Source organism: Papaver somniferum, chromosome 6 (assembly GCF_003573695.1).
Source record: "Papaver somniferum cultivar HN1 chromosome 6, ASM357369v1, whole genome shotgun sequence".
Lineage (NCBI taxonomy): Eukaryota > Viridiplantae > Streptophyta > Magnoliopsida > Ranunculales > Papaveraceae > Papaver > Papaver somniferum.
The window spans coordinates 88,985,139-89,057,227 of record NC_039363.1 but is presented as its reverse complement, the minus strand read 5'-3'; the positions used below and the strand labels follow the sequence as shown (position 1 = coordinate 89,057,227).

The window sequence follows — 72,089 nt, the reverse complement described above, 5'->3', positions numbered from 1 at the left end:
ATCAATTCTTAAACATATAATGCAGATTTCGAAGAGCCTACTTTATTATATGACACTCAAGTTCTTAGTAACTAATTATTTGAAGAGACGTAGATATTTCTTTCTTGGTTTTGTTTTTGATGACATGACCTGATTAATTTACCTTTTAAAATGCTTGTTTTTCAGGTGGGGCAGAACTCAGATTTGCATAGTACACACTGTTTCGAGAAGACTGAGACAATTAAATTTGATCCTTGTACCATTTCAGCATTTTGTATAATCATTTTCATATTTGTATTTTGTTAGTCAGAAAATTCATCTCTGTTGTATCATTTCTTTTTTTTTTATACAGATCAGTACATTAGGCAACAAAATTGGTCAGAGAAGTAGCAATAAGTATGTATTAGCATTTTCTACTTTATACAATTCTCAGCTGAAAGTGAATTGTGACTTGTTGGTGTCTAAAATGAGTCAGAGTTTAATGTTCCGTCTGTATTTCTTCTTTGGATCCCATATGGTATCTGACATAGTATTTGCATCTTCCACCGTTTAACGTTTTCAAGTTCTTCCGTGAATGATTTAAATTAGAAGTTAGAGCGACTTATTCGTTCAACTTAGAATCCGGTCCTTTACAAGTCCCAGCAGGGTGTTGTTGTCATTGCGATATCTTTCTCGAAAAGTTTAAAACACGGATGGCTTCAAACGTGGGTACCTTGGTAATTACCCAGCAGCAGCAAGTTTGACTAGAAGTTGGCGAGGCAGTTGAGATGCCACTGGTAAGATATTGTTTCCATTTGAAAGATGGAATCCAACCTTCTTAACTGAAGATCGTAACTGGAAACGAGTGCCTCTTCACGTCCACAGTAGGTCCAAAATATGATCTTAACTGTGGGACTTGTAATGATTGCATAACAATTATCAGACTCATACCCGCAGCAGGGTGGCTCCAGACCACTTAAACTAGGCATATTATCAACATTGTATTTCTCTACCCATTCATATTATCGATGTTGATTATTCTTTTCCTTACCCTCCTTCAAAACCCATAACCTCAACTTCTCCGTGGACTCATAATCAAGGAAGCAGAGTGATCCATCCATCTCAAGTAGTTTACAATCATTCAAAGCTCCTTTTGGATACATTATTCCGTAAAATATTTCTCTACTAACATCAAAAGCAAGTATGTTTCTCTGATTATCGCTTAAATTAATCTCATTCCTTTGATGAGTCAACCAATACAATGACCCACTAGAAAACATCGGTAAATAATCATCAAGTAAACGAGGACACGATTTCGGAACAACCAAATCTCTCCATGTTTCACTTTCGACGCCTAGAGTAACGATCTTGAAAGAATAGTTGTCCTTTTGTTTACGATCACTAAAACAAAGACAAAGAACCTTGAACTTTCCCATAATTGAATCATAAGCTAACTGCACATTATAAATATTCCTTTGAGGAGCAGTATTATTAGGAAGTTTAATTGAAAAACCAGTAATTGGATTATAAACATGATGTGTTTCAATTTCATGTCCATCTTCACGGCAAGATAAAAGTATCACACCATTTAGAGAATCTCAAATAGTAAGGGTCTTGTTTACCAAACCAGATTCTGGCCTAAATTGGAAAACCTTCTTCTCTTTCTTATCAATATCATAAAAAACAATAACATTAGATTTGACAAGACCAGCTTCTCTATCAAGATCATCATCATTCTCAGCATAGTTTTCAGAAATCCAGATCAATCCACGGTTACTATAAGTTCGACATAAATTGATAAATTCAGAATCACTAATGATTAAATTAGACCATGATTTGCATACACATCTGAATATCATTAAACTATCAATAGGCACTCTTGTTAAGATACCATAAATAATAATATCATGAGAAAGATGAGGAAGAGAATTACTGAGTCCTTCTGATGAATTACCATTGCCAATTTTCTGCTTGTTATTCTTCATCGTCGTCACTTTGTTCTGTGTCACAGTTTCTTCATGTAGAGTTGGAATCAGTTTTTGTTCTTTGATCGCCATTAATTTTGTAGCTCTGGGAGGATTGAGCAGTACACGAAAACCTTAATCGAAGAAGTAAGAGGATTCTGAAAGACAAAACCCTAGAATTTTATTTTATGCAGACTGCCAGACGCCCAGAAGATCCAAGATATATCCACCTCCATGAGTCAGACGACTCGGACCAAGGCTGAAAGAGGCTTGATAGGTGGCAGGCTACCTTTTCATGGTAATTTCTCAACTTAAAACATAAATCTAAACATAGATCTAGAAATGGTGTTAGGTGTCATAGACCATCTCCGGATTTGTACCCTTATTTAGGGGAAATACTATATCCTATGGGGTTGGGAATTCCCCTAACCCCTTCATCCCTACCCCATGTATAGAGATTTCGATTGAGGAATTAGGGAATAGGAGTATAGGTAAACTTAATAGGGATCGGTAAACTGTATACCGATTAGCTTTCAATCCACATTGTGTATCATGGTCGGTATTCTGTTTTACGAGGGGATCCACAACTATAGCCGCGATCGTGAAACATTTTCCCTATAGCTGAAATGTCTGCATACGAAAATATTTAATGTTTTTTCCGCCTATATTAAAATATGGTTATTAAATATTTGGGAAATGAAAATCGTTAACAGAATCCCGATCGTGGACCTGTTAAACGATCGCGTAACATTTAGCAGATCGATTTACAGTTTGGTTCCAACACCATAAGACTTGGCAATCCCTTAATGCTTTACACGTAGATTTAATTTGCCCTTCCCTCATTGGACATGGTCTTAGAATGAATGAATGGACAGTCGCACTTGCAGCTACCAAGTGTTGGTTGATTTGGAAGTAATGATGTCTTAGAATATTTGGAAGTAATGACATCACACTTATTGGCATTCGGGGTATCTGAATAGAATGAATGAAACTAACTACAGAACTATAAAATCCAATCCTCATTGGAGTTTCCTAGTTATAAACACATATAAACTAAACTGTGATGCCTCTTGATTATATGTAATTACTAATGCTGGTTTTGGAATGATTCTTTGCAATTGGACATGTACTTTTAAAGCAGCAGAAATGGGAAGCTTTAGGACATCCTCAGCTAAAGAAGCAGAAGTTGTAGCTTTGTTACAGGCAACAAAATGGGCCAACACAATATACAAATTCTGGTGATCGAAGGAGACAATACAACTACTATTTAGTATCTACAAGGCATAGAATCATCTATCCAATGGCTGTGCATAGCGATATTATAAGAAGTGAAAACTCTAGCAACACAACTAGTTTATTTTTTGTGTTTCCAACACGTGGATAGAAAGAAAAACAAGGTGGCAGACTTATTGGAAAAGAAGAGAAGAGATTCTTCTACTATAGTTTCTTGGAATGATCAATTAAGTATGTTTTAAATTCCTTCAATAATTTTTGACATTGTCAAAGCTTATTCTATATATAACTTATGTAATACAAACTTTGTTTCATATGACGAGCAACTCAGCCTGAGATTGAATTCGCAGATCAGCAGATTCTGCCGTTATTTTCAACAAAAAAACATATATCTAGACTACAAAACGAGGCTTGGCTAACTTTGTCTAGACAAATATCGGTTGGGATTTGTTTTCTTTCTATTCGTTCATTCTTGTCGTTCCCGCTTCCAAACTCATAGTGTATACTAGAGGGAGAGCAAGAGAGAATAAGAGGCAAAATTGTTGGACACCATCGGGTTTTTTTCTTCCACTCTTCGAATATGTCATTATCACTCTTATATTTTTTAACTAGGATTTTACTTATGTCGTTTTTATATTTTTTATATATCGAACTAAATTGGTGTGACAAGTATCATAAATTTGTTTTCCTCTAACAATTTAAACCCTTACTTCAAAACCTAAAAATCCTTGATTTGAGGTTTCCAAAATTCATGCTGATGTTGGTTATGAATGACCCATAATTGAAGCTTTGATAGTAGGAAAACCTTTAGGCTCTAAAACTATTGATGCTAATTTCATTAAATGGGGTTATTAATGGGGATTTGTATCAACAAGCATGTGCAATGTTCAACGAAAATACCCAGTGATTGATGGAAACCCACCTTTCACAAAGACACTAACAATTTTTAATATTGTTAGTTATTTTCAATTAGTCATCATCAATGATGTTTCTACATGGTAATCCGATAAATGATTTTTTTTTTATTTTTGTGGAGTTTGATTAAGTAGTGATTTTGGGCTTGAATTAATTTTGTGATTATTCGATTTGGAGACGGTATATTTATGATATTTTTATGTGTTAGAATTATTGGGGTGTAAGTATACCAAAAAAAGCTGAGAATTGGTGCGGTTAGATTTTTTTTTTGGAATTCCTAAAGCTCTGAAGGAGTTAAAAGATAAAAATATTTATAATCAATTTGTTTTCCTGATTTCGAAAAATTATGATGTTTCATTATATGCTCCCTGCAGCTATGATTATAACATCAGAGATAAGGGACATATTAATGTATATAATGTTCATCACATGAAGAAAAAAGCAAAGCCACAATATTTAGTCAATAGTATATATATAAAGTTATAAATTGTACTTATAACCTGTAAATGAATGCATTTTTAAGTTGTCAAATATTGAGTAATTAACCCTCCGTTAGGATATCTACCACAACTATGGTTTTTTGATTGTGTAATATAAATAAATTCCACAACTCCATACTTGTAGACATACAAAAACTGGCATCACAAGAGACTTCATAATAGAATGTAGTTGAACTTCTAGATACTAATGCAAACTCAGAAATGGTACCCCATATTATCGTCGATCATGTGTGAGATACACAAAAATATAGGAAAAGAAAGAAATCAACTGATGAGCCTTCATCATAAAAGATATCGTGATAAATTCATTAATGTACGTGCACCGTCTCATGATCCATAATGATATTATCATGTATATTTCTCTCTAGTACAAAGTTGTCTGCCATGGAGATATAAGCTTGGGACGTATGATCTTTCATCTTGCGAATAAGAGCTTTATGATGATTTTGTAGCAAATGCTGCACAAGTTGTTTGGTCTAAGATCCTTCATCTTGATAATATATTCTTTCTTTGGAACCAAGACTTGATAAGTTTTATTAATTTGATCGGGAAATCAAAAGTAAAAAGAAAGAAGTTTTTGACCAAATTTATGACTTCATCTCATACAATATCCATGTATTTTCTCAACATTATATCTTTTATTTCTCTAGGAGAAGGAATGACAGTCAATATGTTGTTATCATCTGGAGTAACTCTAGGATTGATTAGGTTGAGAAAATCTTCGTTGATAACAAGATTGCAGAAGTAGTTATTGTAATAAAATGGTCACCGAGGATTTTTTGTATCTTTTCCCTGTTATGAGTCCATCTTCCTTGTTTATCTTGCAGAGAATCATTATTATTTCTCCTTCTTATATAATTTTCCCTTTGGTGAAAGATCTTTGTGTTTTTGTCTTCATTGTTTAAAATGTTGTCTATGGACTGCTGAAATACCATCTGATTCTTCTTTTGATATATTTGTTTGAGGTTTTCTTATAGTTCTTTGATTCTAGTCATGTCTTACATGTCAGAATTTTTTTCCTACATAAGTAGATGTTGAGCTATTTAATCTCAGTATTTACATGACTAAACACATTATGATTCTATTCCTTTAAATCTTTTATATAATCTTGTTGTTATAATAAAATTCTAGCTACTTTGAACTGTTCCTTGCAAGATGGGTCAGATAAGCAGACTTCGTAGAATCTGTGAGGTCTTTGAGTAGGTCGAGAATATTTGTTGGTGATGAGGAGGATAGGGCATGATCTGAACCAAAAGAAAGAAGATAATTTTAAAATATTTGTGACCAATATGAGCCTGAAGCTTCTAAAACCATTTAACAAAATCATAGCATGGTGAAACATAAGTGGAGAAGTTTTTCTTGTTAGATGACTTGAGAATTAAATTAAAATATCCTACAATGACCCAAGAAATGTTAAGATACTGCCCCAAACTTTTGATGTAACTCCGTTGTTGTTCCATTATATTTTGGTAATTTGATCATTACATGCAGGTGAGAAACTATTTTTTGTTCGGGTCTCCAGAACATACTTTCATATTGAGCATAGTATCACCTGTATCTCTGAATTTTACCCCAACATTGTCTTTCCACATAATTGTCGGAATACCAGCTTTCCTCACAGAGTCTTGAAAAATATATTAGGAAATCCAATGTTATATAGTATAAGTATTGATGAATTTTATCTTTTTTACTTATTGTTTCAGAGGAAAATATGATATCGTCGTTAACCTTTTTTATACAGTCCCTCAAATGATTCCTAGTTTTGCAATTTCCTATTTGAAAAAGCGGGGGTCTAACAACACCACCCAATATTTCGTTAGCAATCTGTATGGACAAACTCGAATATATTTTTAAGAGAATCAACAAGACTCGATCAATTAAAATTATATCAACGAGTTTATATCTCTCTTCTTGATTTGATTTACACAAGCAAGAACTGCGAGTTCTAATCAAATACAAGGAATAACTTGGATGGTACCAAAGACCAATATCCAAGGATCAATCAATATCAATCAACAACCGAAGATCGGATTTCCAATTGATTGATTAAAACACACAACATGTATTATTTCAATTATATAAACAAATATAATGCTGAAATAGAAATAACATAGAAATTTTGTTAACGAGGAAACCGCAAATGCAAGAAAAAACCCGGGACCTAGTCCAGATTGAACACACACTGTATTAAGCTGCTACACACACTAGCCTACTCCAAGTTAACTTCGGACTGGACTGTATTTAAACCCCAATCAGTCTCCCATTGATCCAAGGCACATTTGTACTCCCTACGCCTCTGATCCCAGCAGGATACTGCGCACTTGATTCCCTTAGTTGATCTCACCCACAACTAAGAGTTGCTACGACCCAAAGTCGAAGACTTGACAATAAACAAATTTGTCTCACACAGACAAGTCTATCAAATGATCAATCTGTCTCCCACAAATAAACCTTAAAAGGTTTTGTTCCGTCTTTTGATAATAATCAAGGTGAACAGGAACCAATTGATAATCTGGTCTTATATTCCCGAAGAACAGCCTAGAGTTATCAATCACCTCACAACAATCTTAATTGTATGGTAGCGAAACAATATGTTGCGGAATCACAAACAATGAGAGAAGATGTTTGTGATTACTTTTTATATCTTTCCTATCGGAGATATCAATCTCAAGCCAATCAATACGATTATACTCGTATGATAGAAGATGCAAGATCAGACCACACAACTACGATAAGTCTCGGACTAGGATAGAAAGTGTGGTTTAGCTCAAGGACTTCATGGCGATTCATCATACCAGTAGAAGAACTACTCAAGAACCGGTGGAACTTCTCGACAAAAAGATATGTGAAGACTTGAACTTATCTGTCACTCAAAAGTCTATCTACTCTATATCCTACTCTTTGAGACACGAAGTCGTATGCTATATATATAGACTTGGATTATACACATTTGGTATTTTGAGCCGAGTATACCTCGCCTATCTATATCTCGAAATATGTGTCGGTAAGCTTTTCGCTTCAATCAAGTTTATATTTACCATGTGACGAAAGTCATGATATGTTTCAATCATCTTGAAAATTGCTTTGACGAGAAATGGTGTAACAACTATATAACGTCCTCTAAGAATGTTTCAATGATCGAAATGAGAGTTTAGATTACATAACCAATGGTGGACATAAGCATTGTTGTGAAAAAACATTTATGTATAAGTCCTATTCTTTGAACCAAAGTTTGCGAACTTTGTTGATCAAGAGAACCGGAAGAATGGCGTGAGTCAAGTCCGCGAAATGCCGAAGTTCTCAAACCCGAGAATTTCTGCTGGAGTTGACAAACTACTTGCCTGAAGCTAAGTCCGCGAACTCAGTTCGCGAACCCAATCCGCGAACCGGCTAAGTTCTCAAACCCGAGAATTTCTATTAGAGTTTGTAAACCCTTCCCGGTAACTTAAGTCCGCGAATCTAGTCTGCGAACTTGAGAAGGTTATATATCTGAAGATGATTTTTGAACTTGAACTTAAAAAGACTAAGGAATGTAGTTTGAAAACCGTGGCTATAAAAGTTCATGAACCGATTTAAGTGAATCAAATCATCTTTGCTTCAATTATGTATTGTGTAGTACATGAGATTTCCTTGCAATTGAAAAACTCTCTAACTAGTTCATTTGAAGTCATTTGAACTAGTTATGGTGAAGAACGTGGTTTATATGAAATGCTCATATGGCTAACCTTTGGTTAACTATTTTTGAACCAACAAGTGCATACTTTTGGGTACGGTTAACAAACCTAGAAGCGTGCATTTTCAAGTGTGTATAACAAGATAAGTTTTCGATCTAACGGTTGAGAAATATTAGCTTGAATCTAAATCAGGTTTTCACCTAACGATGAATATTGAATGCTTTGTTACTAAGCTAACATTGATTCCAAACCCTGATTTGAAAGACTATATAAAGGAGACATCTAGTATTGTGCAAAACTAATCCCCACACCTTACGTGTGATACTAGTTTGCGTGCTAGAGTCGATTCTCCTTTAACCTTTGGTTTTCTTCTTCTAAAACCAGGTTAACGACTTAAAGACTTCATTGGGATTGTGAAGCCAGATCGATACTACTTTTATCGTAGTTGTGTGATCTGATCTTGCATCTTCTATCGTACGAGTACAATCAGATTGATTGGCTTGAGATTGATATCTCTGATAGGCAAGTTATAAAAATTAATCACAAACATCTTCGTCTCATTGTTTGTGATTCCGCAACATCTTGTTTCGCTACTATACGATTAAGATTGTTGTGAGGTGGTTGATAACTCTAGGCTTTTCTTCGGGAATATAAGACCGGATTATCAATTGGTTCCTATTCACCTTGATTATTATCAAAAGACGGAATAAAACCTTTAGAGTTTATCTGTGGGAGATAGATTGATCCTTTGATAGACTTGTCTGTGTGAGACAGATTTGTTTATTGTCAAAGCCTGCGATTTTGGGTCGTAGCAACTCTTAATTGTGGGTGAGATCAGCTAAGGGAATCAAGTGTGCAGTATCCTGCTGGGATCAGAGGCGTAGGAGCATAACTGTACCTCGGATCAATGGGAGATTGATTGGTGTTCAACTACAATCCAGTATGAAGTTAGCTTGGGTAGGCTAATGTCTATAGAGGCTTAATAAAATGTGTGTTCAATATGGACTAGGCCCCGGGGTTTTTCTGCATTTGCAGTTTCCTCGTTAACAACTGGTGTCTGTGTTATTTCAATTTTCGTATTATATTGTTTTATCTTTATAATTGAAATAATACAGGTTGTGTGTTAAATCATCAATTAGAGTAATCCAACCTTTGGTTGTCGATTGTCATTGATTGATCCTTGGGTATTGGTCTTTGGTACCATCCAAGCTATTCCTTGTATTTGATCAGAACTCGCAGTTATTGCTTGAGTAAATCAAATCAAGAAGAGAGATATAAACTCGTTGATATACTTTTAATTTATTGAGTGTTGTTGATTCTCTTAAAAGTATATTCGAGTTTGTCCATACAGATTGCTAAGACAAATATTGGGTGTTGTTGTTAGACCCCCGCTTTTTCAATTGGTATCAGAGCAGGCAAACACATTTAAGACCTTACAAGTCTGTGTTTGTAGCGATCTGACTCTATGGACAGAGATGTTATCTCTATTAACTTACCACCAGTCTTCGATGGCTCTAATTACTTATGGTGGAAAATTTCTATGCGAGCTTTTCTTCAAGCACGTGATTTTCAATCATGGGTATATGTTGTTAATGGCTATGATGCTCCCGTTGTGGCAGTTGGAGATGTAAACGTTCCCAAGAATATTGGTGAATATAATCCTGTTGAGATACTTGCTGCAAAGAAAAATTCCGACGGTTTGAATGCCATCATACATGCCATTACCCAAAATCTTCAGCACCATGCGTCAAATTGCACTAGGTCTAAAGATGCTTGGGATATCTTAGAAACCGTATTTGAAGGTAACTCCAGTGAAAAGGAAGCTAGGCTTCAAAACCTTAATTCTGATTGGGAGAACCTTCGTATGGAAGATGAAGATACATTTGATGAGTTTAATCACAAAGTGTCTGAAATTGTTAATGTATCTTTTGCATTGGGTAAGACTATTCCTGAAAAGGACATTGTGATGAAAATTCTCAGATCGCTGCCATCTAGATACGAGTCTAAGAAGCATGCCATCATTGAGGGAAATAACCTTGATAATCTTTCCAGAAATACATCGGTTGGAAACCTAGAGATCTTTGATCATGAGCATACATCCAAAATCGGAAAGGATGTTGCCTTTAAATCATAGAAGAACACTAAGTTACTTGATAAAAGTAAAAGTGTTTATGTCTCTGAGGATGATCGGTATAAGGGTGATTTTTCGGATGAAGATCTTGACAAATCAGTCTCCTTGATCACAAGACAATTTAGGGATCTTCTACTGAAGAGAAGTAAACTGTTTTCAAGAGACAAACCTAGGTCGTCAGATAAACCTCACAATCGCGTCCCTCCTAAAAAAGGGATGCTGACGAGGATATTTCACAGCGCTTTAAGTGTAAAGGTTTTGGTCATTTTGCAAACGAGTGCCCAAATCGTAGAAAATACACTGGGAACAAAGGTCTTGCTGTAACATTTGATGAGATGTATGAGATCTATGATTCTGATGAAGATAGGAAATCAAGTGTTGGTCTTCAATGTGAAAACATTGATTTTGAAATTGTATCAATACATATATCAACCTTGATGGTTTCGTAAAGAAGAGAATCCAATCAAGCTGGAAGAATCAATTGACCCGTCCTTTGGAAACTCTGTTTGTAATGTTTTAGGATCTACTATGTGTCTGGATTCTTTCACACAACAAATTCATGAATACTATCCAAGTTTGACGTGCTCGTGTTGTTCTCAGAAGGTCATGAACTATCAAGACGTTACAAGTACAAACATCAAGTGAGGCACGCCAAAAACTTCAACGAAGAGCAAATCGATTGGCAAGGAAGCTTAAACTTGCACAAAATACTGCTGAGGAATGTAGGATTTTATCTTCGTCTAAGAAGTTGGTTTCCAAAGACAAAATAAGACCATCAGAGAAGAAGGTATGGTCAAATCGCTTTGATAGACAGAAGTCTGAGGATTCCTCTCTAGAGGAAAATGGTGGACAAATTGTTGTTCACCACAATACAAATTGATTGTGTTGTTAGGTAAATCTTGTCTCATGTGCCTGATCAAAAGAGACAAGGTTGTGTACCAATCAGGCTTTAGGAAAAGTTTTTCTTCTTCTTTTCTTAGTTGTTTGTCTAACAAAATAAAAGAAAGGGTTATTATCGACAATTCTATTCTTTATAGGGTTTAGAGTTGGGCGTCCACGAACCTGTTTAAAGGTTGCAAACCCTAAATTACCTTTTCCTCTCTGATATCTTTTATAACTTAAGACTGCTTGATGATATTGTGAATTCCACTCACAAAAAATCAGTTGTTTATAACTGTTGTCTAAGCATCATGTCTTTGAATGGAAAAGATATCAATATGATTGTTAAGCCATCAATCAAGGAAAAAAGAGAAATCTCTAGTAACTCCTTCCTTGAAAAAAAGAGGAGGAATACAAGAAAGCCAAGAGTTGTCCCTTCTAGAAGTTTTCCGATGTTCTTGATGAGTTGAAGGAAGTAAGAAAGGATATTAGTGAAATAAAGGCTTGCGTTTTAAGATCTTTGGAAATTCAGAAGGCCCTGGTTCGACATCATCAACCAAGACGGTTTGTTGGTATTGACTCCTTCCTCCACGAACCTTATATTCCAATGGTTGTTAACGACAAGGAGTTCGGGAATGATAAGGAATTTCTCAAATATATTGTTTCCTAGTATGTTTTCTTTTTGAATTACTGGGAAGAATAACTGGTGCTTTGAATAGCAATGATTGTGACTACACATAGCTATTATGTTTTCATCTTCTTGTTATTTTTTAGGTTTATTGGTTTAAATTCTAAAAAAAATTTGGAGGATGATGTTTTGCAGTATTTAATCTTTATGATTTGTTATATTGCAATTTGTTATGGGATGTTGGTGTTTATGTCCGTAAACTATGTTTGTCCCATACCTTGTCAAAAGTAAAGTCGTTCGTGGTCGATATTCACGTACTGGTAAAAGAATGAATGGACTTTTGACAAATACAAAAGCTAAGCCTATATTGTCAATTATTTGATGGAAGATAGGTTAAAATATTTTGTTTTCAAGGATTATATCTATTAATATCATTATGTAAATAGTGATTGAAGATAGAATGAATCCTTGTGTATTCCGCAGTATTGATCATCCCTCGTCCATATTTTATGTATTACTGTGAGGCTCCGTAATGTATCTTATGTTGAGCATTATACAACCCAGTTGATTTTCTTAGCTTAGTTGTTGTTCCGTGAGATATGTTATATCGAGCATATTGAACTAAATTAATCATCTTGTTTGGTTATTTAGTTATTACTCCGTAAGTATTCTTATGTCGAGCAAAACAGATGAAAATTAAATTGATTACTTTTGTAATTAGTTTGGTTGTGTATTCCAATTAGATTAATTATGGGTTCTCTTGTAATTAATCTAGTTGAGTATTTTCGTGACTCCATCAGGTTTTCTTGTGTTGAGTATATGAACGGTTAAGCTAATCATTATCTTATGGTTAACTTAGTCATAACTCCGTAAGTTATCTTATGTTGAGCACAATCAATTGAATTGATCAGCTTTTGTGTTTAATTTGATTGTGTATTACGATTAAATTAATCATGAGTTTACTTGTGATTAATTTGATTGAGTTTTTGGATATAGAAAATCAATCTCATGTTTTTTTGGTGTCTAATAAAAATCCTTCTTTTCTTTTGAAATTAAGGTCGCTCGTTGTTGTTCTTTCGGGAATGACATCAAATGGGGGAGAGTTCTTTTGAACTCGTGCTTAATGATCATATCTTGAGGGGTGTGCGGCTGTGGAATTTTAGAGGAGTTATCTTATATCTTTAAACTCCTTGATAAATGCATTTAGCTTCAGATTTATGATTGCATCTAAATTAGTTGGTATGTATTTTTTCTTTTAGTCATGAAATGTCTCTTTCGGAAATTTCATTATGATTCCTTTCTTGTACCTTTGCCAATTTTGTTGACAAAAATGGGGAGAATTAATATGTAGTTCACACTACAAATACATATGGTTTTCGGATCATTGTGTAAGGGGGAGTGGTTTCCATGTGAGATGGAGTATTGACTAAGGGGGAGTGATACATATCACCATAGTATTATTGTTGAAGTTGTGATACAATTGGACTTTGACACTGTGTAATAATACTATGACACTGTATAACAATGATAGAGATCGATGCTTTCTCATTGTTATAGCTACGGATCTTCAACAACGGTGATGCTAAACTTATAACCTTTGGGATCATTGGAGTACTTGGAAGTGACGAAGATTTCGAGGAATGTTGAAAATTAGACATGCGGAATAGGAGCTACTAAAGTTTATTTATATACTTTTTTATATTCCATATGTATTGATAGTTTTGTCACTAAAATTGACAAAGGGGGAGATTGTTAGAGCATTGCTCGGTCGAAATCGCATGGTTGCTATCTCAAGCATGTTTGTCAATGTTAGTGATCAAAACTATAAGTATTGATTTCTAGTCTATTATAGCTAAGTCTTGGACTAGGATATAAAGTGTAGTTGAGATCAAGAACTTCATAGCGATTCATCATACAAGTAGAAGAACTACTCAAGGAACCGGTGGAACTTCTCGACAAAAAGGTATGTGAAGACTTGAACTTATCTGTCACTCAAAAGTCTATCTACTCTATCTCCTACTCTTTGAGACAAGAAGTCGTATGCTATATTATAGACTTGGATTATAAACATTTGGTATTTCGAGCCAAGTATACCTCGCCTATGTATATCTCGAAATATGTGTTGGTAAGATTTTCGCTTCGATCAAGTTTATATTTACCATGTGACGAAAGTCATGATATGTTTCAATCATCTTGAAAATTGCTTTGACGACAAATGGTGTGACAACTATATAACGTCCTCTAAGAATGTTTCAATGATTGAAATGAGAGTTTAGATTACATAACCAATGGTGGACATAAGCATTGTTGTGGAAACATATTTATGTATAAGTCCTATTCCTTGAACCAAAGTTTGTGAACTTTGTTGATCAAGAGAACCGTAAGAATGGCGTGAGCCAAGTCCCTAACTCAGTCCGCGAACTGCCGAAGTTCTCAAACTAGAGAATTTCTTTTGGAGTTGACAAACTACTTGCGTGAAGCTAAGTCCGCGAACTCAGTCCGCAAACCAGCGAAGTTCTCAAACCCGAGAATTTCTGTTGGAGTTTGTAAACTCTGCCCGGTAACTTAAGTCCGCGAACCTAGTCTGCGAACTTGAGAAGGTTATATATCTGAAGATGATTTCTAAACTTAAACTTAAAAAGACTAAGGAATACAGTTTCCAAAGCGTGGCTATAAAAGTTCATGAACCGATTCAAGTGAATCAAATCATCTTTGCTTCAATTGTGTCTTGTGTACTACATGATATTTCCTTGCAATTGAACAACTCTCTAACTAGTTCATTTGAACTAGTTATGGTGAAGAAGAACATGGTTGATATGAAATTCTCATATGGCTAACCTTTGGTTAACTATTGTTGAACCAACAAGTGCGTACGTTTGGGTACGGTTAACAAACCTAGAAGCGTGCATTGTCAAGTGTGTATAACAAGCTAAGTTTTCGACCTAACGGTTGAGAAATATTAGCTTGAATCTAAATAAGGTTTTCATATAACGGTGAATATTGAATGATTTGTTACTAAGCTAACATTGATTCCAAACCCTGATTTGAAAGACTATATAAAGGAGGCATCTAGTATTGTGCAAAACTAATCCCCACACCTTACATGTGATACTAGTTTGCGTGCTAGAGTCGACTCTCCTTTAACCTTTGGTTTTTTCCTTCTAAAACCAGGTTAACGACTTAAAGACTTCATTGGGATTGTGAAGCCAGACCGATACTACTTTTATCGTAGTTGTGTGATCTGATCTTGCATCTTCTATCGTACGAGCACAATCAGATTGATTGGCTTGAGATTGATATCTCTGATAGGCAAGATACAAAAAGTAATCACAAACATCTTCGTCTCATTGTTTTTGATTCCTCAACATCTTGTTTCGCTACCATACGATTAAGATTGTTGTGAGGTGGTTGATAACTCTAGGCTGTTCTTCGGGAATATAAGAACGTATTATCAATTGGTCCCTGTTCACTTTGATTATTATCAAAAGACGGAACAAAACTTTTAGGGTTTATCTGTGGGAGACAAATTGATCCTTTGATAGACTTGTTTGTGGGAGACAAATTTGTTTATTGTCAAATCCTGCGATTTTGGGTCGTAGCAACTCTTAGTTGTGGGTGAGATCAGCTAAGGGAATCAAGTACGCAATATCCTGCTGGGATCAGAGGCGTAGGAGCATAACTGTACCTTGGATCAGTGGGAAATTGATTGGGGTTCAACTACAGTCCAGACCGAAGTTAGCTTGGAGTAGGCTAGCGTCTGTAGAGGCTTAATACGTGTGTGTTCAATGTGGACTAGGTCCCGGGGGTTTTCTGCATTTGCGATTTCCTCGTTAACAATTGGTGTCTGTGTTATTTCAATTTCCGTATTATATTGTTTTATCTTTATAATTGAAAAATACAGGTTGTGCGTTAGATCATCAATTAGAGTAATCCAACCTTTGGTTGTTGATTGTCATTGATTGATCCTTGGATATTGGCCTTTAGTACCATCCAAGTTATTCCTTGTATTTGATTAGAGCTCGCAGTTCTTGCTTGAGTAAATCAAATCAAGAAGAGAGATATAAACTTGTTGATATACTTTTAATTGATTGAATCTTGTTAATTCTCTTAAAAGTATATTCGAGTTTTTCCATACAAATTGCTAAGCGAAATATTGGGTGGTGTTGTTAGACCCCGTTTTTTCAATGGGTAATAAGGTTCTGACTCCAGAGGAATGAGTATCTAACCTCTCCAGTGGATTTCAAAATTTACCAAAATCCATTGCACTCTTGGGATGTATGGATAAAATATATGCTCGGCAATGATCACGTCAAGGCTACTCTTGGAGATTGTGGTTGCGTTGTTGGTCCATCCTTGACTTTAGGTTATTTGGTGCCTGGACTTTCTGATTGCGATGATGATATGCTGTGGATGCTTGTATGGTCGAAATCTTCTGGAGCCATTGGGTGAAATAGATGATTTGAGAGGCGTTCCATTGCCGATGTGCTGCTATCAAGTCTTCAAGGACTTCGTTCCAAGCGACATCCTTTGAACCATCTTCTGAATCTTGGACTATTGTATGGAATGGGATGCGATGAGAAGTCCCCAGTTATACTTCTGTTAGATCTGATGGCGTGGCCGGATATGTGAATATATCTCTGTGGCGTGCTTTTGGAGTCTTTGATGCACGTGCACGGCTTCATGTTGAGAAATTCATGTGGCTCGTAAAGCTTTGACAGTGATGATGTTGAAGTCAGAAATAACCTGGTTGAAGGAAGTGAAGGCATCCCATGCTGGTAGTCCCCATGTGTAATTATCCTGAGCCTATTTTCTCGTGGAAGATGTGTTTCTACTGCATTCACTGGTAAGCTGGTGACTGCGTTTAAACTTCTAAACCTGAAGGAGGCTTCAGTCCCCAAGTGTAGCCTACTTTAATTGCATCGCCTTGAATCCACGTATATAGGATTTGACACAAGCTTATTGTACTATTCTGGATGTGATGCTGGGATGCTTAGAACATCACATGGACGAAACATTCTGGATAACGAAGAGGTATAAGTAAGAGAGTTATGTCGTTAATCGTGGCTAATCGTGGCTCCCTCTGTCTATTCAAGAAAATGTTTCAGCCGCGTCTCTGGAGTTATCTCATGAATGCTTGATTGTTGTCGGGGATGGACTGCGATGACCAGTCCCCAGTCACACTTATCTTTGGTTACTGAAGTTGTTTTCTCTGAGTAGGATTGGGATCCGTCGTGGGCCTCGTAAAGTGTTGCAGGCGCCTTCTAGACGGAGAGGTGATGATATCCTTAAGTTACACCTTTGAAGAGTGACCTTGTCGTGGCTATGACTTTTGGGTTGACCGTGTATCTTGAGCTTTTTAGTGGTTGTTTCTATGGTAAAGCTCTGGCTGGTATCTACAAACGAACAACAACAGTTCTTGGCAGCAGATGTGATCAGAAGAGACTACATTGTCGTGGGAACCAAAATAGGTTGGCTGGAATTGCATGGGCGTCCATGGAAGCAAAGGGATTGGATGGATGCGTAGGCGAGTAAACTGTCCACGACCACGAGCTTTGGCGAGATGGATCAAAAAGTGTCCACAACTAAGAACCTTGGCTGGCTGTGGTCACGATCCTTGACAGGGAGGAGTGTGGCGGCTACGGCACGATCATTGGCAAGGAGGAGTGGCTACTTCTGGGGAGAATGTTGAAGTTGATTATGGAGAGAAACGTTGAAGCGGAGAGGCTCCTGGAGCAAAACGTTAAAGCAGAGCGGCTTCTAGAGCGAAACGTTGAAGCTGAGCGGCTCCTGGAGCGAAACATTCAAGCGGAGCGGTCCTGGAGCGAAACCTTGAAGCAGAGCGGCTTCTGGAACGAAACGTTGAAGAGGAGCGGCTCCTGGATTGAAACACTGAAGCGGCCCCTGGATCGAAACGTTGAAGCGGAGCGGCTTCTGGAGCGAAAAGTTGAAGAGGCTCTTTCTGAGTTGTGGCCATGTCCGTCTGAGTTTTGGCAAGAACTTCCCGTCTCTCCATTAAATCGATAATGGTAATGGGAAGGTTGGTTACCTCTAGCTCCTACAGTCTCTCGTCCCGACGAAGAAGTGGTGGCAGCCCTGGTGATGGTTGAAGGCGTCATGCTCGAAGAAATATTAGGAGTAGCGGCGGCTCTGGCTCTGGTAATAAGAGGTGTCACGTCAGAGGGGATGCTTCCGGTGCTGCTGGTGTTGGTGGTAGAGGATGTAACGCCATGGGACGTGTTGACTGCGCTTGCAGATGGTATATTGGTGTTGGCCATTCCCTTTTTGCTCTCGTCCGATACGACAACATACTCTATTCGCTTAGGATCTCTCCACAAAACTGAATTTTCAGATTGCAAATCCGAGTTTATTGTGTGGCGCAATCCTGGTCGCGAGAAGTCCCCAGTCATCCTTTATTATCTCTGTACATTTCTATGTCGATCTGCGAGAAGGTGGAGAACCTCCAGTCCACAGGCGTAATTCCCCAGAATCAATCTTTTTTCCTAGATAATGGGCTTCAAAGTGTCGCATTCGTTTGTAGGATGATGAATAAACCTGTGATAGTGGAAATATCTTGAATCTAGTATCTCTTGATCAGTTGGCGGATTCCATACCAAGGGTAGCTGGACTACTCCCTATCGTACCTAAATTTCCAGTAACTCTATAACTTTTCTGATAGGAAACGATAAGCGTGGATATTTTGAGTTTGGCTTCTCTCCCATCAGTAGTTGTTGTGGCGGAAATTCTTCCAGGCTTTGGCATGGAGCTCTCTTTGAGGGTGGAATTGACGCTTGAGCGATCATTGATTCATGAGCGGACCGTTTACTTCTGCCGTATTGCTGAAAGGTAATTTCTCTTGAGGAGCCTGCGTCAGCGATGACGACACGCGATGGCTGAATGGATATTGTTCATTGGCGCAGTGTTCGTTTTCATAAGCATCTTGGTAGATTTCCCCCTCTTCAGGTGCTTTTCCATTCAGCAAAGCAGTCGTGGTTGCGGACTGTTGGACGACTCTTTGAACTTCTGTGAGGGTTTGAAGATAAATGTTTTCCAACAAGGCTTAATAGTCCGGCTCTTTACCTTTGTCTTGAACATGTTGTGGCGCACCTGGAAAGTCTCCTCCCCTGGTCTTGTGAAATTTTCCTGGATCTCTGTGTTGGTAGAATCCAATTGGCCGCTCTTCTGCTGCTCCTTTATGATGTGGCTATGTGCTCCGTTAGCATCCTCATTGGTAGAGGCGCATGCTTTAGCCAAAGATCTAACATACTTCGTATTACTCTTGAAATTGGTGGGATCTTTCGGATAAGCCTTTGTTGATTCTTTCCATAATCGGCTTATTATACTCTTCAGGATATGAAGCGTCTCGTTTTGCCGCCTGATAATATCGACTTAGCTGGCAACCATATCCTCTAGCATTTTTGTCACGTCTTCCATGGCAGTTGGTTTTCAGCTATTCATTGCTTATGCAAGGTTCGAATGACCCGAATACATCTGGAATGAATCTTTAACTGAAATGGGTTTCAATTAACGATTGAATTGGGCCTAATACCAATTGGGATGGAAATTAAATTGAGAATTGAATTTGCAACCGAGTCCCACTCTGGTCGCCAATTGTTTCTGGGTAAAAACTGCTTCTGCTGGTTTTGGTAAATTTGGGTGTGTGGATGAGAAACGAGTCTAAACCTAAAATAAATGCACTGCACAGGAGTACTTTAGATTCGAGAAATCAATCTGTACAATCCAGGCCTAAACCAAGAAACGGTCGTTCCAGTCTTGCTTCGGTCACAAAGTAAAGGAGAAGGGTTGGTCTTAGGGAGGGAACCAAAGAAGGTGTTGAGACCAGAATGGTTAATTCTGAAGGTGTGGCTGTTTTATGACTTGTATCAGAATATGGAACTGGCTTGCGGAATGTAAGCTATCAGTTCTTTGGTATTTTCTGGATACTGTGTTGTTGTTCTAACCAAAACTTGTTTTTTGGTCGAAATAGGTAAAACCTATTTATACAAGTTATATTGCACGCACACTGATCTCGTAAAAGTGGGAATGATTGAGTGATGGAGAAGTGGGGTCGTGTGTAAATTCCAGAAACCAAGTTTCCACTATGAAGGAGAAGGGTTAGTTTACACCCACTACTTCTTGTCGCCACTAACTGCCCTGCTTTCTGACACTTTCTTATAATAATCGTGTTGCACGCCGCACGTTGTAAACCGGCAGACCAATACCCTTGTAAGTATCCCCCAGTTTGTGACGTGTTTGACGTTTCGAGTGTTTTCTTGGAAAACGTGTAGCAGATTGTTATGTGTGGCAAGTCAAAGTCAGGAGACTTGCCGCATGAGAATAGCATGTGATGCTATTAGGCTTGTCTTGGCCGGTTTCCTAAAACTTGCCACAGGCCTGTCAATTCTGTGGAGAATTTGAACGGCTGAGATTGTGGCCTATGAGAAAGGGTGACCGTTGATTTTGGCCACTTCCAATGGCATAGCAAAGTGGCGCCATTGGCATATGTTAATCGTATGATTGTGTATTTAAAGTATGCTAGTGGCATAGTGGCGCTTGGCGTAGCCGTGCAATAGCGGCATGCTAGTGGCATAGTAGCGCCTGGCGTAGCCATGGTATAGCGGCATGCCAGTGGCATAGTGGCGCCTGGCGTAGCCGTGGCAGCTATTTTGGCATATTAGTGTTAGACCCAAATATGGCTCCGGCAACATTGGCCATGTTGCTACATTAAACTTAAGGCCGTAGGAGAATCATTTGACCTAGTTGGCATGACAACTTTAGCTAAATTAGGTTTGGCGTATCGAAACCCTAATTAGCTCGTGCAGTATGGTTGCGGCACGGTGGTGCTTTATCCAATCGGTGCCATGGACATATTAAAGGAATTATGGCAGGCCATAATATGGAAATAACCACAGGCGCAATGATGTCCACAAGTGATTATAAAATGGCGCCAATTTTAGGGTTTGTCGGGTCCCACATGGAGCGTGGCATGTTGTGGGGCCAAAGTGGCGTAATCGGGCCGCGACTCGAAATTAGGGTATTCTGCCGTGGAATACCCTAATTGAAATATATCATGACGTTTGGTCATGAGCAAGAAGTGGGTTAGCACGTTAATGCGCTATTTATGGTACGTTGCCACGTTCGGTATGCTTTTGTGGAAAAGTAACACATTTGGCATGTTTGGCATGCCAATTAGCGCATTAGCGTGACTTTGGAAACCCAATTTTTCATTTTGACCATCTGGCGCAATTTTGCCTCTTTTAATATTGTGGCAGGTTTAAAGCGACCTGATTGGTCGATTAAAAGAGGGGGTCGGCCAAACGCGGGTGTGGCTACACTTACGGTGTGCGTGTGGCGGATTTAAAGCGACCTGATTGGTCGATGGGAAATAGGTCCGGCAAGTATGGGCCCAACTCATGTGCATGTGGCGGGTTCAAGGCGACCTGATTGGTCGACAGGAAATAGGGGTCGGTCGAGCAACATGGGGTGTGGCCACTTGCAAGTGGCGCCGGATGGCCTATGGAATGGCCACACCTTCCTTTGTTGCTGCTCCTATTTCACGGCTCATTTTATTCCTTCTTTTCTGATTTTGAGTAGGATTTTGCACCTACTAATCCATGGAGGATTAATTACCTAGTTTGCTTAGGCTTAATTTCGACAGGCAAGGTCTAATATACTGCGCAGGGCGCAAAACCCTAATTTTTGCAAATTAGTCAGGATAATATCTGAATCTTGTGAATTATCACAAAATTGATTGAATGTATGTGTTGACACAGAGTTCTTTAAGTTCATTTCCAGAGAGAAGTATGCCTTCCGATTGAATACTTTATGCAAGGACCTTATCCTTGACACTTGGAAATTTGTGCTACTCTGCTGCGAGTGAACACAAATTGTCATGCCATATAAACATTAAGGGTTCAGCCGGGGAACATGGCACAGAAGGCATTCAAAGAAACTTATATTAACTGAATAATACATGTAAGGTGCCAAAATTTACAGAATATCTGGGATTGTTGCTACATGCACCAGTCTGGATAAATTTCATGTGAATATATTGAGTTTCTCAATAAATGCGCCAGTGGAGAGGTTGGACATTCATCACTTTTATCAATTTCTTTGCAGAGTGACGGCACATTAAATTCAAGTTTTTACAAATTTAGCCCTGAACTAAAAACCACCATCAACACATGTTAAAAATCATTTATTTATTTTTACTTCTAGAGCACCTATAGATGTCAACGAACTTAGAATGATGGATGTTAATCTTTTTACTTTCTGAATCTAATGAGAGAGCGTCAGGTACATAATACTGATTGGGATAAATAAATAAAAAATTGAACAAAACAATAAAGACTTTTTTGTAAATTTAGAAGTAATAGAATTAGAGTATACATGGTCATACTGTCTGCCTCCAAACTTCCCGTCCTAATGAGATACACAGTTTTTCCAATACCCTTGGTTACCCACCAGAGCATTCTAGTAAGTATCATCTTGTTGCTCAACTTTATTTGAATATATTGCTTGAGAAGAAATATCATTTCTGGTTCCTTTTGTTTTCCTAGCATTAAAGTTCTTAACACCATCAAATGAACCTTGTTTGCACAATGTTGAAATCTTATAACCATATTCTGGAACGACAAATGGTTTATTTGGGATATTTATTATTTTGTTATCCTTCTTTGAAGAAATGTCGATGGTTTCTCCCAAATCAAAAGTTGGATTATTTTCTTGGATCAATGATTTCACAAAAATCCTCCCCAAACTTGAATACGTATCCAGTAATAGTTTTAACATGTCCAGTATTTTCTTCACGGTCCCCTTCAACATGATTTGCAATAAGATATGATGGACAAAACTTTCTTGGATGATTATTTGAGTTAGCAGGATTTCCATCTTTAAAGTCCATCTTGAGAAATTTTCCAGTGATGCCTTCTATTTGGTAAGTAACTTCTTCATAGAGGAATTCTGGAGGAAGCTTCTTTAAGATAATGAGATGGCCACCAATATTCCAAGGGTGCCTGAAAAAGAGAGAGTTTAACAACCACACCCAATATTTCGTTCGACAATCTGTATGGACTAACTCCAATATAATTCCAAGATAATGAGCTAGACAGTCAGACTCAATTAAGGAAATATATCCAAGAGTTATATCTTTGCTTCTCAATGTAATCAGCAAATCAAACAGATAGAAATTAGTGAGCCTGATTATTATGAGAAACAACTTGAAAGGTACCAAAGACCAATGTTCAAGTGTCAATCAATTTTAATCAACAACCAAAGGTTGGATTTACCAGTTGATTAAACTACGCACAACCTGTGATATTTCAATTATATAAACAAAATGCGGAAAAGAAATAATACAGACACCAGAAGCTTTGTTAACGAGGAAACCGCAAATGTAGAAAAACCCAGGGACCTAGTCTAGATTTGAACACCACACAATAGTAAGCCGCTACAGACACTAGCCTACTACAAGTTAACTTCAGACTGGAATGTAGTTGAGCTCTAACCAAGTCTCACACCGATTAAGGTATAGTCGCGTTCCTTACGCCTATGAATCCCAGAAGGACTCTACACAATTGATTCCCTTATCTGATCTCACCCACAACTAAGAGTTGCTACGGCCCAAAGTCGAAGACTTTATTAACAAATCTATCTCCCAAAGAAAATTCTATTATGATAGATAAATCTGTCTCCCACATAAATTACCTATGATTTTTTTTATGTCTTTTGATAAATCAAGGTGAACAGGAACCAATTGATGTTTCTGTCTTATTTTCCTGAATAATAACCTAGAAATATCAATCACCTCATAATAACTTAACTATATGGTAGTAGACCAAGTTATTGTGGAATCACAAATAATGAGAAGAAGAGCTTTGTGATTACTTTTTATATCTTACCTATCGGAGATAAATCTCGAGAAAATCTTAGAGAAGATAGTACTCAACACGATAGAACAAGTAAGATTAGAACATGTAATGACAGAGAAAATAGTTGGGTATGGCTTCAGAATCACAATGAAGTCTTTAAGTCGTTAATCTATAATGGTTTTAGGAAAAACCTAGGTTAAAGGAGAATCGAATCTAGTCGCAACTAGTATGACACAGGAGGTGTGGGGATTAGGTTTTCCAGTTGCTAGAGTTCTCCCTTATATAGTCTTCAAATCAGGGTTTGATAGCTTAACAAAGCAATCAATATTCACCGTTTGATGAAATCCTTATTTAAGATTCATGCTAAGTTTGCTTAAAACCAAAGCAATATCTATCTACCGTTAGATGGTCTTAGCTTATTACACACAAATAAAATATACCTTCATTTAGATATAGGTAACAGTACCTAAACGTGCATATTAAGTTGTCTCAATAACAGTTAACCGAAGTTAGCCAAATGAACACTTTTGTGTTAACCACATTCATCTAAAACTTCTATATCAAATGAATCTAATTGTGTTACTCATAGAGTTGTTCAATTGTTTATATTCTCATAGAAGTGTACGAGACACAATTGAAACAAAATTGGATTTGATTCAAGAGAATCAATTGATGAACATTTAGCCACGGTTTGCAAAGATTGCATTCCTTAATATATACATATACTTGTTCATGAGTATGAAATCATACTTAACCGATTTTAGAACTTAAACCAACTTAGTTTGCAAAAGGATTTGCAAACTTAAGTTCCGTATTTTGGTCACGTCCGACAGTTAGTAAACGAATATGCATATTGTCGTACCGAACCTAACTTGGCTGAAACTATTCGCATACTGGTATGCAAACTTGGTTCCGGGACTTTGACAGTTAAAACCGTTTGCATCCTGGTATGCAAACTTGGTTCTCGGACCTGAATCATACTACAACAGTTTGCATACTGGTATGCATACTGTGATATATCCAGACAATGGTTTTAACTATTCTAAACTCCCAACTCAATAGTTGAAACATCCTTAGAAGACGACATTAGCTGCCTCACATAAACTATCAGCTTATAAGTAATTTTCAAGTGATCAAATGAATACGAAACATTTCGAGTATACATCAAATGATTGTCTCACACAAATCATGTAAGATGTTTCAAGGTAATTTTCACATGATCATCTTTTGACTCATTATTTAGTTTCCAACTAAACTCGTCAAGAATAATGATGAAGCAAAAATCTTTCCAACACATATCTCGAGAAAGATATAAGCGAGTTAAACTCAGCTCGAAATATCAAATGTGTATAATGTAAAAGTCTATATAGCTATACGACTTAGTCTCATTAGGATAGAATAGACTTCTGAGTGATAGATAAGTTTTAGTCTCCACATACCTTTTGTTGATGAAGTTCCTCCAAGCTCTCCTCAGTAGATCTTCATCTTCAATTGATGAACGTCGTGAAGTCTAAATCTCAACTACACATTCTATCCTAATCCGAGACATAGTTATAAGTAGACTAAAAATCAACACTTATAGTTTTGATCACCTAAACCTGACAAACAAGATTGATACAGAAATGCTTGCGGTTTCGACCGAGTAGTGCTCTAACAATCTCCCCCTTTATCATTTTTAATGACAAAACTATCAATACATATGGATTACAAAATAAATAAACTTTTTACCTTATCATCCAACATTCTTGATTTCCTTGGTTCTTCAATATTGTTACACAATGTCATAGTATTATTACACAACATCAAAGTTCAATTGTATCACAACTTTGACAATAATATTACGGTGATATGTATCACTCTCCCTAAGTCAATACTTCATATCACACTGAAAACCATTCCCCCTTACACAATGATCCGTAAACCGTATGTATGTAGTGTGAACTGCAAAATAATTCTCCCCCCTTTTGTCAATATAAATTGGCAAAGGTACGAAAACTAGCGGGATCATAATAAAATTCTCAAAGAGATTATTCATGACTAAAAGAGAATATATCAACTTGGTTTCGATGATTTCACATAGTCGAAACTTAATGTATTCATCAAGGAGTTTATAAAGATACAAGATAACTCCTACAATATTCCACAACTACAATCCCCATAGAAGTGGGTCGTGGAAAGATCAATACTTACGGAGCCATACAATACTTTCACATAGAAGTGGATCGTGGAAAGATCAATACTGCAGAATATTCAAAAGTTCATTCTATCTTTTATCAATATTTGCATAAAGACATAATAGACTTAACTTTTGACATATGAGATAATCATAGTTCACGGACATAAACACACATATCCCATAAAAATTTTGCAATATAAAAAACCATAAGGATTAATACTGCAAAATAATCTTCCAAATAACTTAGAATTTAAATAAATAAATCTAAAACATTGCAAGATGAAAATCGTTGGAAATATCTATGTGTAATCATAATATTTGTTATTCCAAACCCTAGTTATCCTTCTTAAAATACAAGAATAAATTCTCATAAGAAGTTTCCTAGACAAAAATAAAATAAATAAATAAATCCTAAGAAGAACAAAACTGAATGACTTTAGACATAATGAGCAACTAGAGATCGAACAGAACCAAGTTCATAAGTTGCTTTCTTCAGTTCAATCTTCAGAAACTCAAGATTCTTTGTTGCAATTTCAAGTTGTTCACGTACAACCCCAAAATCTTGAAGAAGATTTCCAATCAATTGAGATGACATCTCAATTGGAAGATTGTTTTCATGATCAATTGCATGATAGCAGGTTATGAGAAGACGGTTCTCATGAAACTCGATAACTTTTCCAACTTCAACTTTGTCTTCCTTTTTGCATCCATCCATTGTGCACTCCATGATATCACAAGAGAATCTTGATGATACGGAACAAGCATATATCAGAAGAAAAAGAATCCTTGATATATATATATATATATATATATATATATATATATATATATATATATGTGTGTGTGTGTGTGTGTGTGTGTGTGTGTGTTTTCATAGGGAAACCCTAGAGTCACACGTTTATCTTTCCAAACTTGTCAGTATTGGAACCGTACGTTCGGTCATGAAGCAGGTGCACAGATGTTCATGGTTATGAACCAAAATTCAGAACCAAGGAACCAATGGAGTCTATTTTAGAAGCATGTTTTGACAAAAAATCAACACCAATTTCTAAACTTACGACAGAACAACTCACCTTAAAGGAATTCAGAGCACGAGTCATTTGTTGATAAACAACAAGTTAATTGTCTTAAAGGAATAAAAAAAGAAGTTATTTAAAAGCAAACAACAAATAGTATTATCTCGAGAGTCAACGATCGTTTATATTACAAGTGTAATAATAAACCAGAGCAAGGCTCAACACTAAGATGATCATTATTTAAAAAAAAAATACAACAAAGACCACTTTGTCAAGAATCAGATATCTTCTTGGGAACCATGTGCATAAGTAGTCAAGTTGCAAATCGATGAGAATATTGCATATCAAGGATATTGACATTCTCAAAAAAAATTCCTTGAACATCATCAGAGAAGTCAATATACATAGCCTCAAGAGAATCAATAAAAGTAGGACAAGTATTACCGGAAGCTGCTGCCTTCCTTGCCTTCTTAATGCTATGCTTGAGTCTATTTATATTGGTCTTGAGTTCCGAAACACGATTATTGATATGTATATATTCAGGAACATTTGATACTTTTGATCCAAAGTTTCCTTTAGCCACGAAAGAAGAGTTTGAAATTTTCTTACTCATTGGATCAACATAGCAGTCATTTGTCCTTATAACATTATTTCTTTTATAATTGTTAAAAGGCTTTGTCCTTAGAGCATACCTCGGTTGAACCCACCAAGAGTTGGTATGTCAAGTTTGGTTGTCATATTTTAGTGAACCAAAAATCATTTAAGATTCGCTTGATTAATGTACTAGAGTCAACTTCGTATAGGTTAGCTTGAAAGTATTATGATATGAGACATTACACGTATTGCGAAGACTTGAAGTAAGGAGCTACAACCACAACATCATCCTTCCACTTGAGGTTAGTGATATTTGACTTGAACTGTTTCATTCCCTAACGTATATTTCAAGTCGTGCATACTGAAAAGAAAACTGCGAAGCATGAACACTCTAGATAGACATAGTATTAAGGAATACAATACGAGGTTTATTTCTTAACCATTAAACTTTGTAGATAAGACATCGACATAATCGTTTAAATGCTATTGTGATTATGTTTGGGTATGAGGTGAGGATTTCATCCTAGGAAACAATCTTTTACATGTGTTTTAAGGAAGTAAGTTCATGAACTTGTTTTATGAATTGAAAAGGAAATCGCCAGGCGTTATTGGGATTTCTATTCATTGCATATCTTATGAGCGACCAATATGTGTGATTAGTATAACCACTCATGACTTGTTTGTGTTCTCGGTGAAACTGTTCAATAAGGCCTGACTTATGTATTGGTATGACTTTTATTAGTGAAACCGATCTTAAGTAATCACCTAATGGTATGATCGAGTTTGTGTGTTTGTAAGACCAACTTTGGGTAAAGGGTAACCGATCCTAGCAAGAGGTGCAACACATCACAAAGGGGAATCGATCCTTGTATGAGGTGCAGCAAGGTTTATAACAGAAAGGGGAACCGATTCTATGGACATGTGCAACACGTTTTTAGGCAAAGGGGAACCGATCTTATGGACATGTACAACACATATAAGTTAGATACCATATATATGTGGGGAACCGATCTTAGTACCTAGTCAACCGAATTTTGGAAAGCTAGTGTTAATATGCACAGTACTTACATGGAGGTAGAACCGAAACTTGTTTTGGCAGAACCGTTAAACCCATGATTTGTGATTGAGTGTTCTTGATCAATCACATAGTTCTTGAAATTCAGATGAACCAATTATAAACTTGTTTGATAGTGTGGCAAATCGGTTTCAAGTGTGTAAGTATGAAAGAGGACTTAAAAAGAAAGGATGTCGACACACTTTGAACACGTGCAGTAATGCGTATCTTTTATTGTTCAAAGATATTCCTTAACAGCTAGAAGAAAGAAAATCCTAGGATCGAAATTAAATAAGTTAAGAATATTTAAATTAAGGTTTTTAATTATATATATGGAAAATAAGAATTAGTAATGTGCATTTCCTAGTTAAATATTTTCCAAAGAGATTTTCGGTCATTATTTTGGACAGAGCATTTCCAGAAATTATGAAAACCGAATTTGAAAATTATTATTGCATATATTGAGAATATTTTCGGTTTTATAAATTCATTGGTGTCCAAAGTTCCTTGTCTATAAATACTTGAAGTTTGCATTTCTAGCAAATTAATCCTTCGTGACGGCAAACTTCCCCGGTTGTGTTGTTACTGGTGAAGTCGCCTATTCGGAGAGGAGAGTAACCTAATTAGGCGAAATCTCTTACGGCCGCTCAGTTTAATGTTTTCTTTGGGACTGGGAATCTCTATTAGTACCGTTGGTGGGAAACTAGATAATTGCGGTTTATCTTTTGTTTTCGATTGATTTGATTGACTAACGATGGTTGAACTTTGATTGCACCTAGTTTTTTTATGATTGAGAATCTTCTCTTCTGATATAAGATTCACCAACTAGTTCGAAGTTTCGACAGGGACCTTTAGACTGTTGTTAGTGCTAAAGACGATGTTGTGATAATCCATTGTTAACGGACTCCGTTATGTGTGTGATTGATCACAAGAGATTCTAGTAGTTGTGTGCAGGTGTTTATTGAAGATCTAAGAAGATTTGAAGACAAATAAGAGATAGAAGATTTCTGACTTGGGTTTATAATCTTTGGTGTGCACAATACTTGTTTCGGTAAAAAGAGGATCCAACTATAATCAGTTTATCCTTGTGATAGATTAGATTGATTAGTTGAGTAGATCGACATCAATACAATTTTTTGTGGTTAAAAGTATTGATTGCAAAATCTTAACGATTACTTTGGTAATTGAACATAAGATAGATCTAAGGACCTGACGAAGGAGTTTATTTGAGATGAACAGAAGAGCCTTTGTCCAACTCATATCACTTGGTTGAAGAGAGTTGAAACCAAACAGATTTGTTGTTCCTTTACTGTTTGGAATACGAATCAAAGGAATTGTTCCATGTACAGACTTGTTTACAGGTCGGCGGCGTGGGAATACAGACAGAACTAGGTGAACTATAGGTTTAGTTGCTTGGTCTCAACTATACGAAGTTGGTATATTTTGTATAGCGGCTTAATCTTGAGAGTATTCAATTCTGGACAAGGTCCCGGGTTTTTCTTCATTTGCGGTTTCCTCGTTAACAAAATCTTGCTATGTCATTTACTTTATATTTCCGCATTATAATTGTTTTATTATAATTAAAGTATATTACACAAATGTTAATTCCTATTTACTTGATAAGAAATCCTATTGTGTGTGGTTAAGTCCGAACCTTTTTATCAAGTAAACATACTTCATTGTTGTATTGTTTCGATAACGTATCCACAGACGATCAAACGAAGTGTGAACCGGTTAGTTGCATTGTCTCGACTCAGTCCATAGACAATCACTTTCGGAGAAAGGACTTATAGTAAGGAAAAGTTTTATCTTGAGGTATATTTGGGTACCCTCTCCTTTTCAATTGGTTTCAGAGCAGGGAAACACGAAAAGATCTAACAGTCTGTGTTTGGTGTGATCCATCCTATAAGAAAAATGAATCTTATGAATATTCAGTTCACGTAATGGCAGGATTTGACTACTTTGAAATATCATGGTGGAAAACACGTATAAAGTATGTATACTCTTATTCCTAAATATGTTAGGAATTATGCATATTTATGTCTTGAGTGACTTAGACGATCCTTTGGCTATTATAGGATTGTATATCATTATGTTATGTAACGATGATACAATAGCCTATGAGACAGTCTGTATCTTGAAAATGCATAAGATTTTTATGAACATTGGCTATTGTGTTTTGACAAAATCATGAATCTTAAATATATTTTGGATGCCCTATCAAAGTATATACATGTACATTTTCAGATCAAGGACTGTGAATGTTTCGCTTTCTAGGATGCATTTTTGGAAAATACGTGATCCTACAAGGAATGGGTTTTCAGTTAGTAATTCTATTAACAATGGTTTGCTTCATACACCTCACAATTGTTTTAATGAAGCAAGTGATCTTTTGAAAATTATAGGAATTATGATTCTGATGATATTTTTAACAAGTATCATATTTTGTTCAAAGTTATTTCTTTATACTCTAATAGAAAATTCTTGAATAAACGTCAAGTAATACTATCAAATTATGGTAATAAAAGAGTAAACAGACTTTTGGACAAAAACTTGGAATCAATCCGAAATAAAGATCCAGTCCATGAAAATCGGTTTTCCAAAAGAAAGACCTAGATACAAAATCGGAATTGTTTCCCCACAAGCCTTGGTTTCCGATTTGTTGGTATTTCCTAAAACTAGTTATTTCCGGTTTTTGATTTCAAGTCTTCCTATAGATATAACCTCTTGCTATGTGTTCGAACATATTGGGGAAGATTGATCAAAACCGTAACTAAGGTTTTTCATATTTTCGCAAGTATGGGAAAAAGGAAAACAAGAGAAGAAAAATATGAATTAGACAAGTTTGTCTTGAATCCATTTATTCCTCCCAAAGAGGTTGAGAAAATAAAGTATCCTCACTTGATCAAAGGGAAGCATGTTCCTACGAATTTTGTAGACAACACATGTTTCGAAAGATATCAAGCATTGAAGGGAGTAAGCTTCACTGAGGAGAGGAGATTCGATTCAGATGTTTCAGAAATCAGTTATGTGAAGTTTGTTCAAGACATAATCTGGAGAAATATGTTCGGATTTGAAAAATATTCACCTGATATAGTAAGAATATTTTATGGTAATATTCATAATATTAATCATGAAAAACTTACTTTTATCACGTTGGTTGGAAGTACCTTTCTTCATGTCAACAGAAAGATGATATCAGAAATCATCAACTACAGTATGAAAGGACACATGATCACAGGTTCTGAAATTGAGCACGATAACATTTCAAAACTCATCACTGGTAAAACTGTTGAATGGGAAAAGGGAAAGATGGTAACCAAAGATGTACCCTTACACTTAAGGATCTTCGGTAAACTTGCCGTAGCAACTCTCTTTGCTTGTTCAAGAGATTCTTCTCTATGGAGTAGAGAATTTGCTGAACTTATATATTATCTTCTTGAAGGAAAAAAATGAATTGATATTTGTAGGATAATTATCAATCAAATGATTGAAATCATTGAATCTCTCAATATCATAGGTTTTCATGAAAATCTTGGATATCCCCGTCTCATTACCAAATTATGTGAAAAACCAATGTGGAACAACTTTGGTGATGAGAAAGATACTAAAACTGTCTCACAAGGAATCATCAATCGGATGAGTGGAGCTAAAAAGGGATCTAGTATCTCACATGATCGAATCTATAGCAATGGAGATCTCATGTGATCATTACCGCGTTCTTCCCGAATATTATCATCTCCCTGAAAATTTTCAACAAAGTTGTTAGCTAAAAGTTGTTTGTGCCTAGCGTCTCTGCGGCTGGATCGACTTTGCCTTGACGTGCTCCTGCTTTTCCTTGATCTTGAACTCGCACGTGTTGCTCGTGATGTGGTTCTTGACCTCTGCTTTTGTAACCTAATATTTTCTTCTCTCAGCTCATCATTCTGGCGCGTTAAGTTCGCGGGTGCTTCTTCTTCTCTCCTCCTTTATGCGACTAGACTTTGTCGGAGCTCCTCTATTGTCATGTTCTCTTCATTTTATTCTAACAGTCCTTCATCTCCAGTCATGTGTTCATTTTCATCCACCGTGTCTGAATCTGTGGTATATACACTGACCTCATCGTAGTTGCGAGCGTCATTTCTCTCCTGAACATGTTGGATTTGAGCATGAACTTGTTGTTCTCGATTGTTCCTTTCTCCCATTGATGGTTCAGCGGTCTCACTTCTTCTTCGTCCTGCGATTCTCTTACTTATCCTAGTTTCTATCAGATGTTCTGATGTGGATGCTTGTCTCACCATCTGTTTTTTCTTGTAACAATAAAGGAAAAATTACTCTTTAAAGAACTGAAAACTTAACCAATGAAGATTGCTTTTCTGAGATTGAAACTTTTGGTTGAATTTTTTAGATCTCAACTTCTAAAACTTTCAAAGATTCTTAATAGAGGGATGAAAAACTATGAACAATTTTAAGCTTGTTTTTTAAAGAAATTCACCAACAGGGTATATCATTTTGAGCTGATTTCTAGCGCCAAAATGTAGTTGTAGGAAATCCTACAACTACACCCTTATGATATTTTAACAAGAAATCTAAGAAACCATAATGAAATCTCTAAGAACTTTTATTAAAATTCAAGAACAAGTACATACATATGAGAAAATCCTAACTTGGGAAGCAAATAAGACACTCTCTCCTCTAAATATCTAATCTCAGACTACCCAAAAAGCTCTCCTCTTAACACAAGGTCGCTTGTCTCCTTATATAGGAGTTTACGTAGTGGAGGACAGCTAATAAAGCCCCTAATTTCGGATCTGACGTGCGTCAATGTTGCATAGGGATTCATCGTTGTCGCACGGTTTCTTTACTATCGCATAGATCTTCACACTTTACTTGTGATCTGGAGATGTCATCTAGTTCGTCATCTTGGACATGTTATATGCGGTCGTGGTCGCATGCTATCTGAGGAGTTACTTCGCATGCTAAACGAATGTGCGGTATTTTGTACCCACAAGGGCAAAGGCAAAATGAAGCAAAAAAGCATCAAGTAATGGATCTTCATCACACAATCACACAAGTTCCATTTATATTCTTCTACATTACATTCCTTTGGTAGTAGTAGATATGCCTCCTAGTTTATCATAGGATCTTTTCACATAGTCATAGATCCAAATCTATAACTTAACTCATTTACCTTATTAATAGTCACCTGTGAGGCTCAGATTAACAAAAGAAAAAAGTTACTAAATTCTTAAGTCCCTTGCGGTTGGTTGCTTACGAATCGTAACTCTCCAAAGGCCCAGTTGTTGATTCTATTGCTCCCGCACATCATGCTTCTTTCACTTATCTGTCTTATAAGTTCCATCTTACAAACCCTGCAAAGTGATAAATCATTAGAACTCTAGTGCAAGCATTGCGATATTAAAATTAAAAAGAAACATGCACAAGGAACACTCATTATCATGAGAATGCAATATAACCTACAGAGTCAATCATTTGAGCGTTCGAAAAAACTAGAGATTTTGGTATATACCAGCATATATAGTTCGACTAGAAGTGGGCAAGGCGGTTGAGATGCCACAGGTAAGATATCTTCTTTCTCATCTTAAAGATGGATTCCAAATTTTTTAAATGGATATCATAACTGCAAAACTCATAAAACTCATAACCACCGCCGTTCTCCCCGTTTGCCTCATGAGGGCGCCTGTTGTAGGTCCAAAATATGATTTTAACTGTGGGATTTGTGACGATTGCATAACAACAATCAGATTTACAACCAATGTTTGGTGGCCTCAAACCATTTATACTAGGCATATTATCAACATTGTACTTCTATACCCATTCATATTCTTGATGTTGATTCTTTTCCTTATCCTCCTTTAACCTTCAACTTCCCCGTGGACGACACATAATTAAGGAAACAGAGTGATCCATCAATTTCAAGTAGTTTAGAATCATTCAAATCTCCCTCGGGATATTTTATTGTGTAAAATGCTTCTTTAGTAACATCAAAACCAAGTATCTTTCTCTTATCTGAATAACTACCGTTTCTAAGATCAGTCAACCAATACAAAGACTCACCGGCAAATGCCGCTCGATAGTTATCCTGTGTACGAAGATATGGTTCAGAAACAACCACATCTCTCCATGATTCTGTTGGGTGCAATAATCAAAAACAAAGAAAAATCAAATAAGCAAAAGTTATTGATACTTAGCTCCTTTATAATGGAAGTGATTGCTTTGACGAAACGAACAAGCTCCCCGTATCTCCGCAACAGCAACAAGGCAAAACTTTGGAAAATAAAGTGAGTCACGTGTTCAACACGCTGTCCTTAAGACATTAGCGCCCGGCTACACTCAAGAGTGATGCTATAGCCCTCACAGGACGGATATCTCCAGGATAAAACACCCTAATACACCTACTACTAGCATATGTAGTAGATGCTCAACTTGAGCTTGGCAACTCCGAAAAAACCGTTAAGGAAAATCGCGAATGCTTAAAAACCGCTATAAAATATTTTCCCTTAGGGGTCCCTCTAAAATATAGAGCAACCCATTTCCCATAGATTTTACAAAAGTAGTGAATTTCTTTATATAATTGACAAATACAACTTAAGAAGAAAAACTCCCCGATGTGGGACTAAAAGCTTTATATAGTTTCTTAAAACTACTAAAAATTGGAAAATTCCACGATGTGGGACTAAAAAGTTTCATTCACAAAATAAAACAATAAATTATAATTTTTTATTAAAACTTTAAAAAATTATTTTTTTATTAATTGTTTTCCAACAATCCCACACATGAATGAAAACTCAATAAAACATGAAAACACAGATAGATCTTGGTAAATAAACATCCCAACCTCACGATCCAAACAGACTGATCGTGCAAGTGTTGAAATCATACTAGTCATTTCTACGTCCTCTCCCTCACACAAAAGTGTGTTGACCCCAGGGTCATACTATGGATTGCATAAATCATAATAGTATTGAGAGCTTTCATCTTTAATTCTCACATGGTGAGACTATAGGTATCTTTCACCAAAGTGAAAAAGCATGAACTAGTGAACCCTTAGTGACCTTTAGGTCCTAAGTTCCAGTAGTACCAAAACCATCAAAATGAAAATCACATAAAAAACGCAGGAAATACCATTTTAGGCAGAGGTGTCCATGAGGTCTTGAACCTTTGCTTAGTGAGATATTACCAGAATTACTTGCTAGAGACAGTGAACTATGTCTTGAACTGCTAGCATTTGATGTAATTCGTGATAACAACCACGGGTGATATCTCCAAGATTGCTGCCAAGCTCGTGCCGTTTTGTCCGTTTTGGCCCTGGACGTATCCTGTTTCTCAGAATGCTCTAGAGAATTAGCTCATATTCTCACAGGAAGCGACCCACTTCCTCATTCAGATAGGTGAGTTTCCATAAAGAGTGTTACTGCTACACCCCACTTCAATCTTAAATTGAAACTATAGAACTCATTAAGACTTATTAAAAAGTCATCCTCCACATGCAGTCACACTATCACGTCTACACCATAGGGAAGGGACAGAGAATGAAAATCTCTGATAGTGTTTACCTTTACCCACCACAAATTAGTTGTCTCATTCGAAACCTTGATCATGGGATCTCCAGTCAGCAAGGTTTAGTATCCTTCATGGCAAGTTTAATATATGAGCTTAAGCCCCAACCCCCTCGATGCATTTTTAACTATCTCTTTGTACAAACCTTTCGTCAAAGATTGCGCGATATTCTCCTTGGACTTTATCCAATCAATGGAAATAACGCCGATTGAGATTAGTTATTTCTTAGCTTTAACTATTATAGCTTGGCTAACACAATGTATAGATATAGCTGGCACAGGCCTATGCCAAAGAGGAATGTCTTCTAAAAATAATCTTAGGCACTCGGCCCCCTCTCATGCTTTATCTAACGCAATACTCTCAGATTCCATAATGAATTGAGCGATATGTTTGTTTGGAAATCTTCCAACAACAAACCCACATGTTAGAGTGAAACCATATCCACTCGTAGACTTAGACTCCTCTGAGTCAACTATCCAGTTTGCATCATAAAGTCCCAAGGACAACAAGATACCTTTCATAAATCAAAAGAGTATTTTAGGTACCATAATACTCTACTCAGTGCATCTGAATTCTCTTGCTCTGGACTACAATTATATCCACTTAACTTACTCACAATATAGGCAATGTATGGACTCTTACAGTTCACTAAATTCATCAGACATCCTATAACTTTTGAGTATTCAAGTTAAGATACTCCACTACCCTTATTTTTCTTGAGACTACAAGAATAATCGTACGAAGTACAAGCAGGTTTAGAATCAGACTGATTGTATCTCTTAAGCACAACTCAACATAATGAGAACGACTAAGACTTATAAATGTTTGATTATCTTCTAAACCTCATCCCTAAGATTACATCAAAAGGGCCCAAGTCTTTCAAGTCAATGTTCTCATTCAGTGCATGTTTTTAGTGGAATTGATCACATCTATGTTTGTATCAAGCATATCATCAACATACAAGCATACAATTACACAGACATCCTTAACAAGTTACTTGTAGACATACTTGTCAGATTCATTAATTTAAATCCACTATCCATTATCACATGATTAAATTTTCCATGTCACTGTTTACGTGCTTATTTGAAAACCATACAAAGATTTTTCAAATTACAAACTTTTTATTCACAACCTTTCACTACAAAGTCTTCAGGTTGATCTATGTAAATTTCTTTACCTAATTCACGGTTTTAGAAAAAGCTGTCTTAACATCCATCTGATGTATCTCTACGTTCTTTATGGCAGCAATAACAATTAGTATCTCAACGGAAGTAATTTCCGTCACAATTGAATTATAATCAAGGAAATCTACACCTTATTTTAGTTTATAGCCTTTAGCTACAACTTAGCTTAATATTTTTCACAGTTTCATCTACCTATCGTTTCCTCTTAAAGACTCATTTACATCCCATGGTCTTACAACCTGGAGGTAAACTAGCAAGCTCCCAAGTCTGGTTCCAACGGACTGAGTCCATTTCACTAAATGAAGCTTCTTACCAGAATGGGGTTTCAGTAGATATTAAGGCTTCTTTACAAGTCTGTGGCTCAGGCTAAGATAGGCATGTTATGAAGTCGGTTTCATAAGAAGTCTCAAGTCTAATTATTTTACTTCTCTTAGGCTCAACATCAACTTCATCTTCCTTTAAAATAAGTTCTGACTATTTGAAGATAAATCTAGGGGATCAACAACACATCTCTAATGAGGTACAAGTTTAGAATAAACATGTTCAAAGAACTCAGCATCCCTAGATTCCGTAATAATATTCACACTAATGTCAGAAAAAATCAGAACACACAACCAAAAATATATTTGTAGAAGTATACTCAATATACCCTATACGAAAACACAATCAACATTTTTGGTTTCAATCTAGTTCTTTTAGGAAGAGGAATTACAATCTTAATCAAACGCCCCCACACTTTGACACATTCATAAGAAGGTCATCTACCGTTCCATAAACCATATGGAGTTTCATCTGATTCTTAAAAGGGTACTTTATTCAGGATATACTAGTTAAGAGGACTGCCTCCCCCCACAAGGCCGCAGGTAATCCTGAACTAATCAACATGGAAATTATCATCTCCTTAAGGATACGGTTGTTATGTTCAAGGCTTATAATTGGTTTCCAACTTCAAGTTTATACATCTTAAGGCTTCTAAGGCGTCATCCTTATCCTAAGCAAGTATACAAGATAGTACCTCGTACAATCATCTACGGAAGTTATAACCATCTTTTACCACAGTGGTTTTGGGTTGAACTCATGTCAACTAGGCCTAACTGAATTAATTCTAAAGGCTTAGAATTACTCTGAACATTTGTGCTAAAAGATTTTATAGCATATTTTGATTCTTCACAGATTTCACTTTTGTGTTCAAAATCCAAACTAAATTTGGTTACGAAGCCTATGCTAGCCAGTTAAGCATTGACTTATAAGTTTACGGTTCCAAGTCTACCACGTAAAACAATCAATCACACAAAGATATAACAAGAATCAACTACATTCACATCATCAGTTTTTCCGTTAAGCTTATATAGACCCAAAGTCCTATAACTCTTGCTTAAAAAATCACTGCCTAGTTACAACAAGTTTTCCAGATTCAATTAAGATCTTAAATATTTTTCCATCTACAGCAGAACAAGATACATGATTTTCGCATATTCTCGGAACATGAAAACTTCATTCAATGTGAGAATATTACAGATATGAGCTTCTGCTCGACCTTTTCCTTTTATGCAACCTCTATGGCATATGAGTTACTCAATAAGAGTTTCTCGACATCCCCTATCCTATGATAGGAGGTGAACAGGTCTCTGTTTCAACAAACATTCTTGGTGGCTCCAGAGTCCACCTACTGGTCTCTCACATTGGTTATTAAAATAACTTCCGACATCATGCCACCAAACTCGTTCTAGTTTGTTTCAACTAAATTAGCATTAACTTTCTACTTATAAAGGTTTTTATGTTGTCTACAATTTACTGCCGCGTGGCCAGTAATTTTACAAACATAACACTCACCCTTAACTAAAGTAATTCCGGATTCAGGTTTACGAAATATACCTTTATCATGAATACCATGCTTAGAGTTGCGTTCGATGTTCTCACCTTTGCCATCTTTGGAAGATTTGTTTCCAACCACATGCGGCTATTAGCCATGTCCCTCGGAGATGACACCTTTATTCACAAATCACAATTCCAGATCAGAAAGTAAAATATGAGTTTTGAAGAAAACATCTATATATACAAACTTCGTTTGAATCAGCGTTTCAAAAATCTCATGGTTACCCCACAAAAATTAATTTAGTTAACAACAATTTTCTGCTCGTCAGAATTTTTCAGAAACGTTTTTATGTTTTGTAAAATATCAAAAAAATACTTTTACAACTCCAAAAATTTTGAAATTTTACGCGGGTAACTATCAGGATGTCTACTACGTTGTGTCAAAAGGGTTCATCGGAATTCCTTCTATATTAAAAGATAAAATTGAAACTCTACAGCTGACCAGAAATTCGTTTTTGTTTTTCACTCCACAATTAACATCCATGATTCACAAACCAATCAATCGTTTTCGATTATTACAAATACTAATGTCTTAAGATTGTTGGGTGCAATAATCAAAAACAAAGAAAAATCAAATAAGCAAAAGTTATTGATACTTAGCTCCTTTATAATGGAAGTGATTGCTTTGACGAAACGAACAAGCTCCCCGTATCTCCGCAACAGCAACAAGGCAAAACTTTGGAAAATAGAGTGAGTCACGTGTTCAACACGCTGTCCTTAAGACATTAGCTCCCGGCTACACTCAAGAGTGATGCTATAGCCCTCACAGGACGGATATCTCCAGGATAAAACACCCTAATACACCTACTACTAGCATATGTAGTAGATGCTCAACTTGAGCTTGGCAACTCCGAAAAAACCGTTAAGGAAAATCGCGAATGCTTAAAAACCGCTATAAAATATTTTCCCTTAGGGGTCCCTCTAAAATATAGAGCAACCCCTTTCCCATAAATTTTACAAAAGTAGTGAATTTCTTTATATAATTGACAAATACAACTTAAGAAGAAAAACTCCCCGATGTGGGACTAAAAGCTTTATATAGTTTCTTAAAACTACTAAAAATTGGAAACTCCACGATGTGGGACTAAAAAGTTTCATTCACAAAATAAAACAATAAAATATAATTTTTTATTAAAACTTTAAAAAATTATTTTTTTATTAATCGTTTTCCAACAATCCCCCACATGAATGAAAACTCAATAAAACATGAAAACACAGATAGATCTTGGTAAATAAACATCCCAACCTCACGATCCAAACAGACTGATCGTGCAAGTGTTGAAATCATACTAGTCATTTCTACGTCCTCTCCCTCACACAAAAGTGTGTTGACCCCAGGGTCATACTATGGATTGCATAAATCATAATAGTATTGAGAGCTTTCATCTTTAATTCTCACATGGTGAGACTATAGGTATCTTTCACCAAAGTGAAAAAGCATGAACTAGTGAACCCTTAGTGACCTTTAGGTCCTAAGTTCCAGTAATACCAAAACCATCAAAATGAAAATCACATAAAAAACGCAGGAAATACCATTTTAGGCAGAGGTGTCCATGAGGTCTTGAACCTTTGCTTAGTGAGATATTACCAGAATTACTTGCTAGAGACAGTGAACTATGTCTTGAACTGCTAGCATTTGATGTAATTCGTGATAACAACCACGGGTGATATCTCCAAGATTGCTGCCAAGCTCGTGCCGTTTTGTCCGTTTTGGCCCTGGACGTATCCTGTTTCTCAGAATGCTCTAGAGAATCAGCTCATATTCTCACAGGAAGCAACCCACTTCCTCATTCAGATAGGTGAGTTTCCATAAAGAGTGTTACTGCTACACCCCACTTCAATCTTAAATTGAAACTATAGAACTCATTAAGACTTATTAAAAATTCATCCTCCACATGCAGTCACACTATCACGTCTACACCATAGGGAAGGGATAGAGAATGAAAATCTCTGATAGTGTTTACCTTTACCCACCACAAATTAGTTGTCTCATTCGAAACCTTGATCATGGGATCTCCAGTCAGCAAGGTTGAGTATCCTTCATGGCAAGTTTAATATATGAGCTTAAGCCCCAACCCCCTCGATGCATTTTTAACTATCTCTTTGTACAAACCTTTCGTCAAAGATTGCGCGATATTCTCCTTGGACTTTATCCAATCAATGAAAATAACGCCGATTGAGATTAGTTATTTCTTATCTTTAACTATTATAGCTTGGCTAACACAATGTATAGATATAGCTGGCACATGCCTATGCCAAAGAGGAATGTCTTCTAAAAATCATCTTAGGCACTCGGCCCCCTCTCATGCTTTATCTAACGCAATACTCTCAGATTCCATAATGAATTGAGAGATATGTTTGTTTGGAAATCTTCCAACAACAAACCCACATGTTAGAGTGAAACCATATCCACTCGTAGACTTAGACTCCTCTGAGTCAACTATCCAGTTTGCATCATAAAGTCCCAAGGACAACAAGATACCTTTCATAAATCAAAAGAGTATTTTAGGTACCATAATACTCTACTCAGTGCATCTGAATTCTCTTGCTCTGGACTACAATTATATCCACTTAACTTACTCATAATATAGGCAATGTCTGGACTCTTACAGTTCATTAAATTCATCAGACATCCTATAACTTTTGAGTATTCAAGTTAAGATACTCCACTACCCTTATTTTTCTTGAGACTACAAGAATAATCGTACGAAGTACAAGCAGGTTTACAATCAGACTGATTGTATCTCTTAAGCACAACTCAACATAATGAGAACGACTAAGACTTATAAATGTTTGATTATCTTCTAATCCTCATCCCTAAGATTACATCAAAAGGGCCCAAGTCTTTCAAGTCAATGTTCTCATTCAGTGCATGTTTTTAGTGGAATTGATCACATCTATGTTTGTATCAAGCATATCATCAATATACAAGCATACAATTACACAGACATCCTTAACAAGTTACTTGTAAACATACTTGTCAGATTCATTAATTTAAATCCACTATCCATTATCACATGATTAAATTTTCCATGTCACTGTTTACATGCTTATTTGAAAACCATACAAAGATTTTTCAAATTACAAACTTTGTATTCACAACCTTTCACTACAAAGTCTTCAGGTTGATCTATGTAAATTTCTTTACCTAATTCACGGTTTTAGAAAAAGCTGTCTTAACATCCATCTGATGTATCTCTACGTTCTTTATGGCAGCAATAACAATTAGTATCTCAACGGAAGTAATTTCCGTCACAATTGAATTAGAATCAAGGAAATCTACACCTTCTTTTAGTTTATAGCCTTTAGCTACCAACTTAGCTTAATATTTTTCCACAGTTTCATCTACCTGTCGTTTCCTCTTAAAGACTCATTTACATCCCATGGTCTTACAACCTGGAGGTAAACTAGCAAGCTCCCAAGTCTGGTTCCAACAGACTGAGTCCATTTCACTAAATGAAGCTTCTTACCAGAATGGGGTTTCAGTAGATATCAAGGCTTCTTTACAAGTCTGTGGCTCGGACTAAGCTAGGCATGTTATGAAGTCGGTTTCATAAGAAGTCTCAAGTCTAATTATTTTACTTCTATTAGGCTCAACATCAACTTCATCTTCCTTTAAAATAAGTTCTGACTATTTGAAAATAAATCTAGGGGATCAACAACACATCTCTAATGAGGTACAGGTTTAGAATAAACATGTTCAAAGAACTCAGCATCCCTAGATTCCGTAATAATATTCACATCAATGTCAGAAAAAATCAGAACACACAACCAAAAATCTATTTGTAGAAGTATACTCAATATACCCTATACGAAAACACAATCAACATTTTTGGTTTCAATCTAGTTCTTTTAGGAAGAGGAATTACAATCTTAATCAAACGCCCCCACACTTTGACACATTCATAAGAAGGTCATCTACCGTTCCATAAACCATATGGAGTTTCATCTGATTCTTAAAAGGGTACTTTATTCAGGATATACTAGTTAAGAGGACTGCCTCCCCCCACAAGGCCGCAGGTAATCCTGAACTAATCAACATGGAAATTATCATCTCCTTAAGGATACGGTTGTTATGTTCAAGGCTTCTAATTGGTTTCCAACTTCAAGTTTATACATCTTAAGGCTTCTAAGGCGTCATCCTTATCCTAAGCAAGTATACAAGATAGTACCTCGTACAATCATCTACGGAAGTTATAACCATCTTTTACCACAATGATTTTGGGTTGAACTCATGTCAACTAGGCCTAACTGAATTAATTTTAAAGGCTTATAATTACTCTGAACATTTGTGCTAAAAGATTTTATAGCATATTTTGATTCTTCACAGATTTCACTTTTGTGTTCAAAATCCAAACTAAATTTGGGTACGAAGCCTATGCTAGCCAGTTAAGCATTGACTTATAAGTTTACGGTTCCAAGTATACCACGTAAAACAATCAATCACACAAAGATATCACAAGAATCAACTACGTTCACATCATCAGTTTTTCCGTTAAGCTTATATAGACCCAAAGTCCTATAACTCTTGCTTAAAAAATCACTGCCTAGTTACAACAAGTTTTCCAGATTCAATTAAGATCTTAAATATTTTTCCATCTACAACAGAACAAGATACAAGATTTTCGCATATGCTCGGAACATGAAAACTTCATTCAATGTGAGAATATTACAGATATGAGCTTCTGCTCGAACTTTTCCTTTTATGCAACCTCTATTGCATATGAGTTACTCAATAAGAGTTTCTCGACATCCCTATCCTATGATAGGAGGTGAACAGGTCTCTGTTTCAACAAACATTCTTGGTGGCTCCAGAGTCCACCTACTGGTCTCTCACATTGGTTATTAAAATAACTTCCGACATCACGCCACCAAACTCGTTCTAGTTTGTTTCAACTAAATTAGCATTAACTTTCTACTTATTAAGGTTTTTATGTTGTCTACAATTTACTGCCGCGTGGCCAGGAATTTTACAAACATAACACTCACCTTTAACTAAAGTAATTCTGGATTCAGTTTTACGAAATATACCTTTATCATGAAGACCATGCTTATAGTTGCGTTCGATGTTCTCACCTTTGCCATCTTTGGAAGATTTGTTTCCAACCACATGCGGCTATTAGCCATGTCCCTCGGAGATGACACCTTTATTAACAAATCACAATTCCAAATCAGAAAGTAAAATATGAGTTTTGAAGATAACATCTATATATACAAACTTCGTTTGAATCAGCGTTTCAAAAAACTCATGGTTACCCCCACAAAAAATAATTTAGTTAACAACAATTTTCTGCTCGTCAGAATTTTTCAGAAACGTTTTTCTGTTTTGTAAAATATCAAACAAATATTTGTACAACTCCAAAAATTCTGAAATTTTACGCGGGTAACTATCAGGATGTCTACCACGTTGTGTCAAAAGGATTCATCGAAATTCCTTCTATATTAAAAGATAAAATTGAAACTCTACAGCTGACCAGAAATTCGTTTTTGTTTTTCACTCCACAATTAACATCCATGATTCACAAACCAATCAATCGTTTTCGATTATTACAAATACTAATGTCTTAAGATTGTTGGGTGCAATAATCAAAAACAAAGAAAAATCAAATAAGCAAAAGTTATTGATACTTAGCTCCTTTATAATGGAAGTGATTGCTTTGACGAAACGAACAAGCTCCCCGTATCTCCGCAACAGCAACAAGGCAAAACTTTGGAAAATAAAGTGAGTCACGTGTTCAACACGCTGTCCTTAAGACATTAGCGCCCGGCTACACTCAAGAGTGATGCTATAGCCCTCACAGGACGGATATCTCCAGGATAAAACACCCTAATACACCTACTACTAGCATATGTAGTAGATGCTCAACTTGAGCTTGGCAACTCCGAAAAAACCGTTAAGGAAAATCGCGAATGCTTAAAAACCGCTATAAAATATTTTCCCTTAGGGGTCCCTCTAAAATATAGAGCAACCCATTTCCCATAGATTTTACAAAAGTAGTGAATTTCTTTATATAATTGACAAATACAACTTAAGAAGAAAAACTCCCCGATGTGGGACTAAAAGCTTTATATAGTTTCTTAAAACTACTAAAAATTGGAAACTCCACGATGTGGGACTAAAAAGTTTCATTCACAAAATAAAACAATAAATTATAATTTTTTATTAAAACTTTAAAAAATTATTTTTTTATTAATTGTTTTCCAACAGATTCATCTGGATTACTCCCTAGCGTAACAATCTTGCACTCTTCAGCTACATCACTTGAACAGAGACAAAGAACCTTGTACTTTTACGTTATTGAATCTTAAGCTAATTGCAAATGATGAATACCTTGAATAATGGGAAGTCGAAATGAACATCCAGCAATTGGATTATAAACATGATTAGTAACAACTCCATCTTCTTCGCAAGATAAAAGTACTAAACCATTTATAGAATCTCGAATTTTGAGACTCTTGTTTACCAAACCAGTGTCAGGTCTAAAACGAAAAACCATCTTTTCTTTCTTATCAATATCATAGAAAACAATACCATTAGATTTGACACAAGCAAAATCAGATTCTCTATCAAGATCAGCATCACTGTAAAACAGCCAGATAAATCCACGGCTACTATAAGTTCGGCTTGAATGTAAATCGATAAACTTCAAATCATATTCGACGATTAACTTAGACCATAACTTGCCTACACATCTAAATCTAACCAAACTATCAATAGGTACTCTTGTAAGTATACCATTTGTAATAATATGCTGAGGAAGACGAGGAGTGTTACTAGATCCTTCGTCGCAATCATCATTTCTGACCTTCATCTTTATTTCTTGTTGTTGTTCAATAGATATCTGCTCCCCGGCGGCCATTTCCATAGTAACGACACTTGTTTGAGGAGAGTTGGAATAATTAATGAATGAACGAGATTTTTGGTTTCAGTTTAAATGTGGACAAAGAAGATAATTACAGAAATCTTTCAAGCTCTGGAGCTCTTTGTAGAAGGGAAATGGAAGTGAAACTGCTACTATTAGATGGTGATGACTTTGTTTTAATAGAACAACGTATTGTTTTAGTCCGTGACAACGCAAATTGTGGCGTTAGTTTCGGGATTATCTACCCGACGTGCTGTGTGCATTGTCTGGCATGCTAAGACTCTCCGTGATTGACGAGAATATAATCAAACAAGTAGTACTGCTTTAATACTAGTACCTACTATCATTGACTATCCTAGTAGACTCTACTTGACTTTGGTTTCCCATGGACCAAGTTAAAATCCATATTAATTTCAGACTGTGAATTTAGAGAAATTTTTTGACGGGGGCGTTTTTTAAAGGGGGCATGGGGTCAAATGATATGTTGACATGTGTCAAACATATTAATGAATTCTATTTCCAAAAATACAAAAAAAGTGTATTTCTGGAGAAAATTTTGTTTTCTTAATTGGTGTTGGTATTTTTGGAAACAAAACTCATTAATATGTTTGACACATGTCAACATATTATTTGTCCCCCATGCCCCTTTCAAAAAATGCCCCCATCAAAAAATTTCATTGCCAAGAATATAGTACACAAAATTGGTTAAAAATACCAAAATCAACAATTCCTGGGTGAAAAGGACACTTAGATTTTGATATTGTTTAAATGGAAAAAAATGAAAAAATAGTCAGGATGTAAAAAGTTTCATCCTACCCATTTTCAAATACATTTTCTTATTTTTAATTTACATCAGGATGCATCCAGTTTCATCCTGGCTATTTTTTAAGTTAAAGTCAGGATGAATCCAGTTTCATCCATGCTATTTTTTGGTGTCCATTTCACCCATACTAATTTTTACTTGTCCATTTGAACCATGTTTTAAAAATATTTGGACAAATGACCCATTTTCCGAATATAGTATGGGTGTCGAAGGTCGAGAGGCGGTTGATGCTTTCCATAGGAACTTTGACGAAGGTAGATGGTTCAGATGCAATTGATCTGATGTTGTACTCACACTCTTGTATCTTGTTGTTGCGGAGTACCTCGAACGATACTTGATTACCTCTTTTTGCGTCTGGTTGATCCATAATTTCTCGCCAACGTGTGCTAATGATGGAGAAAATTGTTGTATAATCATCCCTTGGATTGCGCCGGAGTCCTACAAATGAAGCATGCACCCGCAAAACCCGGATGACTCCTAGCTGCTTCTATCCGTGTTAATCTTGATCCAGTTAATGTTCGAAATGGACCATCCTACCGAGATTGTTGAGATCTTTTTGGCACCTCCTGGATGGTTAAGTGTCGTTGAATCTCCTGGTAAGATCGAAGGTAAGAACTTTTATATCTACCGATTGGATCATATTTATAGATGTTTCTTTGAAAGAAAACAGATTAATCTATGTTTCTTTGTAAGAAAACTGATTAATCTATTAATTATTACGTTTTTTTCCTTCTTATTGATTGACCATAAACTTCAAAGTTTATGACTTTAAAAATCATCTTATGTTCACTTTTTCATTTTGTAGGAGTTAAATATTGGATGATTTTAGACTAGCTCACTGCGATAAACATCAAGTCAAGTGAGATCATGTGGCCTTTAGCAGCCGTCTAACGTTAGGATAGGTGTTGGGTAAAATGGATCGACGAGTATCCATTCTCTTTCGGGATATATTTTGGGATTTTTTTCCCGATAAAGCTATCATTTTCGTTTAATATTGGGTGTTTTATAGAATGATCACACACCCCTAATTAGTTTTACAAAATGATCATAACTTTAATTAGTGTTTGCAAAGTGGTATTTTTCCATCTGACTTCACTGTTTTAAAAAAAATGGTCCGACTTTTGTCTTAAACACCCCTCTGGAGTTGTTTAGGTGATGGTGATGAACTGGTGGTGGTGGTGGCAGCGGCTATACCCAAGAGAGGAGGCGGTGAACCCTCTTAGGGGATGTGATACAAAGATCCTGAATGCGGGCTGAAGTTCCGGTGAGATGGATCCTGATCTATTTCACCAGCATCAGCAGCAACAAGCAGCAGTAACACCACCACTTGCAAGCAAGAACACCAAACCAGCAGCAAGCAACACTATTGTTCATAACCAGATCCATTATCAACTCAGCTCAAAGCCATCACCAGATATATTCCATTAACAACTCCCAACACCGGATTCAGCTTTTATGCACCACCACCTCTAACCACAGCAACACCTTCTTCTCAACTTCTAATACACCACATACAACTACCTCCAATTCTTTCTTATCTGTAACCAACAGATTCAACCTGCAACTGCTCACTAGTTCCACCGCCATACGTTAATTCAGTTCATAATTCTTCATTCAAGCAACCCTAGTTTCACCTGAATCTACACCCCTTCATCGAATTCCTGTAATTCATAACACACTAATTACCATCATTTAATTACTGATTCTAAATCATAAAATAAAACTAGGGTTGTTAGATCTTACCTCTTTGCATCTCTAATCTTCAAAAGCACAGAATCAAATTAGGGTATGAACAAGGGTTTTGCGGTGATTCATGATTTCGTCGCCATCATCTCCGTTTCTTCAGAGCTGAAAATATCGAGCAGCTGTTGCGGGGAATGAGGCAGGAGAAGAATATGTAGAATATATGTATCAGGGTTTTCTTGAAGGTCTTAATCCGACGGTCCTAAATATTTAGAGATTTGTCATAAGGGTAATCAGGTAACTGCACCACCTGACATAACTCTGACACGTGACATAACGGGACAGTTAGCTGTCTAGTGACTGCTTTGTTAATATTTTGTAACAGTAGGACCTTTTTGTAAACCGGAATAAGGAAGTGTGACTGTTTTTGTAAATTCCCTTTAATATTTTGGATTGTATGGCGTAGTTAATGTAGAACCCATTGTAAAAAGGGCAGTTGCAAAATCATGATTCGCCATGTCCGATATCTACTCACTGTTACAAATATAATACTGCTTATACGATTTAAGCAATCAAAGTGAAATTAAATTTAGAATTAACTGGCTTGAGACAACAATACTATTTCATTATTATAGGTACGACCACTTTAACACACTTGCATATTCCATTCCCTGTACGCTTATTAAAATTGAGTACATCACACCACAAATGCGCCCTAGAGAGGTTTTGTGACAAACATTTTACGGAACCAAGTGATCACTTGCTACCCAAGGTCATTCCTTGGGTAACCTTTAGTGAAGCTGGCCTAGATGAAACAGCTTCCCACCATGCCTTAACATGAGGCCTAGAATTTATCAAATTAGCATGTGGAGTCTTCATAATATAGGTAATATAAGGAAGGTGATTAAGATCAGCTAGTGTATAACTATCTCCTGCAAGATATGTACTGCTGCTAAGCATCTTTTCATAAACATCAAGGACTGCCCCGACTTTCACGACGTTCTCATCGATGGCCTTCTGATCTGGTGCCAACCTCTCATAGGAGCAATGAAGGTGTGAAAGAAAATAGGTCCCATTGCAGGGTTGAATTGTTGAGATTCTACTTCACATCCAACCATTACTTTTGCGAAACCATGAAGACTGCCATGTTGAAGTAGATCTGTTCCCTGGTCTTTGTATTTGTGAGCAATGTAACTACAGATGGCTCTTGATTCTGGAACAAAAAATTCGATAAGAAAATGTCAATAATTAAAAAAACCAAAATTCTTAAAAGCGGGTCGAACAAACAAGAAGTCACCAAAAAGAGTGATATCTCCATCTTCAAGTACTGGAATCTGACCAAATGGATTCTTGGAAATGAAATCAGGACGTTTGTGTGCTCCGGTACTAAGATCGACCGGACAAATCTCATACTGGACGTTTTTCTCTTCGAGGCAAGCCATCACACGAGCCGTACATGTTGAAAATGGAACTCCATGTAGCTTTATGGGTGCCATGAGTTTGAGTTCTTAGTGTATAAAGGATGTAAAACTGAATGTCTTAGGGACTATAGAGCAGAAATCTATCTTGTTCTTGAGTTTGATCAAGAAGGTGATATCATCTACAAATGTTTGATCTGGGGTTTTTCTAGAAGACAAGATAAGAATTCTAGGCAATTCTCATGCCTTAAGAATATAAATCTGACCAGTGACCATACCAACCTGTTACGTAGCTTTACACAACCGAGAAATTAACCAACTTTGTACAACTACTCTTAGGGCCCGTTTGGTATGAGTTTTGCCAAAGGATACTAAAGCTTTGTACAACTAGTCTTAAAATTCACCGAAAGAAGTTGTTGTTGGAGATAGAATTCTCAACCATCATGATGTAGAAGATATATTCTGTGATGTCGGTGGTGGTTGTTACAGCTGTAGTCTTTTACTGCAGTACGACTTGTAAGAGGAGTGGTCCTGTGTCTCTTTACTCTGTTGAAAAATCAAGAGCAATTGTGTAACAACCACACGGGTAACTAAGAGGGGTTGATTCTCCCATCAATGAAGAAAATAAAATTAGTTCGTGTGATCAATGTCACAACCAAAGGAGAGTGAATTAGAATGGCCCAACAAAGCTTTACACTGAAACTGGAAAACTGATTCTAGCTTCTTATGAGCTTTTAATGAACGGAAAACACAAAGAACGCATAAGTGAGGTTGTCTCCACAGAGAAGCTTTTAAATATAAGAATGCACCATTGGAACTAGACCACTGAATGTTGCAAACTCCCAATATTCATTTTGATTGGTGCGCAACAGGCAAAAAACTACATAGTGTTTCATCTTAAGAAAACTGTTAGTCCCACATTGCTTGTGCCGATAAGAGAAAGGGGAAACGATGGATCATAAAAGCAAGAGAAGTAGAACGGGAAAACATACTTACCTGGACGGGGTCTATGGATGATCAGGAAGGTCCATGGCCTAGGTTAGCGACCTCCATTGCACACTAAGGAGGGATGCTTGCCTAAGATCTCCCCAAGAGGGAGAGTCTACGTCATAATTTATTCCTGAGGGGTACGTGTCTGCGCGGCCCCTGCCACATTTTAAAACTAAACTTTGTATCCTGCTTAGCTGACAGCTTGTTGGCCTTTAAGTTTTTCCAGTTCCTTTTTTGCTGCGCATTATTCCTCCTTTGGTTAGCAAGTCCAGAAAGAAACTTGGACTGGCATGTTAAATCTCAGTTGAGGCGAAGTATCAAACGGACCCTAACAATCTTCAAAACAGAAATTTTAGTCTTTTACTTTTCGGCATGGCATTTGTGTACTAACGGAGGCGCTTCAATTACTGGTTGAAAACCCCCTCCATGGCATCAGTTTCTCAATGTTGAATGGAAAACCGTATGTTGTTGATCTTATTTGTGATGCATCACAACACAAACCCAGCTCTATTTGTGATTTAAATTGTTGCCAGTAGTCCTCTTTCGTTACTGGTATAACCAATTACATAAGATTTTATCGGAGTGGTTTAATGTACACAAGATCTGACACCAAGTGTCTGTAATAGATATCTTATCTAAATGCTGTTTTAATACACCAACAGCACCAATGGCAACTTGGATACAACTTTCAGCTGAGATTCTATTGAAGAACCATTCCTACATATTCAAACACCGACATTGATACAGTTTAAGTAAATCACCAAATCAAATTCGAACTTTCTCATAAACCGCTCGTTTCTAGTAACTCCCAACCATGAGTTACTAAACATGCATAAAATGGGGATTTTTCTAATTTCTCTAGGAACTACTTGTGACTAAATACTAGCGCATGCTTCAAATTGAATCCTTTTGCAGGTTAAAGGGCAACCCACATTTTTTTAGAAGCCTACAAGTTGCTAGGCTGTTTTTGGAAGTGAGAGTAACAAAATTTAGTCCCATGTTGTTCAAGTCTGAGTTAGGGATGCGAATGAAGGTATTATAAAATGCAGTTGATGCATGACTTCAAAACTCATCTTTGCGCTTGGGGCAATGACGCAGCTAATGAGGTAATAACCGAGGCGCGTCAATTGCTGGTTGAAAACTATTTCCAAACCCCCTCCTCGGCCTTGGGTCTCCCAGGGCTGTCGAGAATTTCTGGAAGGGCTCCCTCTAATCAAGGGTAAAGCCCTACAAAACTTTAAACTAAATTTTATCTCCCGTAAGCTATCAAGTCACTTACAGATCCAACTCCAGTCTGGTGCAGGAGATAAAAATCCAACTCCAGGTTTGAGCTGCAGTCTGGTGCGCTAAATTTTATCTCCTGCACGCTATCAAGTCCCTGGTTGTGTTTTAATCTCCATGCTATTTATACATCTAAAGGTTTTACATAAAGTAGAGATGTCAAATGTCTTTTTTGAATATTCATCGGTAAATATCGATTGAAACACTCTTGGGTAATCCCTTGGCAATAATGAATTTAGAAGTATCAGTTGGATGCAATGGATCTCAGAATACATACTAAGATTGATTTGGACAAACTGCGGAAATTATCAGGCAACACAAAGGGCACTTTAGCGCAGCGGTAACCCCAACGTGTTCCACTCTGATACCTGATTCCTTGTGGGTGTTCAGGTGCATACGTTAAACTGGTAGAGGGGCAAGTACAATGAACAGGACATGGTGGGCTAATTTTCCAAAACTTGCTCAGCTTCAGCAAGGCCAACGATGAAACAGAAAGAAAAAAGTTCCAACTCTATTTTTTATTGTTATAGTTCTTGTTCTTGTCATATCGCAGTTGCTAGAAAGTATGGACATCAGAAATATTTTGAATTCATCGGCTAAAAGCTATATTTCCTCTTCTTTGTTTCTTGTAAAACAACATTTGTCATAAACAAACGAAATTTGAAGGACAGTGTAAATTCTATCAAAAACTAGCAATAGCAAAGTATGAGAGAGGCTCAGTAACCAGTGGTGCACTCATTGGATGTACTTAGCGATTTCCCCTTCTCTTAAGAGGGAAAGAGCGTACACTCCACTATCAACGAGGTCCTCAATGTTGTGAAGGGATTCCTCTTCCGCGCCTAGCATGAAGATAGCACGAGCCTCTGCTTTCTTGGCCAATCTTGCTGCGAAGTTCATGGGAAGTTTTGTGGAATTGAGGCTTCTTAATATCTGACAGTATAGAGAAAGGACTCGTCCTCTATTCCTTGCCAAGTCCTCGGCTGTTGCCCATATCAAACCCTTAGCCATGTTCCCTAGCAACAATTAAATAGCTGTCTTCTCTTTGTAAATCAAAATGTTTGATGTCTTCCACCACTGTACGCAAATCAACCACTTGTCAGTCTGCATCTGATTTTTATTATATATCTAAAGTTAGAGAGTTTGGTCTAATCTACAGTTGGACTCTAGAGCACAATTAAATGCAAATAAAGTAAGCTTATTAAGTTGAATAGTTCTGCATCGGTTTATTCACTACTAATTGAGTAAGATGCGGATCATTCTTCTTCCATATCTTGCCTGAGAATTAGAAATATAAGAGAAACGGCTCATACAACTTCTGCAAAATATAGATCCAAAATGAGAGCATAGAGAAACACAACTACAGCCCTGACTAAGGCTTTTACAATTGATCTATCATTGTCAAAGACAAGCAAGCAAATAAAATATGGCAAAGGCAACCAGTTAAGCTGTTGACTAACAAGGTACAAAGTTTCACTCAAGCAGCTCACACTCAACTAGCACATGATGAAGGTCAGCTACCTAAAACTGCATTTACCCTCGTAACAATTTTTTTTTTCAATTACTTAAAATTTTCAAAAATTGCATAACATGATTTCTTTGTTTTGGTAGATCTCATTTATCAAGTGAACGCATATGGAAGGAAGTGTGTATAATTCCAATGATGGCAGTATTTTCAAACACATGAAGATTTAATGAAACCCAATTCTTAGAAAACCCCAAACCCCAAACTACTAAAAAACAAACAATTAAAAGATACTAATCAAAACAGGCTATATCACTAATCATCGTCTCAAAAAAAACTACGAGGATTAAAAAATGAATATATGTATCAGGGTTTTCTTGAAGGTCTTAATCCGACGGTCCTAAATATTTAGAGATTTGTCATACAACAAAAATTAAGGTACCAACTGAGACACCCAAATCAACTTTTTCATTGGGATATTTTGTCAAACAGTTGCAGTTCATGTAACAGACGTTGTATTTTACATAGTTGAAGTTCAACATACAGCCAAAGTTTCATGAAAGCTTCATTCCTGAGAACCATTACATCTAAACCCATTCAAAATGTCATGAAAAACCACTCAAATTTTGGGACGGTTACCCGTTACCCTCAGTGACTGCTAAATTTTTAAATATACTGTAAAAGAAAACAAATCAAAATGTACGTAGCAATACCTGTATTAGTTTGCCAACTACTCACAATAAATAAGCATATGGAAGCAGAAAATTGTGCTCACCGCTAAGCCCATGTTCATTGCCAACTCTTGTTATTTTAGTATGTTCCAATGAAGCTGTGAGGATAGAAAATTGTAAGGTTCCCTCGAGCCAGTTAGATACTAAAACATCGGCACCTAGCGGCAGCAAACTAAAGATTTAGTCCCACATAGACAAGTCCAGAGTAGAGGAATTGAAACAAAGAGAATATAAAAACAGGAGCTCAAGGATGGAAGAAGCATACCTTTCTCGGCCTTTTGACTAAGATCAAGTGTAGTATATGTTCTTATCAGTTTAATATCTGATATGCTGTCCATCGGATGTCACGATATTAAATTAATTTTTTTCCTGGAGGAGTTCCCATCACAGCAGCTTGCTGCTGGGGTTCTCACGCGTTGTCTCTGCGTTGCACTACTTCAAAGGCCCGGCGCACCCCCACCAAATATCAAAGCTAATCTTTTGCACCAACCTATAGAAGGCCTAGTCTTAAGCTTAATTATGTGGATTTTTAGCAAACCTGTAGAAGGCCTAGTCTTAAGCTTATAGTGGTGGCTAGGCTGTCTATGTCACTCAAAAGTTACACACCTTACTACCTCTTATTCTAACTAGTTCAGCTCAAGTTGCAGTTTCAAATTTTTTTAGAGGGCCTAGTCTAAAGCTTTTCGGTAGTACCCAAGGCGCGCCAAATTGATGGGGGAGTTCCCATCACAGTAGCATCAGTTAGCTATGCGGTAACAGCCCCTGCCCAATTCATTCAACTAAACTTGTCTCTTGTCGATGGAATGCATCAGTAAGCTACGGTTGAGCTGGCTGCGATATAAGATCCAACTGTTCCATTGAAAGATTTATACTTCAGGCCACTGGAGTGAATCTTGCATCTTCGCTTGCTCTTCATCAAACATTTCAGCTGAATTTTGCTTTTTGGCTACGGAATTGAGTCAGGAAGGTGGTACTTGCACATAAACATCGCTTTCTTATTCTTCTTCATCACCCTGAAGATAAGATTCTTTTTTGACATTTTACTCAAAAGCTCATATCATTGACAGAAAGCTCACAAGCTTTCATATGCTTGTGATCGGAGTGTAGACTGGAGCCTTCTAACAAAATGAGGAAGGTAACCTTTCCTTTCCATTCTCCTTGGAAACAAAATGAATGAAGTATGGAAGCTTTGAAATCCCACTATTCCTCCTTTTGTTAGTAAGCCCAGAAAGCTGGATTAATTAGTAACTTTGAATCTCAGTTGAAATGAAGAGAAATAATCCCACATGGACTAGAAAGCACAACTCTGCTCAAAATGCTCTGTATAAAGTAAGCGCTTCACTCTACCAATTGATTCACGCAGCCGTGCGGTAAGCACAAAGCGAACTATTCTTTCGCCTTTTACTAAAGAATACCGTGTGCTTGCCGTTTATAAGCGGCATACGCCTATTTTTGGAGGGTTTCTCTTTTCTAAAGAGGAACCCAACAATACTCAAAACCAATAGTTTAGTTTTTATGCTTGGCAGCATGTGCACATTTTTGGCAACCTTAACAGGGAAAAAGATCTCTTCAATAAATGGTCAGCGAGAGCCAGTGTCTGGCAAATGATTTGATAGTCCGTTTGCCTGCCCTTAAAATGTAACAGTTGTATATATACGGTAACCCCCATATCAATCGTGATTAATATCGTTAACATCCACTTAATATGGTGGAGTTCCCATCACAGTAACTTGTTACTGGGGTTCTCATGCGTCACCTTTGCATTGCACTTCTGCAAAGGCCTGGCGCACCCCTACCAATTCATTTAACTAATCTTTTGTCCGAAAATAAAGTGACGATGCCTGCATGATTAAGTCCTGACTGGTTGTCTTCTAAAATTGGCGTTTAGTACTGTAATTGAAGTTTTGAGTCTAGTCTAGAATTACAGTTGTGATTGGTATATGTTGGGAGGAGTGGATGGCAGATGGACTTACTTGAAGCTCTCTACTAGAGGAGTGGATGGCAGCTGGACTGCACAGAAAGGCCTTACTTGAAGCTCTCTACTAGAGGAATTGCCGACTGATATGGTCCGTTTTTCTTCGAAGCTTCTCCCAATTGAGAAAACGTCAAGATAACAATCCATTCGGGGTGATGATACATTCAGAAGACGGGGCAACAATTCCTACCAAGGCATGAATTCGATTTGTTGTCTTTAAGTTTTCTGCTTGGCAAATTTTTTGGAACTCAGAACATTCTATTCATTTTTATTTTCTAGACATAGAAATGGCTAAACGAGACACAAAAGTCACACAACAAAAGACAATGTTAGATAGTGTGTCTGGCTCCCCATAGGGAGTAAAGGATGTAATTCAACAGTCTGATATGAGAGGTTTATCTTGTGTGAAAGAGAGAAATCATAAGAATCTCATTCCTAATTCACTTAATCTCTCAGAAACAGTCAAGATTATGCAAACATGGTTATTGTGCAGGCATAACTATACTGGATTTTTGATGGAAAATGTTGTGATAAAAGTAGTGATAGGTGGAGGTGGTGTTGCAGGTTTAGCAACAGGCTTGGCACTAAAAAGGGTTGGAGAAAGCTGAGAGTCACTGGTCCTGGCTTGAATCTTTTGTCAAATGCTTAGATTTCTCTTGAATCACTTGGTGTTGCTCACAAACTTACTTCTATCTACAAACCTTACAAAAAGTAATTCATTCAAATTAACACTCTCTATGAATTTCCTTTTGTATTTCATTGGCTTCAAGCACCGAAACAGTTCACAGTATATAACTTCACGGGTGTATGCTCTGACAAAACAAAAAAAAAAACAAAAAGAGAAAAAAGGATGGAGAAGTGGGGCATCGATCCCCATACCTCTCGCATGCTAAGCGAGCGCTCTACCATCTGAGCTACATCCCCAATTTGTGAGTAGAATAGCGTAAGCGATTGTTCCTTTAGCTTAAACAAGAATTTTCAACTGCTGCATCACCACAGGGACCAAGCCACCAAGGTGTCGTCGTCCGGTGCATTACATGACCAGCTGTAATTTGAGGGTGGGAAAACGTGAGTCTACTAAACTCATTCCATTATATTAACAAATCGAATGCACTTTGTGGTTAAACGTGAAGGCCAGAGCAGTTCCTATGGAATGAACAAACTCATTCTATTATATTAACAAAGTTTGTTCATTTTGCTCCCACTATGGACTCAACAAACATGAAAAATGGATGCTCAAATCAACAAATTTGTACATTTTTTCATTGAGTTGGAAGGTGTAGCGCGCGCTTGATGGAAGGCCGGGCTGGCTTCGCTCAAACGCTGGCGCTAGTCTTTCCACTGCCCACTTGTAGTTCAAACTCCAGCGATTTTTGTTAACACGCCGAGTTTTATTAAAAGCGCCAACAGATCCTTCCATCTAACGACTGCTACTCATTTTTGTTTCCCTGCAAATTCAGTTCATCTCGAGACTTAAAACTCACACCTTCTTCATCACTACCTCAAAATTACAGAATTTCATACCATCTCAATTTTTCTTTGTTCATCTCCGAACAAAACTATCCATATCAACTCACTCTACCAGAAAAATCCCATCTCTAATATTAGAGCATTGCTCGGTCGAACTAACATGCGTTGCTATCTCAAGCATTTTTGTCAATGTTGGTGATCAAAACTATAAGTCTTGATTTCTAGTCTACTATAGCTAAGTCTCGGACTAGGATAGAAAGTGTAGTTGAGCTCAAGGACTTTATGGCGAATCATCATACAAGAAGAAGAACTACTCAAGGAACCGGTGGAACTTTCTTGAAAAAAAGGTATGTGAAGACTTGAACTTATCTGTCACTCAAAAGTCTATCTACTCTATCTCCTACTTCTTGAGACAAAAAGTCGTATGCTATATATAGACTTAGATTATACACATTTGGTATTTGGATCCGAGTATACCTCGCCTATCTATATCTCGAAATATGTGTTGGCAAGCGTTTCGCTTCGACCATGTTTATCTTTACCTAGTGACGAAAGTCATGATATGTTTCAATCACTTTGAAAATTGCTTTGAAGAGAAATGGTGTAACAACTACATAACGTCCTCTAAGAATGTTCATTGGTTGGAATGAGAGTTTATATTACATAACCAATGATGGACATAAGAATTGTTGTGGAAACACATATGTGCATAAGTCCTATCCCTTGAACCAAAGTTTGCTAACTTTGTTGATCAAGAGAAACCGGAAGAATTGCTTGTTGCCAAGTCCACGAACTACCAAACTTCTCATCCCGAGAAATTCTGCTGGAGTTCACAAACTTGTTGCGTGAGTACTAGTCCGCGAACCGGCGAAAAGTATTTGCCGAGATTTTCAGCTGGAATTTGTAAACTCTGCCCGGTTGCTTAAGTCCGCAAACCTAGTGTGCGAACTTAAGAAGGTTATATATCTGAAGATGATTTCTAAACTTAAACTTATAAAGACTAAGGAATGCAGTTTGCAAACCGCTGCTATAAAAGTTCATGAACCGATTCAAGTGAATCAAATCATCTTTGCTTCAATTGTGTCTTGTGTAGTACATAAGATTTCCTTGCAATTGAACAACTCTCCAACTAGTTCATTTGAAGTCATTTGAACTAGTTATGGTGAAGAAGAATATGGTTGGTATGAAATGCTCATATGACTAACCTTTTGGTTAACTATTGTTGAACCAACAATGTACACGTTTGGGTACGGTTAACAAGCCTAGAAGCGTGCATTTCATTTGTGTATAACAAGCTAAGTTTTCGATCTAACGGTTGAGAAATATTAGCTTGAATCTAAATCGGGTTTTCATCTAATAGTGGATATTTTTCGCTTTGTGACTAAGGCGAAACCCTGATTTGAAAGACTATATAAAGGATACATCTAGTATTGTGCAAAACTAATCCCCACACTTCACGTGTGATACTATTTTGCGTGCTAGAGTTGATTCTCCTTTAACCTTTGGTTTTCTTCTTCTAAAACCAGGTTAACGACTTAAAGACTTCATTGGGATTGTGAAGCCAGACCGATACTACTTTTATCGTATTTGTGTGATCTGATCTTGCATCTTCTATCGTACGAGTACAATCCGATTGATTGGTTTGAGATTAATATCTCTGATAGGAAAGATATAAAAAGTAGTCACAAACATCTTCGTCTCATTGTTTGTGATTCCGCAACATCTTGTTTCGATACCACATGATTAAGATTGTTGTGAGGGGATTGATTTATCTAGGCTGTTCTTCGGGAATATAAGACCGGATTATCAATTGGTTCCTGTTCACCTTGATTATTATCAAAAGACGGAACAAAAACTTTAAGGTTTTTCTGTGGGAGACAGATTGATCCTTTGATAGACTTGTCTGTGTGAGACAGTTTTGTTTATTGTCAAAGTCTGCGATTTTGGGTCGTAGCAACTCTTAGTTGTGGGTGAGATCAGCTAAGGGAATCAAGTGCACAGTATCCTGCTGGGATCAGAGGCGTAGGGAGTACAACTATACCTTGGATCAGTGGGAGACTGATTGGGGTTCAACTACAGTCCAGTACGAAGTTAGCTTGGAGTAGGCTAGTGTCTGTAGCGGCTTAATACAGTGTGTGTTCAATCTGGACTAGGTTCCGGAGTTTTTCTGCATTTGCGGTTTCCTCGTTAACAAAACTTCTGGTGTCTGTGTTATTTCAGTTTCCGCATTATATTGTTTTATTTTTATAATTGAAATAATACAGGTTGTGCGTTAGATCATCAATTAGAGTAATCCAACCTTTGGTTGTCGATTGTCATTGATTGATCTTTGGATATTGGTCTTTGGTACCATCCAAGTTATTCCTTGTATTTGATTAGAACTCGCAGTTCTTGCTTGAGTAAATCAAATCAAGAAGAGAGATATAAACTCGTTGATATACTTTTAATTGATTGAGTCTTGCTGATTCTCTTAAAAGTATATTCGAGTTTGTCCATACAGATTGCTAAGCGAAATATTGGGTAGTGGTGTTAGACCCCGCTTTTTCATCTACAAAATTCATTATTAACAAATATAGCATCCTCATAACAATGATTACAACAACGTTCACAACATCGATCACAACAACAAACACCACAACAAACACAACAACAAACACAACAACAATCACAACAAGAAACACAAGAATTCGTGATGTCAAGTATACGATGGATGAAGACGAGTCACTTTGCAGAAGTTATGTTTTATATACACAGTATGAAATCAATGGTATTTATCAAGAAAAAAGAACTTTTTATGATAAGATATTACAAAAATTTGGTGAAGAAACAGGTAACCCCAATAGACATGATGACGATGGGTTGTCTCATCGTTTTCACGCAATTTCAGCAGCCGTTAGTGAATATGTAGCTTTGATCACTCAAATGTGGCACAATAGAAGAAGTGGTGAAGGCGAACCGGATGTGAACGAAGATGTCGGGAAGAGTGGCAAAGATCCCACAAAATGAGCTTCCAACATGAAGCTTGTTTCACCATTTTGAGGGTGCTTAACATGTTTAATCCATACTTGCTGGAAGGTCATCAAGTGCCTGCAAGATCACCACATGGTCTAATCACGTAAGATTTTCAGAATGGAGGACCTTCTTCCTCGCCTGATGGAACTCCAAGTAGTCAGGAACAACACAACACTAATACAGACGTTAACACTAACGTCAAGAGAAGAAGAGGAGCTGGTCAGAAATCTTCTAAAGCAGCGAGAGACGCAGCCCAACGAGCAGCAGAAGGAGATTCAAGCGAGTTCAACTATGCTTATCACAAGGAATTCGAGATGCAGATAAAAGCAGATAGAGTCAGAGACCGTGGCATTGCTTTAAATAATCAACAAAAATGTCGTCTTTCGCGAGAATAATACTACATGGATAATAAGCTTTCCAAGTTACTCTCCTTGAACATTGGACTAATGAATGGACGACAATATGCTGGATGGACTAAGCAAATGGATGCGGTCAAACAACAACAAGCCCAGGCCGAACAATAATAAGTCAATGAACAAGTTCCCCCCTCAACAAATTGGCTTGTATGTGAATGTGGAAGAAGACGAAGATGATGCCTCGGAAGAAAACGAAGATGAATATAGTCTTGCTAACTGATTTTAATTCTTGTTTAATTAAGTTTAATTTAATTCAGTGTAGTCGTTTAATTTTATTCAGTTTAGTTTAGTTTAGTTTAATTTAACTGTAATCGTTTATTTAAAATTACTTTTAATATAATATAATTGCCTCAATTTTTATTTTTAGTGTCGTCGTTTAAACAAACAACTTTTAAATTAAAAAACATATTAATTGAAATAAACAACAATACTAAATTGAAAATAACATCTATCTGCCTCTCCCTCTGCCCCGCCCCTGCACATCGTCTCTTGCTTCTGTTAAAGCCCAAAGGTGCTTAGTTCAATCTTGTCTTAGTTGTGCATAGATTCCCCGATTGTGGAGTATGTCAGTGGCAAGTATATATTCTCTTGTTCGGCGCCCATGCTCTACCACAAGATTCGGCCTCAAATCTTCATGACCCTATCAAATATTGATCTCATGACCCTATCAAATATTACTTAATTAAGTAACATTTCACATACTAAGAGCTGGTCTTATCTCCTTCCTGTAAATTGAATAATAGACTGACCGCATTGCAGATAAATCATAATGATAACAAGAATGCACCAATGAAAGATCCAATTGCTATAACATATAATTCTATGTTAGTTTTGAAAGATTCAAAGGTAAGCTCTGCAAAGCAGTTATTGTCCAAGACAGTTATTGGAGTTGGTATGAAATTGAGTATGATATCCAAAGATACAAGTTCAAAAAAGAAAAAGCTTCCTAAATCTAAAGCTCCTAACGTCTCGGCAGATAAGCTCGTGGATTATGGATCTTTATGGGGCTTAGAGTTTCCACCTGTGAAGGCCAACCGTGAAGAAATGTTCAGCGATCTCGCAAAAAACCACGATGATTTAATAATATAAGATGTTGGCAAGGGATAACTGTTTTTAGGCAGTGATCCACGTTGTAGTTTGCAAGTTGCTCTTTGTTTTTTTAGGTTTTGCAAGATGTGTCTTCTTTTGTTAACACTCTTTGAATTCTTAGAATTTCCTTTTGTTTAGCTTTGCTTTTTGTTTGTGGGTTTTTCGCTCTTTGTATGTGTATCTGCCCGCACGCAGCTTGTGTGCTTTTTTAATGTGCTTTTTTAATCTATTCTTTTGAACGATCAAAAAAAATTTCTAGATTTCTCAATTTAGTATCACTACCGGGAATTGGATTCCAATGTTTAACCCCAAATGATTTTTGATTACAATCAATGAATCGTTGTCAATATAAATTGGCTCGGTGTAACTTGAATTGTTTGGTTTTGGCGCGTCTCCAACTTGTTCTCTGTTGAACTTGACCCTAAAACTTAAAAGGAAAATGCCGACTTTAAACTTCTGTGTAGCATGCTCGATCGTAAAACTTGAGACAACTTGAGTAGTCAAGGTAGATTTTGGATAAACTCGTTCACATATGTATGTTCTAATGAAGCTGTGAGAGGATACAATATTTTAAAGATGCATTTTTATTTGTAACACATAATTGGTCAATTAACCCAATAACGATAATTCCTGGGTGAAAAAGACATGTAAAATTTGATACTGTTTAAATGGACGAGAATGTAAAAATAGTCAGAATGTAAACATTTTCATCCTACCGATTTTCAAATACTTTTTCTTATTTTTATTTTACATCAGGATGCATCCAGTATCACCCTCGCTATTTTTTAAGTTTAAGCCAGGATGAATCCAGATTCATTCTTGCTATTTTTTTGGTGTCCATTTCATCCATACTAATTTTTACTCGTCCATTGGAACCATGTTTTAAAAATATTTGGGCAATTGACCCAATTTCTCCATTTATAAGTAGTAGACCAATTCTTGGTAGGAAACAGACCAGAAGCTACCAGTGGAATATCCACCCTTCAACTTTTGGGTCATTAAGCGAGTCACTTTATCTGAAAAAGCAAACTACTGTGATGGCTTCTACTGGAGTGCGTGTTATCAATTGACCGTTTACACCCTCCATAGGAATAAAATTTGAACCTCATATAATCAAAATGATAAAAAAAAAAAAATGCACCAGCCGGGAATCGAACCCGGGTCTGTACCGTGGCAGGGTACTATTCTACCACTAGACCACTGGTGCTGAATGTTCCATATTCCTTACGGCGACGAGTTGACAAAGTTATAAAAACAACGCGTTGAAGTGTTCCAAATAAGTCAGTTTTGCTTCATGGCTCATATGGCTAAGTTGGAACTTCCAACCAAGTAAGAAATGCTCGTAGATCATCTTCTTTTCTCGAAATGTTAGTTCATCGATTCACAAATAATCTCCAATCTTACAACATATAAATACTGGTGGTGCTTAGCCAGTGTGATCAATTTTATAGAGAAATTAATCAGTCCAGAAGCAAGATTTAACTGGAAAACTGAATATGAGCAAAAAGATTGCAATCTGAGACACAGTGGGCAGTCAGTCATGCAAACGCACATAAAAATGATTTTACATATGTACTACTGTTGCACCTCCAGATTAACAGCCAGCTGACAAAATACAGGACATCTCAAAAAATATTGGCTGTTGGCAGTTGAGAAATCTAAACTCAATATACCAACAGTATCCCGACTACTTTTTTGCTAATCTAATTTCAGCTATCTTTCTTTGTATTGAACTGTTGGCTGGGGATATATCTATGTTTTTGAAGCGGGCTACTCCAGTACGTGGAACGAACCATTTCAAAAAACAGTGGTAACTGCAATGATGCAAATAATGTCAAAGGAACACAACTGAACAACGCTATAGGAATCGCAGCCCATGAGAACCTTTCTCCAAGCACAATATACAATGACGCACCAAATGCAACCAATATGGTCGCCATAGATATGAAGAGAGTTACAAGTCCCACTATCAACTTTCGTGGCAAGGACTTCAAGAAATCAACTTCCGCGTACCGGGAAGTATATGTGGCCAAAAACATGAGTACTGATGTGACAGAAGAGAATAACGCTGTGGCATATGCTACCGCAAAAAGTGTAAATGAAGTCTTATGATAGAAAACTGGGGTGCCATTCTTTGTGCTGTTACTATCACTGACGTTACCACCAGGTGCAGTAAAAGCAGCTGCAAATGCTACTGTAGCAATAAGGGCTGCTACTACCATGCACGATCCAGATGTATCCTTCAACTGTTTTTCTCCTTTTTCCATTAACTCTTTGTGTTCCTCCATAAATATATGGTGAGTTGTATCCCCTTCCGCATTTCTCTTGAGCTTATTTTTCTCAAGCATCATATTTTCAACCCCCTGAACAAAGTGAAATGACTATGAAGATCACAATAGAGTCACAGCGCAAAATAGAAGTTGTAAATGAAATATACAAAATCAAAGGTGCATTTGATATCATAAATGGGACGGATATATATAGGTTTCAGATTTGAAGAAAACGTGCACAAAGACGGTCAGGCATAGAATGCAGAACTTTATTAACCTTAAGTAGACAGAGATCAAATGCAGTTCTCGTTGCATCTGAAGATATGCTCCAAAGATCGTATTAAGATGATCAGAGGGTGCTAACTTGGCAGCGTAATGCAGGACAGTGTTTCCCTCTATATCATTCGTATCAACTAGATCACTAATTCCATCTTCACTTGCTTCACATATGAGATCCACGATCATTTCATTTCGTTTAGCTATAGCTAGTTGCAGCATCGTTTGCCCCACCGTATCGATTATCACACTTCATCAGGTACGGAAAGGTTTTAATACATTGCTCTACAAGTTCTATGGTTCCTTGCTTTGTAGCCGTCTTGATGACGTTAGATGTCTCAAAAAAAGCACTTACTTTTTGCCTATTCATTCTTTTATGGAGTTGTGAAAGCATACATTCAACCAACTCATAAGCTTGTCTATGCATCATTTTTTCATTGTATAATTGATTGTATATTCGTTTGAAACGAGCCACTGTAAAGAACAATCAATGCTTGTCAGTTGTCACAATAGGATAAAACCTTAAAACTCGTCAGTCAGATTTAATATCCATCTATCTATATTTAACAACGCCTAAGTGGAAAATTTAAAATAACTAGATAGAAACCTTGTTTCATGGCGGGCATAAGGTAAGACGAGATGAGATTGAGCAGTATTCCTCGATTACCGCTGGTAGAAACATTTGCGTTGTCTCCTTCTGAGTTTTCTGAGTTAGAGGACGAGTTTTCTTTATCTGAATGGGAGCCCTCAAATCTTTCAAGCGGGTTCTCTTCATCTCCACTGGTTGCTTCCAAGCTTTCAAGAAGAAGCTCCTCTTTGCTACTTTTGGTGTTGTCCGCGTGGTTTGAATGATATGTAGAACCAATGTTCACTTGAATGGCTGCGTCATTTTACCGCTTTTAGATAAATAAATTAGACATTGAAAACACATATTTTTTTTCTCAATGAATGACTATTTCAAACCCAAAGTTAGTTAGGATAGTTAACAAACATGAATAGATGCAGCGTTCCCAGAATGTACGCTTCCTTCCACTTGCAAATGCAAACGGCCTTTCTGCAATCAATTCCAATCCACATATCTTAGCTACTTTCGTCCTCTCAGTAACCAGTCTTTGAAACCGCTGTACAATGGACGATGCGATATCTACAAACCAAAAGTTTAACCATGTTAAAAACAATTAAAATTTCTTGTAAGCATGCAAATAAGAATAATGGCATACGGTATGCCGCATACCTCTACAATCAGAAATGTTGTAAGTAACCTCTATTAAATTCAGTACATATGCTTGTTTTTTGTTTTTCTGTATTAATTTGTTAATTAATAGTTCAACATATTAATTATTAGGAGTTCTGCGCACTTACTGTTGAAACCCGCATCAATTATCCTACACAAATTACTAGCACCTTGATGACCTAAGAACGGACTGGGATGCTCGTGTCTCGTTACAGAATATAAATACTCAACTGTTTCTTTCTGTCCAACACTGATTGTTCCAACAGCAAGTAAAAGTGGCAGCAACTTATATACGTCCTCGCTTATTATTTGGGTTGCCTTCGGGTTCTTCGTTACAATCAACTCGGCAGCTTTAGCATATCCACATGCGGCAGCATAGTGAAGAGGTGTTAATCCCTCTGCTGTTTTCTTTTCAAGTGCTTTTGGGGGCATGAGTTTCACAATCTCCTCCACAAACATCAAATCCACCATATTATATATAGCTAAATCCAACACTGTGTGTAAATCACTAGTGATGGGCTTCGTAATTGCTTCAGGATCCTCCAAAAATTTACTAGCCTCACCCCAGTCACCATTTACCGTTGCCTCATGTAGCAGCTCGTATCCATCCAAAACAAAGTTATTCACCACTTGACCACCCTCTTCTTCTTCATCTTAATTCAAACATGCATAGAAGGGATACAAGATCATAATTAAAATATTCGTATCATCAGCTCTAGTAATTCTTTTATTAGAAAGAAAATTGTAGAACATGCAATATAGCTTAGTTACCAGACTCAAGCTCCTTTTCTATGATTGTTTGATATCCTGTCAAATCACTCAACTGCAGTTGTTGCCGATGTTCAAATGCATGTAGATCTTTTCTATTAAGATCACCAGGTATCACCAGTATTATCTCCTCCTCATACACTGATTTTGACAGCAGGTTCGTGTTTACTGTTAATTTGTCTATAGCATGATCACTACTATTGGCAGCAATATGTTTTTCTTGTGCCACTATTGTTGACAATGATGCTAAAGCTACAAAATATGCACCAAATATAAGAAGATGTTGATATGTATACTGCTCCAGATTAGAATTACTCACATATATACATATAAGTTGGAGGGAGGATTAATGACCATTTTATTCACACACTATCTCACAAGATTTAACGCAATTTATATTTCTAATCCGAATTACCAGATACACTAATTTCAACCGTTAATTTGCAACGGTTGATGGTGGTTATGCGTTCGTTTTTTTTTTTCTTTTTTTTTGTATAGGAATGTAGAGTTTTATAAAAAAAATATGTCACAAAAATACTAACTTTCATTATTTGTGGTTTGAGCTTTATTGATAAATTGGCGCAAATCTTGTGAGATAGTGCGGGAATAAGGAAAAATGTTCAATTTCTAAATGCACAATAGGTCGTTACATACCTGGCTGATTCAGACGCGATAGTGAAGGATTTTGGACAACTTTGTGTTTTCCCTCGTCAGTTGTGCTGCTTGTTAATATCTCCATCATTTGATGCTGAGTGGTTGCAACTTGATGCTGAGTAGTTGCAACTTGATGTAGAGTAGTTGCATGAGACTCCGCTTGTTTTGCTTGTGACTCCGCTTGTTTTACTTGTAAATCGACCAGTATTTTGAGTAAACCTATCATCATTTCCTGGTGAGATCGATTGTGATTATGATCATGATCATTCCCTAACAATTCTTTAGCAGCAGACATGGTGGAAGCTAGACACACGCCTTGGGGAAACTTTGTGAGATGAAAATCAGGTGTGTTGGGAGTCTTTAACATACACTCCGAAACATACAGAGTTGCTCTAGATGGCGACGAACATGATGAATTATTATTCATTGATTTGTATATATTTCCGACATGGAATAGTAATTTTATTTATTAAAAGAATATTATCCTTTTCAATCACGACGATTAAAATAATTCGAGTCAGATTACTTCAAGATTGTATCAGTGTACAACTAGCTAGCACTCAATGTATAACTAGCTAGCAGATTAATCAGGATGGTTCCATGACAACTTGTTATTCCTATTGTCAAATCCGGCATTTCTAACATGCCAACTATTATATGATTAGCTTAAGTAATGATGTGCATGTGCAACCACCGTTAATAATTTATCTATTTCAAGAAAGTCTTCTTTCTGACACATAATGGTCCTCTTCCCACTTGATGACTGTCTGCACTGTAGTGTCTACAATATTTTTACATCCACATAAAGAATAGAACCTATGAACCTCTCCACTTCCTTGGTTGTCATTTCACTCATGAAGGCTACAGTTTCTTCTTATTAGTTTATATGAATCTCTGGATCAATGCCACAACCAAAGGAGACACTCAAACTGAAACTGGAGAACTGATTCTAGCTTCTTATGAGCTTTTAATGAATGGAAAACACCAAGAATGCATGAGTGAGTGTTGTCTCCACAGAGAATGCACACACAAAAAAAATAACAAATAAGAAGGGTTTCTCTTTTTAGTCTTCAAGTCTTGGTAACCTATGCCAATTCAAGAAGCAATATTCCTTGGCACATTGACAGGGAAATATATTCTGCTGAAAAGATAGAACCACCTGCAGAAGAGAACTGGAATTCAATTTGAAAAGAGTAAGTTCATTGGTGAACAATTCAATTTCAAAATTGCATTCAGTATTTTTTGGTGTTGAGCTGTGGAGTATGAGTTTTCCTCGGTGCCTAAACTAGAGGATGTTTTAGTGTTTTTAAGATCACGGGTTCACAGTAGAAAATCCAATTACAACATTTGTGTCCTCGGCGAACTTGAGGAAAGCTCCACTCATCTGCCCTTGTTAGCACATAGTTCATCGCCACACCCATAACTGCATTTCTTAGTTCATTGTTTGGTGACAGACACGGTGAAGTTGAAAATGTTTGGTATCATTTGATGGCTGTTAATATTCCGGTTAGAGACCTTGTATTTTCTGAAAAATGTGTGTTTAAATTCATGTAAATTTATGAACGCAGGATTATAGAGTGAGAGAATCTTAGATAGATTACCCATTATGTTCCAGTATGACCGGACTGGTTATAGATTAGTTGATACATTCTGCACAATAGATCATAATTCATTGTTGTCAGAATTAGCATCCACATCAACAGCGACATATGAATGTGATGAGGTTGTTCAGACAGATTACCCATTGATTTCTGCAGATTATAGAGATAAGAGCTGAGATCTTGGGCTCTTGTAATGGCTTGATTTGCGTGCACACCAACTACCCTAGTGCTATTGACGAGGATGCTATTAGTCTTTGGAATCCATCTACTAATGAGTACAGGGATTTGCTTACCTCACGAAACCATTTTTCAAGTAGTAACACTGGATTATATGGGTTTGGCTATGACTGCAGGACTTACGATTACAAGGTTATAAGACTCGTAGACTATTTTTTGGAACATCATACTGGATCTGACGTCGAGGTTTATACATTGCGATCAAATTCATGGAAAGATACTGATCAGGGACAATATTTTTTTTCCTACTCGCGAAATACCTGGGGTAGTTGTAAGAGGAGCTCTTCACTGGTTAGGAGTTAGAACTGGAGGCCACGACCTCATTATATTTTTCGATATTGGCAGTGAGACATTAAGGAATTGGCACTAGTAGAAGGGCCTCTGCTACATCAACCAGATTGTGATTCGAGAGTTTCGACAACACTAGCTTGGGAGTCCTAGGAGTTTCGACAACACTAGCTTGGGAGTCCTAGGAATTTAAGAATGGTGAGACTCTTGGTTCATTATGACGGGAATCATAAAACAAAGAATATAGTGATGATGCTTGGAGCTGAAAGGATTGTAGGAGCAGCAAATTTTGTGCCCGGCCTTGTTTCACTTAACATTGGTAGTCAAGTTCTAGAGGTACTATAATTAGTGCTGTCCAATTTAGAGACATGCAAATTCTATCTAGAAACTCATTCTTGTGGTTTTAGTGCTATCCGATTTAGAGAATGCCAACTCTTCTAATAATTTTGCTTATGTTTTTTGTGATTCTTATATTCAATAAGTTGAGTAGTAACATGTGTATATGAAAGCTTAGTCCACAAACATGTGATTGTTAAATTTTTAAGTAAGAGAAAAAAAAATTTGTATAATTTGATGGTTCTTTCCAATAACATGAGATGAGACTACATGATCATTACACGTCTCATGTCTCTATAAGGTATTCAGTCCAGCAATAGTTAAAAAGATGTCTAAAATCTAAATTCTCTTTCTTGATACATTTAAGCTTTCATAACCAATAAATGCCCCGGTTCACCTAAAGGGGGCAGGGACAACCAAATGCCCTCAATGCAGCAACTGAGATACTAAAGTTCATTGTGCTGATTCACACCTATCAGATATACAAAAAGATATAAAATTTAAGATGTTGTCCAACACCTAATTTCCCTTTATTTTGTATCTCTACATGTTCTAAGTGCTTTGTTTACTAGGAAGGATACCGAATTTTCTATAAGACAAACAAGAAAGTGCTTTGTTTTGTATGGGATCCAGTACCCTCCCAGTAAACTAGCACCCCTATTAGGGTCCATAATATTATACCATTAACACGGACATCTTACATAACTATGTATGTACCAATATCAAAAAAGATACATTCTTTTTGTGGGGAGGATTGCCCTCAATACAACTATTTATTAACTTTTAATTTCAACACAACCAAGAATAACTCCTATACATAAAACAGGGCATCATATGACATTTTTCTATATTCATAATGAATATATGCTCACAACCATGAATATCTGGTATCTACTATACTTATTTTCCAAAGCACCAAATCAAAATCATCACACAGATAAAGAACAACAAAGTGCTTAATACATATTGTTCTGCTCAAAAACTCGAAAGGATATGCAGAAAAAATTGTTATGCTCTACACCATCATATTGTAAAGACAAGTGCTTAAGACACATACCCAATTTGAGGATAAGACTTCACTACTTCAAATAAACACGGTAGATTATCATAGATATACTAAAACATATGACTAACAAGCCAATCAATACTGAGAGTCTACATCTGAATTCAAAATGCCTCAGATAGTGTAGCATATGAAATTCATAGGCAGTGTAGGCCAAGGTATTCACTAAGAGCATCTCCAATGTTAGAGGTCAAGGTCATCCTATGTGGAGATGTTATTTATATCTTTTGTTTGTGGGTCATTCACTACATGACAAAAAAAAATAAAAATAACACTCTCTACCTAATTTTCATCTCCAATCTACAAGGTACTATCTTACACTTTTTAATTAAATTAAGAGACAAAAGATGATGTGGACTTAAGACCTAGGGTCATGAAGAAAATCTTATTTCCACCTTGTCCTTTACCCCCAATAAACCATGTCATCTTTTTCTATGACCCCCACCCTTGCATTGGAGATAAAACTTTGGTGCAAAAAAATCTTAAATCATAGGTGTCATACTAATTTAAGACCTTTACCCCTTACATTGGAGATGCTCTAAGAGCCTTCACACATCTCACCATAATAATAATAATAATAACAAACAAGAAGAGGAAGAAGAATAAAAGTGATGATGATGATGATGGAGAAGAAGAAGAAGTGGAGAATGTAAAAGCTCTTAATAAAAAGCACTACAACCGCTCCTCAATGTGATTTTTTTCATCATTGGGCAATGGAGTTCACTAGGTCGTGTGTGAAAATGCAAGCAGTAACAGAAAAAGCAACAGTTAAATATAAACATTCAAACTTAACATGCTACACAGCCATTATCAATTTGAAATCAAAGCAATGAATTTAAGTTATAGTACTAGTGCATCAGAGATTTTCCCAAGAGACAAATCGAACATCCTCCGAAGAGTCTGAGTCCCTGTCTAATCTGTCATCACTTGCACGATTC

At 36.7% G+C, this 72,089-nt stretch overlaps 1 protein-coding gene, 1 long non-coding RNA gene, 6 other non-coding genes and 2 pseudogenes across 8 annotated transcripts; 4 read left to right on the top strand and 6 right to left on the bottom strand.

The window, feature by feature from the left end:
* Positions 1–980: 980 nt before the first annotated feature.
* On the bottom strand, positions 981–2,015 carry LOC113291031. The gene is made up of 2 exons (XM_026540610.1): positions 1,581–2,015; positions 981–1,412 (listed from the first exon to the last, which is right to left on the bottom strand). Exons 1-2 carry the CDS (start codon positions 2,013–2,015, stop codon positions 981–983), a joined length of 867 nt encoding a protein of 288 aa, XP_026396395.1.
* Positions 2,016–33,625: 31,610 nt separating this feature from the next.
* Positions 33,626–34,820, bottom strand: LOC113285840. Its single transcript, XR_003328970.1, has 2 exons — positions 34,099–34,820; positions 33,626–33,940 (listed from the first exon to the last, which is right to left on the bottom strand). It is a non-coding gene; the product is annotated as an uncharacterized LOC113285840 (long non-coding RNA).
* A 14,360-nt stretch (positions 34,821–49,180) lies between these two features.
* LOC113285839 lies at positions 49,181–50,265 on the bottom strand (annotated as a pseudogene).
* Positions 50,266–50,986: 721 nt separating this feature from the next.
* On the top strand, positions 50,987–51,148 carry LOC113292095. The gene has a single exon (XR_003331697.1). It is a non-coding gene; the product is annotated as a U1 spliceosomal RNA (small nuclear RNA).
* A 911-nt stretch (positions 51,149–52,059) lies between these two features.
* LOC113291958 lies at positions 52,060–52,215 on the top strand. The gene has a single exon (XR_003331661.1). It is a non-coding gene; the product is annotated as a U4 spliceosomal RNA (small nuclear RNA).
* Positions 52,216–54,723: 2,508 nt separating this feature from the next.
* On the top strand, positions 54,724–54,921 carry LOC113292312. The gene has a single exon (XR_003331792.1). It is a non-coding gene; the product is annotated as a U2 spliceosomal RNA (small nuclear RNA).
* A 901-nt stretch (positions 54,922–55,822) lies between these two features.
* Positions 55,823–55,943, top strand: LOC113291971. Its single transcript, XR_003331669.1, has one exon. It is a non-coding gene; the product is annotated as a U5 spliceosomal RNA (small nuclear RNA).
* Positions 55,944–57,288: 1,345 nt separating this feature from the next.
* On the bottom strand, positions 57,289–57,361 carry TRNAA-AGC. Its single transcript has one exon. It is a non-coding gene; the product is annotated as a tRNA-Ala (tRNA).
* Positions 57,362–63,560: 6,199 nt separating this feature from the next.
* On the bottom strand, positions 63,561–63,631 carry TRNAG-GCC. The gene has a single exon. It is a non-coding gene; the product is annotated as a tRNA-Gly (tRNA).
* An 8,370-nt stretch (positions 63,632–72,001) lies between these two features.
* Positions 72,002–72,085, bottom strand: LOC113292253 (annotated as a pseudogene).
* Positions 72,086–72,089: the final 4 nt, after the last annotated feature.

Coding starts and splice junctions, on each gene's coding strand:
- LOC113291031 (XM_026540610.1), bottom strand. CDS start 2,015: ATGGCGATCAAAGAACAAAAACTGATTCCAACTCTACATGAAGAAACT. Junction 1,413..1,580: donor TTAGGCCAGAATCTGGTTTG/GTAAACAAGACC, acceptor TATAATGTGCAG/TTAGCTTATGATTCAATTAT.